At 40.8% G+C, this 72,089-nt stretch overlaps 1 protein-coding gene and 1 pseudogene across 2 annotated transcripts; one reads left to right on the forward strand and one right to left on the reverse strand.

Annotated features, from left to right (window-relative positions):
- The first annotated feature begins 6,934 nt into the window (after window positions 1–6,934).
- Window positions 6,935–20,375, forward strand: TNFSF18 (TNF superfamily member 18). Of its 2 annotated transcripts, XM_059673301.1 has the most exons (4): window positions 6,935–7,045; window positions 9,611–9,784; window positions 16,197–16,227; window positions 18,419–20,375. In XM_059673301.1, exons 2-4 carry the CDS (start codon window positions 9,629–9,631, stop codon window positions 18,763–18,765), a joined length of 534 nt encoding a protein of 177 aa, XP_059529284.1. In that variant the 5' UTR covers window positions 6,935–7,045; window positions 9,611–9,628; the 3' UTR covers window positions 18,766–20,375. The 2 variants fall into 2 exon arrangements, with proteins under 2 accessions (XP_059529284.1, XP_059529283.1); XM_059673300.1 differs by lacking the exon at window positions 6,935–7,045 and having other exon boundaries at window positions 9,602–9,784.
- Window positions 20,376–52,716: 32,341 nt separating this feature from the next.
- Window positions 52,717–53,269, reverse strand: LOC132221150 (SUMO-conjugating enzyme UBC9-like; annotated as a pseudogene).
- Between the last annotated feature and the right edge of the window lie 18,820 nt (window positions 53,270–72,089).

The raw sequence follows: 72,089 nt of genomic DNA on the forward strand, positions 1-72,089 counted from the left end.
TACATTTGGACAGCCTGGCTAAGTCTTATGTAAAACCATAGACGAATATATTATCAGCTACATGTCAATCACAGAGATATATAGTTCTAGGAAATGCTTTTCTTTTTCTCTGCAGATGATTTGGTGGCCTTAAAAAAACCCAAAAATGAAACATCACTTTTCACACTTGCTTCCCTTTTGCAAAAGCTGTCATAGAATCCAGAGCCCAATATATGGCCCCAATATCATAAGCTACTTGGTCCTTTACATGATAATGCCTGTCCTTCCTGTTAAGTGTCCTAATGGCTCCTGTACTGGAAACTGGAGGGTCTTTCTCCACAGCATACCACTTTGAATGTCAGCTCTGCTTCATGCTACTTGCATGAAGCACTTGGCCTCCTGGCAAGCCACTTGACTTCTGCGTGCCTTAGTTTCCATGTGTGCAAAACAGATAGATGACTCCTTTCATCAAGTCACTTGTGAGAATTAAATGAAAGTGGGCATTATAGCCTCCAGTCGGAACTTGAGATACATTAATTTACTTTCTTTATGATGGACCATCTTGAGTTTTATTCTGAAATCCCTTTGCTGAGTTTAAGTCTGGCCATGGTAGGATGCTGCCTGGAAGGAGCAAGTGTGTCTTTGCAGCTAGAGCTGGTTGGCCCTTCATACAGACGAGGATGAAGGCTTGTAGGAGGCCAGAAAGTTGTCTACAGTCTCCTGCATAATTTGAAAATTAAACTTTCTTTGTACTTATTTGCAGCACAACATGGTTTCAGAAACCTGTTCAACCTACTGCTCCAAGAAGATGCTGCTGATGGATAGGGGTTAGAATGAGAGAATTGAATTCACTTGGTATCTCTGTGTTGTCACTGAAAAACCTGGGGATGTCTATGAATTCTTCTTCATAAAGAAGTAAGAACAAGACATTAACTCATGTGGCTTCTTCTAGTGTCTCTCCTCCAATTTGTACTATGATTAGAGAAATCATTTTCAAAATGGCTATTGCAAAAATCAAGGTTGGCTCTGGCCATGGGAACAAATTTTTAAAAGCTGTTATAAGAGATGCAAAGCAAACAGGAGAATGAACCTTAAATTATAATATCTATTTTATTGCTAATCTCTTGATTAGCAAGTAGCAAGTAAAATTTAGCGCCCCAGGGGATTATTTTTTTATATTAAAAGTAGAGGTATCTGAACTGAAAGGAGGCCCTGCTTTGTCACCAACTAACAATCTCACTTTGGGAAAACTACTTAATTTCTCTTTGTCTATGTTTTTTCATCTGTAAAATGAGAACTTTAGTCTCTATGCCTCAGTTTCTTTGTCTGTAAGAGGTGAACAGTAATGATACCTAACAATCATGAGATTGTTATGAGGATACAAAGATTTAATACTTGCAAAGCACTTAAAACAGTGTCTGGAATGCAGTAACTTTCTTTTAAGTATTTGTTAATTAACTAACTAACTAACTAGCTAGCTAGCTAACTAACTATAAGCAGTTGATAAAGAAGGAAGCATGGGCAGGTGTGTCGGAAGGCTGTTACAAAAGCGGAACACAGTCTTCCCAGACAGACAGGTTGAATTTTGACTCTACTGCTTGCTGAGTGGAGGCTTGGACCAGTCAGTTTTCCCATCTGAAGAATAAACTTAACAGTCACTTCCTGGAATTGTTCTGAGAGTTTGCACTAATCAGGGTAAATAACCTAGCATAGTGCCTGGAACACGAAAGGATAGCATATTAGGAAATTATTTAGCGTAGCCCTTAAAAAATGAAAAGGTAGAAAAGAGGTGATATTCATAGCAGGAAGGATGTGGATTAGCCACCAGAAAGATTTACCTGGTAATACATCTTACAAAAGGTTGGCCCAAGGAGAATGTGTGGACTTTCCCTTAATTACATTATAATTAGGCATCTGAATAAATCTAGCTGGGTAGGGTATAGATTCTAGAGACATAGCCCACAAATTTCATCCCTCGCTTCTTTTCCTTCTTTCCACACTGACTTGAGTGCCTGTCACATGCTAAACATTATTGCAGGCAGTGGTGGTGATAACCTGGTTATTATTTAACAGAAAAGGAGGAGAGGGAAGACCAGATAGATGCATGCCCAGTAAAGTCTGAGTGATGTAGGAAGGTGTTCACCCATCAATCACACCTAGAAGCGAGTCAGTGGCCAGGAAAGGTGTGGCCACTGACTGGCTCAAAAACCTGAATATTTCAATTTCCAAACAAAGAAACCATGTTTTCTTGGCTCCAGGACACCAGGTTCCTGGGGCTCCTGTTGCAGGAGGCTGTGCTCCCCTGCACCCACGTGGCTCATGGCCATGTGGGACTCCACTAATGGACTAAATCTTGACTAAATTCTGAACTACACCCAACTGCAACATGGGATGGAAGCTCGGCAAGATTATTGAATCCATAGATTGCTTTGAGCAGTATAAACATTTTAACAATATTAATTCTGAAATAGAGGCCATCTGAAAATAGAGACCTTCTTTGACTCTATTATAGTTTTTGGCTTAAAGTCAATTTTGTTTGATATAAGTAGAGCTACCCCTGCTTTATTTTGGCTTCCATTTGCAAGAAACATCTTTTCCCATCCCTTCACTTTTGGTCTGTATGTGTGTCCTTAGAGCTAAAATGAGTCTCTTGTAGGCAGTATATAGATGAACCTTATTTTTAATTCATTCAGTCAGTCTATTGTTTTGATTGGAGAATTTAGTTCATTTACATTTAAAGTAATTAGTTTTATGTATGGACTTACTATTGCCATTTTGTTAATTTTTTCTAGTTGTTTTGTACTTCCTTTATTCCTCTCCTACCAGGTTCAGTGTGAGGTTTTTTTCTCACACACTCAATGTGCAGATGTTTTTCAGCAAGTTTCCGAATTTCCTTCAGAGGGAACTGCCTCGTGTGTAGCTGTGTATTTAATGTGTTTATGGGAGGAGGTGAGTTCAGGAGACTCCTATGTCACCATCTTGGACCAGAACTAGAACTGCAATACTTTCTAAGAAAATATTTCATTACTTAGAGAAATAGTAGTGGTCCATCGAGAGTCCTATGTAGTTCTCTCCATGTCCTATGGGATTAATAGGACTAATCTGTAATGTTGTTGTGAAGATTACATAAGCCTCAGAAAACATGTGTAAGTTTAAACTTTAAACACAGTGCCTGGAGAACAGCAGGCTTTTAATACTTATTTGTTTCCTAGTTTATACTTCATAATTTTTATCTCCTTTTTTATGGTTTACATTTGAGATCAGCAGTCAGCGGTGTTGCAATTAGTGACATGATCTAGAAATTCACTAGATGAAGGACCAGGAAAGAATGTAAGAGGCTGTGTACGTGTGAAGAGGAAGATACCTTTACTTTCAGCCAAAGACATTTCCTTGAGGCTTGTTGGGTGATGAAAAAGTAGAAATATGTAGGCCTTATCTTAGCATAATATTCATAGTTAACTCCATGGGATTGTTTCTGCATTTAGCAAATGGAAACTGTCTGCTCCCATCATTGGCACCATTTCATCTAGCAGCATTCTACACTGCTGTCTGTGACTCAGTGTTTTTTCCATTGGCATGACAGCAGAGATTTGCTCTTTCTACTGGAACATCCTACCTACGGTATTCACAGCTAAGTCATCAAACTGGATAGACAAGTATCTCAGCCTGAACAACTCTAGATACTCTGCCAATTCTCACCTGAATTGAATTAACTGGTAACTCCGGGGAAGTTACATAAAATCATATAAGAAAGATGAGTGAAACTTATCCAGAAATTGAAACATATTTTCAATACAAATTTGGAAGGATGGAATGTAAAAGAATCAGCAATTCCAAGGGAATGGATTCCTTAAGATCAGAGACCCTGTCTACTCCTCCTGATTCCACCATTGCCAAGTTAAGTGCTTGAAACTACACACACACACGTGCATGTACACACGCACACATTAAATAACCAATATACTACATACAGTATATATAATATATATTTATATGTCATGCTGTTCAGCAAATTATATATGAATATATAGCACATACATATTGTATGGTGAAAATTTATTGAATAGTCATTCATTAGCATAGGCAGGGGAGGGAACCTTTTATCTGCCAAGGCCATTTGGATATTTATAACATCATTCTTGGGCCATAAAGTTATCAATTTAAAAATTAACCTGCTGTATTTGATCAAACATTTAATTAACTAACCCCTAATGCCTTGGCAGGGCCAGACCAAATTACTTCACAAGCCTTATACAGGCTTGGCTTAGGGGAATGGGATGATATGAGATATTGATAATGGGCTACCCTCTCTTTAGACCTACATCTCAGCCTAGACATTGCCTCCTTTATAAAACTACCCCTTTCTCTGAGGAAAGGCAGATATTTGGTTCTCATCCTATTACCACACTTGGCCCTGTATTGCCCTGTATATTTGTCTCTTTCCCAAGCTACTTGAAATAACCAAATAAAACCAAACAAAAAAGCAATACCAAATTTGAAGATAGGGACTGACCTTTGTCTATCAGTGTTCAAGTTCCTAACATTGCACTTGGTACATAGAAGATATTCAATAATGTTTACTAAATGAATAAAAGAAATACCATGTCCTTTTGCTGTGTTTTAGAATCACTGAGTACAGAAAAGCCAAAATGTTTCTTTACTCAATTAGATTCTCAGTGCCAAAACCAAAAATATAGCCATGACCAGACTATATAAATTGAATGGTGTAAAGTCAGTGCTAAAAATGGAAAACCGGAAGAGAAAGCGTCTCATTGATGCCTAAATGAACACTTGCCACAGTTGGGTGTTGAAAGCAGTGAATGCGGTGACTGTTCTATACTGGCCTAGAAGCTTGTCAAATAAGGAGACCAACTAGAAGAGTTAAGGTGAAAGACCTCCCCCAGACCTCTCAGGCTGCCCAAGGAAATCCAGGAGATTTGGGGATGCTTAGTCTCAGGAATTTTAAACCCTCTTATTTCAATTAGGTTGAAATATACAGGTGAAATGCATAGTTCTCTGGTGACCTATGGGATACTGGGCAAGGTATGATCTAACAGCAATGCCCATTCATTAGGGCTTCCAGAGTGATGCTTGAGGTTTTAAATATATTTGTTGTTGTTGTTTTTTACTGATTTCAGAGAGGAAGGGAGAGAGAGATAGAAACATCAATGGTGAGAGAGAGAATGATCAGCTGCCTCCTGCACACTCCCTACAGGGGATCCAGCTGGAAACCTGGGCATGAGCCCTTGACTGGAATCAAACTCAGGACCCTCAGTCCACAGGCATATGCTCTACCCACCGAGCCAAACCAGCTAGGGCGATGCTTGAGGTTGTAAAGAGGAAGTGTTACCATATTGCACAATGCAAAATCTATTTTCAGTTCAGATTCCAAGCAGGAAGCAATTCTTCCCATTAAGTGGTGTTTAAGATGCTCCTTCCATGGCCAGAATACTGACACATGCTGGTTTGGCTAGAAAGGACACCCTGCCCCCCACTTCTGCCCCCCCCCCCAACAACAACAACAAACCACTAACATAGAGGACTCAGGCTACAGCGTCAGGAACTATCACCCCATACAGCCTTTCTCAAAAATTAGTGGTAAGGCAGGTAGATACCACAGGAAGGCCTCCATGGAAAATGGCCACTTGATTTGTTACCCAAAGGCTGTACTTGAGCCAGTAAGACATAGACTAACAACAAAGAATCAAGTAATGCAGCGGTTCTCAACCTGTGGGTCGCGATCCTTTCGGCGGTCGAACGATCCTTTCACAGGGATCGCCTAAGACCATCCTGCATATCAGATATTTAAATTACGATTCATAACAGTAGCAACATTACAGTTATGAAGTAGCAACGAAAATAATTTTATGGTTGGGTCACAACATGAGGAACTGTATTTGAAGGGCCAGAAAGTTGAGAACCACTAATAAGGGCTCCAAAAAAGTAGACAGGCAAAAACAGACAGCACACAACAAGGCAATTTGGGGCATAGAAGAGGGTCCCCATGTGATGAAAGAAAAGCATAGTTTGGAATCAAACTATTTCCTAGACTCCCCTGAATAGGGTTGTTATTAATTCCTTGGAGAAAGTGATCTGGAAATTGATAGGAGAAATCTCAGCGTATCTGTTAGAGTTTATCATACACATATGTAAATATGTGTATATACAGGGTGTCCCCAAAAATGTATACACACTTTAACAGCTGGTAGCTTAATTTTGAAAATGAAATGTATTTTAATAAACACATTTATAATGACTCAAAGTGTGTGTATACATTTTTTGGGATACCTATATACATAGATAGATGTATATATACATATATATCTATTTATGCATAATGAGCTGTATACAATATTCTTTATAGAGTGGACATTTATAAATCTTAACAGATAAGTTGTTGCCTTCATAACATTCCAAGATTAAAATCTTATATATGTATCATATCTGCCTATTTTCTCTATCTATCTATCTATCTATCTATCTATCTATCTATCTATCATCTTCCTATGTATCTTCAAAAAAGACAAATATATTTGTCACAAAGTGAGTACATTTTCTTGCTGGTTTTTCTAAAGTTCATCATTTTGCAGTTCCTGAATGAAAACTACTAGGTTATTCAAAAGTTTGGTGTTTTGTCATTGTTCCTACTGAGTTCTTTTTTTTCTTTTCTACTACTGGGTTCTTTTTAACATTTCTAACATTTACAGATGTTTACACTTCTGAATACAGATGTTTACACTTGTTAAAGATTTTCCCCTCCCTCAAGAAATAACTCTACCCTTTCTCCTCTCAAACAACCCATTTCCAACTTTTCTTCTTAACTATTTTAGCTTATCTAAATCTCTCTGTTCTTTGAGGCTCTGCCCTCTAGTAAATGTTCAACATGGATTTGCTATTTGGACTTAATTGAAAAAAAAATCTCATTCCAAGTATATGAACCAGGGACAGGCCATAAGTTTGGGTTTCGTGTTCATCTACACCTGTCACAACCTGAGATGGCACATCTGAGATGTCAATTCTGCTAGCTTACACTACGGAGATACCAGGGGTGACTCATTAATCCCGAGTAAGTCTTCTCTTCTGTCACTTGTCCTAACCTGAAGTTTCTTCATTTCTGAACCCCATTTCATGAAAAGAAGCCCTGGAATGTATCCTGGAAATAAGCCTGTCATCTTTCTTAAGGTTAAAATAATCAGGATATGCCAGGGCCTTACCTTGGTAAAGGGCAGAAGGAGGAGCTGGATTTTTATTTGGGACAGTTCCTCATTTGAATAAATGTTTACTGAACTGACTAAGTGGAGGGAGTTCCATCTAAAATTTGGAAAGAAGCCAGAAAAGGAAGCAGATCAGAGTAGAAGGGAGGAAAGAGTGCAGTTTTTCCGTTTTTAGAGTTTTGCATCTGCATTTTAGACATGATATAAATACAGAAGTTGCATGTACAACATCAACTTCACCCTCTCAGAGTCAGGTTACTTATTACTCATTTTGCATCACTGCATCTAGTACAGAGCCACAAAAACATGGTTGTATTGAATCACTATTTCTGTGTCACTCTGTGGGTCTTTTCTTCAGAGATAGTTTGGTGACCAAGGTAAAACAGGGCCCAGTCAAAATTTGGCAGCTCAATGAGAAATATTGCTGTACTAGTACACAGTGTGGTTCTAAGGGAAGGTGGTTGGGTTATAAAACAGTATTATTTCCACTGCCCATCATCAGTGATGCAACACACTACTTGCTTATTCTTAGCTTCCTCCTTCATAAATGAGGATGTTAAATCTCAAGGCTTTGTTCTAATTTACAAAATCTTTGTTATATTAACAAAATTGTCTTCAAAATGCTTTCATCTTACCTCCTTTTATTTATTTGTTAAAAATACGTTTTTATTGATTTCAGAGGGGAAGGGAGAGGGAGAAAGAGATAGAAACATCAATGATGAGAGAGAATAATCAATCAACCTGGGCATGTGCCTGATTGGGAATTGAACTGTGACCTCCTGATTCATGTGTTGATGCTCAACCTCTGAGCCACACTGTCCAGGGTTACCTCCTTTTATTTAAATGAATTTTAGCTAAATTACACCCTGGGGTGAATATAAAAAGAAATAATTATTTTCTGGGCTTTTATAATTGACTAGAGGCCTGGTATACAAAATTCATGCACGGAGGGTGGAGGAGGTGGGGGAGGGGGTCCCTCAGCTTGGCCTGCACCTTCTCCAATCCAGGATCCCTCGACATCCTTCTCGCAATCTGGGATCGCTGGCTCCTAACCACTTGCCTGCCTGCCTGATTGCCCCGAACCACTCTACCTGCCTGCCTGATAGCCCCTAACTGCCTCTGCTTGCCAGCCTGGTCACCCCCTAACTGGTCCCCTGCCAGCTTGGTTGCCCCCTAACTGCCCCCCTACCAGCCTGGTCACCCCCTAACCGCCCCCCTACCAGCCTGGTCGCCCCCTAACTGTCTGGAAGGAAGTTGGACGTCTAGAAGATGTCCGGTTGCCTTGGGCTAATTAGTATATTACCTTTTTATTAGTATAGATTCAGTCTTTGCAACATTTCTAAGAGGGTGGAGAAGAGATAAATACTCCCAGAACACCTCTTCTGAGCCAAGACTTTGACATTTACTTCATTCTCCAAAAAGCCTTGTGGAGTGGAAATGTTCTCCATATTATAATGAAGGAAACTGAGCAGTCAAGTACTACACCAAAGGCCACTGTGTGGGTAAGGGCATGGGTACGGGGAGGGCAGCTCAAGGCTCCCTCTTAGGTCTGAGTTAAAGTCCATGTTCTTTCTATCACATGGTGCTAGAATTCTGTGAAAAAGGTAGGCATCCCAATTAACAGATGGTATGACTGAGGTAGAGAGAGTGATGGGACTGTCTCAATTTTGTAGTATATCAGTATTTTAGGCACCAGGAATAAAAGTGAAGTTGTTTTTTGTTTGTTTGTTTTTGGAATAGAGTGCAAGATCAGACTGGGGGACAGGGTGTGAAATAGTATCCTTTCGTATGATAACTTTATTTCTGTTTGATGCCCACAGTGAATTATCAGGGTTTCCAAATAGTGAGGTTTTAGAGAATTAAGTTTGTTGTGGCTATATGTATTTCATATCAAATTCCAGTATCACCCTTGGTCTAGAGACGACCTCAGAAGGAACATATTTTATATACTAGAAATCAATGAAACTCTATTTTACCAAACCATGCATCCTAGGCTTCCTAGCTTCTCACCCCCTTGCCTCACAATATTATAATATCTGAGGTATGAAAGGACCTTATCTTGGACTTTATTTCTTCTTACAAGAAATAAATTTATTTGGAAATAATTTTTAATTCTGCACAGCACTGTACTTCCTCTTGCTTTAGGAAAGAATATTTTCCTTCCAAACTTCCCTCGTGCTGTGTGTTTTTTTTCCATCCTCTTTATTTGTGTTGGCTTTTATGAAGCCTTCCGTTCTGCTGAGTGAACGCATTTGGCTTGGTACCAAATGAGAGTCAGCACTTAGCCTAGAAGTATCGTTTTTCCAACAAGACAGAATAAGGGAAACCCCGCCTTTTACACCCACTACTAATTAGCATAGGACAAAATCAAGTTGTTGCATCACTGGCCCATCATTTGTGAATTTCTCCTTCCACAGCTCTCATTTCTGCAGAGAATGAGTTTGAGACACATGGAGAATATGCCTCTACACCATGCAAGCCCTCCAGGAGCACCGAGGCCATGCTGGAAGCCATGGGTCTTCTCAGCACTGGTTATTGTGCTACTAGTCTGTTCCTTCAGCACAGTAGCCTTCACTCTTTTCCCACTCAAGGTAAGTAGATAACAGTACCTGAGATTGCTATTGGTTATAATCCTTTTGTCTTTTGTAAATCTGGTATTGTCATTGCCACTCAGTATTGTTAGAGCTAGTTGAAAGGGACATGGAAGTGGAGATAATCTAATTTGTCATGGCATATGGCTTTAGAGGCTTATCTAAGTGTCATGAAATGAAAGGTATTGGAAAATGCTAAATGTTGGTGGCAGAACTGAGTTAGATGGAGAAAATTGCTTAATTAAATTAGCCATTTGACAGATGCCTGTGGAGTACTTTTTCCCTTTTTGGAACTTTGCTAAATAAATCCTCTTGGTGGAATGAAAGGTGTAAAATATAATACTTGCTCTCAAGGAATGAGATGCAAGCTCTAGTCTAATGGAGGGAAGGGACATAAAAAGATGGTGGAAGATGGGATAAGGTTAAGTGACAGGTGGTTAGTGTATCTTTGAGGAGGGAAATGACATTGACTAGGAGTAAGAAGGTCTGGATTCTGGTTCTAGGTCTCCCAATAACTAGCTGTATGAATTCTCATTCTCAGTTTCTTTGTCTGAAAAATGGTGGTAGGAGAATGGATTTATTTATTATAAAGTCCCTTCTAGCTATAAGATACAGTGATTTATAATTCATCTAAGGGTGTTATAGAATATTAATGCTTTAGAAGTTCAAGGGAGGGGAGGCAATGGCTTTGGGCTAGGGTGATCAAGGGAAGGTTTCATGGAGGAAGGGTGAAACACATTCCTAATTGGGAAGCCCCTGATGCTTATCAGGAATTTCCCACTGAGCTCCAGTCCAAGTTGTGGGTCTAGTGAAGAGAATGGAGATCCTTTAGGTTTTTATTAGAAGTTTTTCTAACTGTTGGCTGCATAGCACTGAGCAAAAATAAATTTAAAAAATGCTTTATGTCATTTAGGATTTAGCCCATTTTTAGGTTTGTTTGAAGATTCTGAGCCTTGGGGAGAATAAGGTGATACATACCCATTTAAGAAATGACTGTGATGTGAAATCAGGAATTGCTGAAACATTTTTCTTAGGGAATTGGCCAGCAAAGATTTCAAAGATACAGTTCTCCAACTTAAGATATTTGAAAGCAATGGAGAAAAAATGTAGGAGCAAGCAGTACACTGTAGTTGATGTTGGGGCAAGTGTAGCTTTCCCCCAATAGCCCATTAGTCAGTATTGCACAGGGATAGACAAGTATACAGAGGCATTTCTAACCACATCTACACTCTCTCAGGGAAGGTATCAAGCAATAGTCTGAATCTTCTAGAGCAGTGAAGCTTTGAGCAGAAAGAAGAGAACTGTTAGGAGTTCTGAGTGTGTAGATTTCTGAAGAAGGGGAAGGATGAGAATATAGCAATAGCTTAAATTTGGAAGTGCCTTTTCCTCCCCCAAACCACCAAAAATCAAGTCTCATGAGCTAGATGACTTTGAAGAACATAGGACATGTTATGTGTCACCCATCCCTGCACATGAATGGGGATCCAATGCATAGAAGAGGGGGAAAATACCTTTTTTAAAGGCACACAGTGGCTCTTGCAAAGGGACAGAGGAATTTCAGGGGCATGGAGGATTCGATACCTCTTACCAGAATGGAATTTGACCAGTCTCATATGCTTGAGCTCTGATTCTGGATTCTCTCTCCCAGACAACCCATAGCTTCTCAATGAAAAGTTCTGCCCCTAAAGAAATAGCCCAGAGTTTGTTCCAAATTTGGAGATGTTTCATACTGTTCTGAAAGGATGCCATCATGGTGTATTTCCTATGGCAACAGCCAAGGGCCTGGTTGACAATACCAGGTTGTGTGCTCCACTTTCCATTGACTGCACTGCCCTTTCCTTATTGACCACAAACAAGTATACTTGGAAAAGAGGCCTGAGTAGCTGGCGGAAGGTGAGTCATTATGACGGGGCTGCTTCCACCTTCTCACAAGACCCATGAACCTTGGAGTTTAGATTATTTTAATCTGCAGTCTTGTTTTTATATACAACATTCCACTTCCCAGCTTCCCCAGGCACTAATTCACCAAGCTTTAGACAGGAAGACTGGCTCCTTCTAGACCAGCGGTTCTCAACCTGTGGTTCGCGACCCCTTTGGGGGTCGAACGACCCTTTCACAGGGGTCGCCTAAGACCATCGGAAAACACATATATAATTACATATTGTTTTTGTGATTAATCACTATGCTTTAATTATGTTCAATTTGTAACAATGAAATTGGGGGCCACCACAACATGAGGAATTGTATTAAAGGGTTGCAGCATTAGGAAGGTTGAGAACCACTGTTCTAGACCAACAGAAATTTCTTTGGGAGAACATTATTTTCATTTCCCCCCTTCTTCTTTCAAAAGACAGTCAACTGAAAAGGATTGGCTATGAGCCCAAGCAATTTCAACAACTCCTCAGTGAAAAGAGCCTCACAGAAGTTGTCCCTAAGAAACCAAATGTTCAGTCAAGTCCCCTGCTTTAATGAAAAGGATACTTCCAAAAGGGGAAGTAGTGCTTCTACTTAAAAGCAGAGTAGATTCTGTTTCCAAAGGATGATCTGATGAGGGTTGGTTTGGAGAAAGAATTATTGAGCTTTGGCCATTTGAACCCAACTATGTGAATCTTGGCTTAAATCAAATGGGGTTACAAGAGCAACTGACCCTCTTCAGCAAAAATGAACTAAATTCAACCAAGCTGAAAGCCCTATATGCTTCCTTAGAAGTGGATATTTGCTTCTTCCAGATATGACCAGAATTATAAATAGATACTGCCCCACAGAGACCTGTGAGTCAGACAGGCTGTTTGGATCTTAGCCTGGTTGGCCTCTTATCAACTGCATAACCTTGGGCTAATTACTTAATCTCTTTCATACATTTCCACACCTGCAAATGAGCATGCTGACAATTCTCATTTTATAGAGTCGTGGTAAGGATTAATGAGACAGAACAGTGTCTGACCCATAAGTAGCCTTTAAGCACATTGTAGTGGCTAATATTTGCACCATTACTATTAATGACAGTACAGTGAATATAAATTTCAAAGGACTTTAACAATGTCAGTATTCCTTGTTTATCTATTTCACTTCCTCCATCAAAGACTACCTCTGCCAAATACTAGTAGATGATTTTTGTGACTGGACAGATTTTCACTGGTGGTAGTAATTAGAGAATGTCACAATGGTGGTTTCTGTATTTTATATACTAGACATTACAGCAGCCCAAGAGATAGTCTTTAGGATGTCTGTCTCTGGCCATTAGTCTATGACCTTAAGCTTCTCAACACTCTTTAGACATGAAAGTACAGAGCACAGATACTATCTACGGCTCTTACATCAGCATCCATTTATATTTAGATTGTTACGCAATTGCTCCATGAATGCAGTCGTCTTTCTAGAAAGATTATAAACTTCTTAAGAAGCAAGTGCCATAAATTACTTTTGTTTCTCCTGCTTATAATGCTGTATAATGTTGGGAATATAGTTGCTTAAAGTTTTATTCAGTTCTTTATTATAATCAGCATCATTATCAATATAGCTAATATTGAATGAGCAGGATTTAGACACAGAATATCTGGGCAAAGCCCTTCACAAGAATAGCCTCATTTAAATCATGACCAATTTCAATGAGCTAGATGCTATTATATTTCTCATTTTATAAATGAGGAAATAAAAGTTAAGGGACTCCCTATCACATGCCTATCATGAGTTAAACTAAATGGAATTTCAACATCTCTTCTAAGAAATCCCAAGATGCAGAAGAGATAATTGCAAAAGCGAAAACAAACACAGGAATCTAGTGATTTATTATAAAATAGTGGCTTTCAAACGTTTTGATTGCACCCCTCTACTGAAATAAAAATGTTTTTTACTTTGATTTCAATCCCAAAATATATGCTATTATACATTATATCCAAGTATTAACACTATGTATATTAAAAAGATACACAAAATAGAAATTATAAGGGTGAACCAAATAATATGTTTAATGTAGTTTATTCATAGTGCAAAACCATCTTGCTTTTACCAAAGTATTATATTTTATAGAATATGCTAATATATAACAAATACTTCTAAAATAATTGAACTAATATTTTAGTAATTTTTTCAATATGTTACTTTTATTTTCTTATATTAGTTTAACATTTTATGATACAATAATTTGAAGGTTCTATTCTAAGTTAATGTACCTTGATTCATGGTTTTGCCTGCCATAACTAAAAAAAATGACCTCACAAAGAAAAGTAGATCAAAATGGAAAAAATGCGTTCTTTAGCGTGCTTATCATGCTAAATTTCTTTTTAATTCTCACCTGAGGATATGTTTTTATTGATTTTTAGGGAGAGAGGAAGGGGGAGAGAGGTAGAGTGAGGGAGAGACAAAAACATTGATGTGGAAGAGAAACATAGATTTGTTGCCTTCCATATGTGCCCCAACTGGGGATCGAACCTGAAACCTAGGTGTCCTGATTGGGAATTGAACCTGCAACCTTTTGGTCTACAGGACAATGCTCAACCAACTGAGCCACCAGGGCAGAGCTAACACTGACTTTTTAATCCCCATTTAGTGTTACAAAGTTTTTATGTTCTTAAAAATTTAAATAAAGTTGGTCCTTATTCCATTCATGCTTTTCCTTCCTTCCTTCCTTCCACAACTTAAATTTCATGGTTTACAATTATAAACCTAACCTTGCATTAACCCACTCACTTTTTTCTCTCTCTTTCTTAATTATATTCTTCAGGTTTTTGCAACACTCAAGTCCCACTTGAAGTTAGTGGCCATAAATTTAAATTAAGACCTTTCAACAAAGTCTTTTTCCTCAGTTGTATTCAACTGTGAAAGACACAGAGCAGCTGGATTTAATTAATGTTGACAATTTTCCAGGATGGGAAATTTGTCAGAATATAATTTTCTGTTCTCCCTTACACCAAAATCCCTCCAATTTATTTGTTTCTCATTTACTTTTCAACTCATTCAAATGAAGCTTCTGTCCTCATCACATCGAGGAGCCTACTTTCATCAAGGACCCCAGTGACTGCCACGCCCATCTGTCAATTCTTTGTCCTCTTCTTTCTTGACCCACCAACAGCATTTGACATAGCTGATCACTCCTCTTTCCTGAAACACTTTCTTCTCTTGGTTTCCAAATATCACACTACCTTTGTTTCCTTTCTGACTTACTGGCCTTTCCTTCTTAACTTCCTTTGCTGGTTCTTCCTCATTCCCTGACCTCTAAACATTGCAGTGTGCCAGGGCTCCTCCCTATCTACACTCACTGACTTGATGATTTCATAGTCTCCAGTCTTAAAGCATCACATGGTAGCTGAAGACTCCAAACTTATACCATCAGAACTCCTTAAATTCCATCTTCACAGATCCAATTGCCTACCTGATTCTCCTACCTAGATATTTAATAAGCCTCACACACTTGACATGTCCCAAAGCAAACTCATGGTTCTTTCTGTTCCCATAATTTACTCTTCTTAAGTCTTGCTCATTTGAATAATTCCAATGACTCAAGCCCCAAATCTTGGAGTCTTCTTGGACTCCTCTCATTTTCTCATCCCATATCCATGTCAGGACCTCTGTTGGCTCTATTTCCAATCACTTATCACCATGTCCTCTGCTAGACCCTTGGTTGGAGGCACTGTGATTTCTTGCCCAGATGACTACAAGGATCTCTTAGCTTGTCTCACTGCTTTTTCCCTTCCCTCCCTTAATTTATTCCTAGCAGACAAAGAAATCTTATAAAAGAAAAATGTGCAACATCTTTAAGTTCAAAAAGTCTTTTAAGTACTTTGCCATATGGAAGCCAATATACTTTACATAGTACAATTTTTTTTATTATGCTTTATCTCACTACAAGTATTTAAAGTGTGTAAACTGTGGTATGTTGCAACAGTTTGAAACTGAGGTCTTCTCAGGGTATTTTAGTTATTATATATGACATGTGATTGTCTGGATATTAAACAAGGGTGGCTTTATTGACCTGAGTTATAAATATTTCTATAACTTCTAACTATTTCAAATAAAAATAAACATAAATAGAAATTCTATAACTTTATTCTCACATGCCAAGGGATCACCTTGTGGAAAGTACTGTTTATGGAAAATTTCTATAGCCTGAGAGGAAGAGAGTTCAAGATCAAATAGTTGTCCTGTGGGTAGAGGTTAGGTGGATGGAATGAGACCTTAATATTTGCCTAGAAGGTTCAAAAGGGTAACTAGGTAATAAAAGGTAAAGGACAAGGCCAGCCATCTGTAAAGGGAAGCTGAGAGAGACAAGACAGGGTGGAAGGAGGAATTTTTTTTTTTAACTTGGTTAGCAAAAGAAGTTTCCTTCAAGGAATATGAAGCTCTAAATAAACCAATTAAGAAAGTTGTGACATTGTCATTATCCTGACCAATTTTTCTTTTTCTTCCCCTACAGGCAGTCAGTGAGCCCTGTGTAGCTAAGTTTGGTAAGTAACCTGTTTTGCATGCCTTCTTTTTACTTTTCTTAGTATTTGATGCAAGAAGGCACATTCCAATGCTGTTGAGGAAGCCTTTATCCTATTTTATTCATTTTCAGCTACTATTTATAACTGCTCATCATGTGCCAATCAGTTGTCTAGGAACTGAGGATTCTGAGGTCACACAGCTAGACCAGCATGAAGCTAATATCAAGGTCATATCTCTGGGCAGGAACACGTATCACTCTTACAGGCCTGGGAATCTGAGATACAGGAACCTACTTTTAATACAAGGTTTTAATAAACACACTATTCACATTTCTACAATTTTTCTCTCTGGCAAACCTAAAGTCCTCCTCACATTTCACATATTGCCCGTGTTCAGCAGTGTGTGTGTGTGTGTGTGGGCGGGGTGGGGGGTGCTATTTTTGTTTCTAAATGTATAGAAGAGGAATGAGTGTTGGGGGGAAGGAGTGGCCACTTCCTCTGCTCCTTTCTCTTTTCCTCTTAGTTCCTGAGTCACTTTCCCTTATAGTGACCTGGTATTTGCTTAGAAAACACACTAAAATATACAGTTAAATTGAACCTTAGAGTATGTCTTAAAAGACATAAAAAAATAAAAATAAATGCATTTTGGGTTGTTTATATGTTTCAGGCCAAACCTGCACTTTCAGCTGAGAGAGAACATTTCTAGAGATAACTACTACCCCTGCTTCCTGTACAGCGCAAACTGCCAGGCTCCCCAGGCTCCTGGGAATTAGGAAATCCTTTTCACTGGTCTCTGTCTTTGTGATTAGTTTTGCTTTTCTAGTGAATGGAGTAAAACTCATGATATGTTTGAAATTCCCTTTTGATGTGGTAAAAGTTGAGGACTTCAAGTGGTGGTCTGCGAGTGGCCCCTGTCACAGAATTAAATAAGAGAACCAGTGACACTTCTTCCTGGTGACTTGCTTGCCCATTGACTAGGTGTACTACATGTCAAGCAAGAGGAAATTTACTGGGCTTTGGGATTGCCCATACAAGGAGACTTTACTTCTTGCTCTAATGATCTTTCCTTTATGATCCTTCAGAATCTATCCTCAAAGGTATATATCATTCATATACATATAAATAAGAATTTAAGTCAATATGTTATTTCTTCCAGAGTATTTTCTTTTTTAAAAAAATATATTTTATTGATTTTTACAGAGAGGAAGGGAGAGGGATAGAGAGTTAGAAACATCGATGAGAGAGAAACATCGACCAGCTGCCTCCTGCACACACCCCTACTGGGGATGTGCCCGCAACCAAGGTACATGTCCCTGACTGGAATCGAACCTGGGACCCTTGAGTTCGTAGGCTGACGCTCTATCCACTGAGCCAAACCGGTTAGGGCCCAGGGTATTTTCTTATCAAAGTTCTTTCTACTTATGAGATAAAGGCTTTGCCCCCATAACAAAAATTACGGAGAATTAGTGAACAGGCCAGATAAGTATTTTGGGTGGTAAAAGCATTTCCTGAGCCTCTGAAATCACACTTCTGTATGCAAACAATTAACAATAGTAAAATATGTAAATTCCATATATACCTATGAAAATAAATCACTAAGTCTTGACCCTTTCCCCACCCCCTGTGATAACATTAAGCTAGGGATACTTATATTTAAACTGTCAAATTATTTCCATTTCTAAACTGACAAATTTACCCAGTAGCTATTTTTGGAGGGTTTGGCTAGTGATATCTCTAAGCGTTCTTGAGTGATATATACCCATAAACTACAGATTCACGAGGAAGGTCTCATTGATAAAGTGACACATAGTAAATAGTACTTACATAGAAAAGCATGAACACACTTCCTGGACTGCCGTCCCTGGTTATCAGTCCTGGTGCATAATTCCTCTCGCCCTCTCTCCTTTTTTCTTTCTTTCACCTACTGATCAACGAGAGATATAATGCCACCTAATACTTAACCCCCTTTCTCTGTTCCAAATCCATTTCCTTAGAATTCCCCCAAGTACGTGAAGCATTTAGGATTTGCAATTTTTCTAAAACAAGGAACAGCTAGATACTTAATATACTCAAATTGTGGCTGGAGATGATCAGTATAGACCAGGTAAAGAAACAAACTGTAAGGGGGAAAGAACTATATAACCAGGAAGATGATGGAATCATTAAATGATGATGCTTTTCATTTCCCCCCTCCCTTGTAAATTTCTTACAGGACCATTGCCTTCAAGATGGCAAATGGCATCTCCTAAGTCTCCTTGCGTGAGTCAGATAGCTGACTGGGAGCTGAAGATACTTCGGGATGGCTTGTATTCCATTTATGGCGAAGTGGCTCCCAATAAAACCTACAAGGAACCAGCTCCTTTTGAAGTGCGGCTGCGTAAAAACAAAGGCATCATACAAGTTCTAACAAACAACGCTACAATCCAGAATGTAGGAGGGACTTATGAGTTGCATGCTGGAGATATAATAGACTTGATCTTCAATGCTGAACATCAGGTTCTAAAGAATAATACGTACTGGGGGGTCATACTGCTAGCCAATCCCCAATTCATCTCCTAGAGTCTTGATTTGGTCTCCTCATCCTTTTCAGCACATGCAGAGATCTGGTGGGTGGGTTGGAGGAGGCAGATTTTCAATGCCTACAGTTTGGGTACACAAATCAACACAACAAACAGAACTCCTCTGCAGATGAATTTTCATCTCTCATGGTCATCGGAAAGAGACACAGAGGAAGGACCAAAGTTATTTGGTTACCCCTGGCATTGGGTTGGCAAAGACAGTACTAATCCATAGTAAAATGAATATGGGTGGTTAAAGGGCAGAGGCTTCTCAAAGAGTCTTTGTCTAACCTTTGAATTCCTGGGTGGAAAAATGAAGTCTTATCTCATGGGAGTCTTACTTGGTATGCTAAAAGGATCCAGCACTGTAGCCTGGCCTTGTTCTCATATTCTTGGGCTGTTTCACTTTATTCTTCCCATACTCCCAACTTCTGAGACCGTCCTAATAAAAAGCAGTCAGACTGGCAGGGTGGCCTCAGATATGCCAACAACACCCCTCTTTAAATGCAATGATATTAGAGGATAGAGAACACTCTAGAAAGACACTGGGATAGGGACAAAGGTGGCATGGAATGGAATGCACTTTATTTGGGAATTTCCCTTGATTTCATTCATCATACTCAGGATACAGGCTACTTTACAAAGCCAGTAGGTTGAAGAGGTCATTCTGAACCTTCACATGGGGTTTCATGAGAAGTCGTTGGTATGTGTGTCTGAACATTGTCAATGGTAAAGATAGAGTAAGCTTTAGTAATCACAATATCTCACCCAGAAATTGGTACTACCAATGCTGGATAATGTCCTAGAATGATTTCATGTATTGAGTTGGCTTTCCATGGTTTATAAAGTGCTTTCACATATCTCATGGCAACTTTATAAAGTTAATGGGGCAGATATTTGGGGCACAATGAGAAGACGAAGACAGATAGAGCATAAGTAAGTTGTCTCAACACACAGAACTAGTGATTAATGGGGCCAATAGGCTTCCCACTGCATCACAGCCTTAGCTTTAGAGTTGGTATTTCTGCCATCATGTTACAGATGATAAAGTTTAGCAGGTTCAATTTTCAGGAAGTGTACTCCCGTTCAGCCCAAAGTGGGTGGAGCAAAGCTGTAACAGGTCTTTCCTTTTTGATGATCTTCTTTTCCTTTCCCTACTTGGAGCCGGGGGCACAGGGGTGTTGCTCAGGGCTTACTCCAACCAAATCCCCTTCCTCACTTTGAAGAGCCTGTCTTAGTCAAATGTGTACAAACTCAACTCAATGCCAGCCTGCTAAAGTTTGGAACTCTGTTCAATTAATATGCTACTTGTGGGTTCTTTTTGATAGCTATATAATATGATTATATGTTAACCAAATTTAAAATATTTATGGATATTTATATAAAGCTGCATTATGTTAATTAATAGTGTCACATATAAAGCTAACTTAAGTATATTTGTATTGTGTATAACAAAAATTGCTCTGGGAACAGGTTGAACCTGAGGCCAAGTTGTTTCTTAGTAATTTTCTAAACACCATGCCTTGTCCATCTTGCATTTGTGTATCTTCTCAGGAAATTAAAGTTATATCACATTTATTTATGGAAACTTGGTGGAGTTGATTGTTATTAATTTATAAGCAACAGTCTGCTGGAATGGGTTGGTGCCGGGAGCCGGTCCATACTTGCTGTTTCAAGGGACCTGGCATATATGGCATACGGTTCTTAATATGTTTGCTCACCTTTTTGGCACTGTGTTTTAACCAAGGTCACCTCTCCGAGAAAGGTTGAATCCCCAGGTAGGGATTTTCCCCTGAAGTTAGGGAGGGAATAAAACCCCTCAATTAAGTGCCAGGCGGGTAATTAATCCCTTTAACTACGAACAATCATGCTTAAACTACATAATCTTTTCTCCCTGGAATGGAGATAAGAAACGCCCTAACCTTTGTAATAGAGATTGATAGGATTGAATCAACTGGTATAAATACAGTTGTAACAAGACAGAAACACTCAGAACTCAGAACACAGAATCAAGAACACAGGGGCTTGGAAGACTACAGAAATTGGCAAGAGAACCGGACTGAACCTGGCTGGAGAACCTACAGAACCTGGCAATAGAACCAGGCAAGAGAACCCAACCATGCTGATCAACTGAACGCTGTCTCCGTGTCCTTCCTTCTTCGCCGACTCCGTCCACACCTTTGGGGACCCCTGGACCCGCTGGGGCAGGACCCCGGCATCTGGCGCCCGAACAGGGACCCCTAGGTAAGCGCCCCGCACTCGGGACGGATCGGACTCCACCGTAGGAAGAAGGTGGATAGTCTTCGCCGACTCCGTCCACACCTTTGGGAAGCCCTGGAACAGGATTCCCCTAGGTTAGCCCCCCCCCCCCCATTGAGAATCCCCACATTCGGGACGGATAGGACTCCACCAGGGTGCTACAGACCCCCCTATAGAGGATAAGTTGGGTAAGAAGGTGGATAGTACAGAACTTAGTTTGAGAAGATGTGCCATACTGAGTCCAAAGAAAGAAGACTCTGTATTGATCTTTAGATTAAGAAGATGTGCCATACTGAGTCTAAAGAAATAAGACTCTGTATTGATCTTTTAACACTTATGCTTGCTAGCAGAGGAATTAAGGTTACTCCCAGTCAGATGGAACATTTTATACAAGAAATACGTCCATGCTTTTCTGAGGAAGGAAAGGTGCCAGAAAGGTAAATGTAGAGGCATGGGAGAAGGTAGGCCCAAGGAGCCTTATCCTTAACCCCACTGCAGCCTTTCTACCCTGGGAAAGTGCAGGATTGGCAAGCTCTCCCTGGGATGATAGATCAGGACTCAGGTAATAGCGGAAAGCGCCAATCCTACTCTTAAAATGGATATAAGAGAGCATTTGAGGTTTTTCTTTTTAATGCTTGCTTTTAAAAAATAAAAAAGGGGGAATTTGCCGGGAGCCGGTCCATACTTGCTGTTTCAAGGGACCTGGCATATATGGCATACGGTTCTTAATATGTTTGCTCACCTTTTTGGCGCTGTGTTTTAACCAAGGTCACCTCTCCGAGAAAGGTTGAATCCCCAGGTAGGGATTTTCCCCTGAAGTTAGGGAGGGAATAAAACCCCTCAATTAAGTGCCAGGCGGGTAATTAATCCCTTTAACTACGAACAATCATGCTTAAACTACATAATCTTTTCTCCCTGGAATGGAGATAAGAAACGCCCTAACCTTTGTAATAGAGATTGATAGGATTGAATCAACTGGTATAAATACAGTTGTAACAAGACAGAAACACTCAGAACTCAGAACACAGAATCAAGAACACAGGGGCTTGGAAGACTACAGAAATTGGCAAGAGAACCGGACTGAACCTGGCTGGAGAACCTACAGAACCTGGCAATAGAACCAGGCAAGAGAACCCAACCATGCTGATCAACTGAACGCTGTCTCCGTGTCCTTCCTTCTTCGCCGACTCCGTCCACACCTTTGGGGACCCCTGGACCCGCTGGGGCAGGACCCCGGCAGGTTGGCATTCATTTGTGAGAGCTGATGGTTAAATTTTTGGAAGTTTTTCAATTTGGTTATTAAATATTGCCAAATTGACCATGGTGGGGTTAATTATACCATGGGAATTGGCAAACACTACCAATCAGATTTGTGTTAGGCTGAAGTAAGAGCTGGATGCAATTAGCTTTTGGTTGTAACCCAATATCTAATGGGTTAGTGAGACAATTTCACTATCTGACTTCCACCCACCTCAACTCCACCCCACTCAATCTCGTCATTAATCCTTCTCACACTAATTGTTATTACCTTCTATTTTGCCCCATCAAAACTAACCTATAGTGTGATACATCCCTGCAGGGTTAAGTCTCTGCTTCTGAAGATAACCGTTAATTGAAAAGTGATGTAGTCTTGGGCATTTGATGGAGAAGACTAACTCCTTAGAGGAAGTATATCTGTATCTTGAAGAAGAAATTCCTATATTTGTGTGTTCTATATCAAAAAATCAATTTCATTTGTAGGGGTGGGAGGACATTTTTTATGTAGAAGCCAAAACCTGACTGACTTATGGTGAGGGGTCTGAGGACTGGCTTTAAGTAGAAGTTATAAATGATGCCCTGACAAGTACACTTTTCCTGATCTGAAAGGACATTCTATATTTTGGGGTCACTCCACTGGTCATGACTCTCTTGTGAGTCCCACATCTATCCACAGGAAATCTATGCACATGCCTTGGCCCTATAAACTCAGAGAATATGAGCTCAATGTGGCAAGATTCTCCCACCTATACTGCCAAGGAGTTGGCCTCTCTCCCCAGATTTCCAGGTGGAGTCAGACTCTAAACTGCTGATACAGGCACCAGTTCTCTATATCTCTATTGTAAAAAATATATTTCAAAGCTCTTTTTAGGTCTCCCTTGAAGTCCTCCTATCAGGCTTAAGGTAGAAAGTTTCACTGCTTTTCATCTCCCTTGCAAAGGGCATGGGTGAGGACTCACACATGGCCACAGCTCTCTTTTTATAAATGTTATCACAACCTCTCCTTCTCCCCACTCCTTTTAGGATCTTGGTCCAGCTGAAGTATCCTAAGAGCCGTGGGGAAGGGAGCCTCATTCCTTTTGTGAATTCTGCACACTGGTGGGGGCAAATGTCTTACTTTCATTTTTATATCCAGGTACCCATCATATTATGCCTGAGTAAAACTGAGTCAGGAAGAGTCCCACTCTAACATTTAGGTCTAAAAGGGATCTGGGAGACCTCTAATAAAATGTAGAAGTACAAAAGCCCCAAACCATCATCACAGGAGCAATAAAATAAAGGCTTAATGCAAAGGCAGAGGGAGAAAAAATTATTATTCAAAAAAGTTAGACTTAAGAACATATTTACCCAGCATGCTTGAAAGAAAAGGTGATTCCTATGCCCCCTTTACAGTCTACTGCATAAACATGTTTAGGAATGAGGCCTAGGAATCAACTTTGTAACCAACTCTGACTCACAGTTATTCTTATGCACACTACAGTTTAGGAATCACTGCTTTATGGCATGCAACTTTATTTCTCCAAATATTTAAAAAGTCAAAGCTTCTAAACAAATAAACAAAATAAAAAGCAAAACAACAAAAACAAAGTTGGCGATGCCCATGAGACTCACCATAACTCATCTCTCATCACAAAAGCAAATGGCCTTCTATCCTCTATTGGAATCTGAACAAAGGTCAGGCTCTTCACTTTTCATAACTTAATGGCATCCTTGTCACTTGAACCTTGGCCATCTAAGGCATACAAGCCTTGCCACAACTAATACCACATTATCTACCTATCAACCCTCAAAAATTTATCTCTAATCCAAGTTGCTCTCCTTTCCCCCAGACTTACATATCCAAATGTCTGCTCAACAATCTCACATTTGAGGTATAATGAACATCTCAAGTTCAACATGTCCAAAATGAATCTCTTGGTTTCCCCAAACCAGCTTTTCTTGGAGCTCCCGCCCCCATTTTAATTATATTACCTGGACTAAAAACATCTGAGTCATATAGTCACTCTGGACTCCTGCCATTCACCCATTTATCCTGTGAAGAAGTCATATGGTCGTTACCTACAAAGAGAATCGACCTCTTTTCTGCTATGACTCTTGGTCCATGCCACCAAGATTATTTCAGTAACTTCCTTAACTGGTTACTCTGCTTCTACCTTTGTGATCAAACAAACTTGTTTTCAAATCCCAAGTTTTACCATTTACTACTTATTTGGATCTTGGAGAAAATATCTACCCTGAGACTCAATTTATTGTTTGTTTTGTTTATTCAATGCCTGACATATAGTTGAAATTTAAATATTTGCTAAACCAGGAAAACCAAGATGGCGGCATAGGTAAACACCAGAGTTAGCTGCCTCGAAAAATCACTTCACAAATAAACTAAAAGACGGAACGGACATTGCCCAGAACCACAGGAAGACTGGCTGAGGGGAAATTCTTCAACTAGAAGGAAAGAGAACAGCATACGAGACTCAGAGGAGGCGCAGTGCGGAAAATACAAAGGTGCGGAGGTACGTGTGGAGCGGGCTGGTAGCTGAGGGCGCGGTTGTCGTTTTCAATCGGGAGGGAGTCTCAGATTCTGAGCTCCAGTTCTGGGCGAGTCTCTAGGGACCCAGACTCAAATGGGAGAAGCAGGACTGTCTGGCATCCTTCGGAACGCAAGGGCAGCTTTCTCTCCGAGGTTTGCAGCGGTTGCTGGGACTCTGAGAGGCAGAGCCTCTGGGGACGGGACTGACAGCAACCATAACTGCTCCCTCCACCCACTCTGCTGATCCCGTGCAACCCGCCCTGCCCAAGCCCTGCGCAGAGCCATTTGCCAGATAGCCTCAGGCAAAGGCTAGATTAGCACCTCCCTAGAGGACAGAAGTTTTCCCACTGCAGACACAGCTGATTCTCACAGCCAGTTGGCCTGGAGGTCAAATCCCCCTAGTATTAACTACAACAATCAAGGCTTAACCACAACAAGACTGCGCACAAAGGCCACTAGGGGGTGCACCAAGAAAGCATAAAAAATGCGGAGACAAAGAAACAGGACAAAACTGTCAATGGAGGATATTGAGTTCAGAACCACACTTTTAAGGTCTCTCAAGAACTGTCTAGAAGCCGCCGATAAAGTTATTGAGATCCTCAAAAAATCTAATGAGACCCTTGAGGTTGTGATAAAGAACCAACTAGAAATTAAGCATACACGGACTGAAATAACGAATATTATACAGACTCCCAACAGCAGACCAGAGGAGTGCAAGAATCAAGGCAAAGATTTGAAATGCGAAGAAGCAAAAAACACCCAACCAGAAAAGCAAAATGAAAAAAGAATCCGAAAATACGAAGATAGTGTAAGGAGCCTCTGGGACAGCTTCAAGCATACCAACATCAGAATTATAGCGGTGCCAGAAGATGAGAGAGAGCAAGATATTGAAAACCTATTTGAAGAAATAATGACAGAAAACTTCCCCTACCTGGTGAAAGAAATAGACTTACAAGTCCAGGAAGCGCAGAGAACCCCAAACAAAAGGAATCCAAAGAGGACCACACCAAGACACATCATAATTAAAATGCCAAGAGCAAAAGACAAAGAGAGAATCTTAAAAGCAGCAAGAGAAAGACAGTCAGTTACCTACAAGGGAATACCCATACGACTGTCAGCTGATTTCTCAACAGAAACTTTGCAGGCCAGAAGGGAGTGGCAAGAAATATTCAAAGTGATGAATGCCAAGAACCTACAACCAAGATTACTTTATCCAGCAAAGCTATCATTCAGAATTGAAGGTCAGATAAAGAGCTTCACAGATAAGGAAAAGCTAAAGGAGTTCATCACCACCAAACTAGGATTATATGAAATGCTGAAAGGTATCCTTTAAGAAGAGGAAGAGGAAGAAAAAGGTAAAGATACTAATTATGAACAACAAATATGCATCTATCAACAAGTGAATCTAAGAATCAAGTGAATAAATAATCTGATGAACAGAATGAACTGGTGATTATAATAGAATCAGGGACATAGACAGGGAATGGACTCACTATTCTTGGTGGGGAAAGGGGTGTGGGAGATGCGGGAAGAGAATGGACATAAATTGTGCACCTAGGGATGAGGACAGTGGGGGGTGGGGGGGTAAGGGCAGAGGGTGGGGTGGGAACTGGGTGGAGGGGAGCTATGGGGGGGAAAAAAGAGGAACAAATGTAATAATCTGAAAAATAAATATTTACTTAAAAAAATAAATAAATATTTGCTAAACCAAATAATAATTTTAGAACAGATTTAAAATACCAACCAATATATGTAAAGTTCCTGATACATAGTAGACATTAAAATGGTGGCAGCTATTCATTTTCTTTTTATTAAAAATTTGGATTTATTCCTACGTTTTTGAACTTTGTTGTTTTTCCCATAGAGATGTTTATTTAACATCTCTTTTGTTCTATTTCCTTCTCAAGAAAAGTAAGGCCCAAGATAAAAGTATTTTATTTATTCAATGCTCTATCATTAGCAACCAAAATCATACTTGGATCACTGAAATAATTCAACAAATATTGAAGGGAATGAACAAAAAAGATGTGACCCTGGCTCTTGGTTAGAATGATCAGCAAGACATATGTTGCAAATAGCCTCTCAAAATGGTGTGCTCCCTTCCATTCCTCTAGGTTTTTTAAAACAAAGCACAGTAATACATGAAACATCCTAGGTACCTACATCAAAAGTGCTCAGTGAAAGTTGGCTGCTATCCCCGTTGTACCCATACCACCATATCATCATGATGGCCATCATTTTATTATCCTTGCTTCCCTAGGAAGTGGCATCCTAGAGCCCATTAACTTGCTTTACCATAGGAATGCTTTCACCAAATTTTAAGTGCCTTTGGCTCTTATTATATACTAAAGGCCTGGTGCACGAAATTCGTGCACTGGGGGTTGGGGGTCCCTCAGCTCAGCCTGCCCCCTCTCACAGTCCGGGAGCCCTTAGTGGATGTCCTACTGACGGCTTAGGCCCGCTCCCCATGGAGAGCGGGCCTAAGCCACTGTCTGGCAGCAGAGGCTTGGAGCAGCTGCCCCGTGTGTTTGTGTGTGTTTGTGTGTGTGTGTGTGTGTGTGTGTGTGTGTGTGTGTGTGTGCCCCTCTGTGTTAACCTCTCAGGCTCCTGGCCGTGCCTGCATGTTGTTCTCTCCCTTGAGCGGAAGCCAGGGCGGGCTGGAAGCTTGACTTTCTCCATCTCCAGGGGCAACCCAAGCCTCCAGCTCTGTGGCCACCACTCAAGGGAGAGAACAACATGCAATAGGCCTTCCTTCCCCTGGCTGCTGGCACCAGTTTTCCTCTGGCACCTGGGATCCAGGCCTTTGGTCTGGCTGCAGCGGAGAAGCCAAGCCTCTTCAGTCTTCAGTCTTCACTCCGGCCAGAACCTTCAGTCTCGCCTCTGTGCCTGCGTATGCAAATTAACCGCCATCTTTGTTTGGTTAATTTGCATACTCATCCGATTGGCTGAGTAGCGGAGTGGAGTGACACCATGGGCATAGCAGAGTGACACCAATTTGCATGTTTTTCTTTTGTTAGTGTAGATTAGAGGCCCAGTGCAAGAAATCATGCGCTTGTAGGGTCCCTAGGCCTACCCTGCAATCAGGGCCATGTCCGCTGCCCCACACCGTTCCACAACGCTGCTTGCTGCTGCCCTGGGATGCTCTGCAACACTGCCACTGCTCCGGGACAGTCTGCGACGCTGCTTGCCACTGCTGCTGCCCCACGAGCCCTGCAACGTGAAGCCCTGGGATGCTCCACCACACTGCCACCGCCCCGCGACACTCAGTGACGCTGCTGCTGCCATGCGAGTCCAGTCCCCAGTCCCGCTCTGCTGACACCCAGCCTGGTTCCCGTGGTTCCCCATTGGCCATTCAGTGATAGGAGCCTGCGGGTTGGGAGGAGGGACCAAGAGGTGGTCAATGCACCTCATAGCAACTGGTCATTGATTATTCTGGTCGTGATGCCTGGCCTTTTATTATTATAGACTAGTAGCCCAGTGCACAAAAATTTGTGCACTCGGGGGTGAGGGTGAGTGGTGGGGCCAGACCCCTCAGCCTGACCTGCACCCTCTGTCATGTTCCGGGACCCCGGCCACTCCTGGCCTAGGCACAGGCCTACAGGCTTGGGGCGGCCTGGCTCCCGAGGCCTCATTTTATCAAGAGAACAAAGTCGGCATTCGTTACAGCCCTCACCGAACCCAGTACACTGCATCTGTGCATACAACTGCCTCGTTCATGTGCCTGCTTCGCCCTACTGAATTACTAACATCTTGAGGACATAGCTCTGTCTTATCCTGCTTCACCTTCAGTGCCTGGCCTGGTGCCAGGGACCTGAGAGGGTTTGCTGAGTGAGTGAATGAGTGAATAATGAGCGAGTGAATGAATGAGCGAGTAAGTGAATGAGCAAGCAGCTATGGGGTGGGAACTTCTGCCGCATTGCCATGGCAACACAGCAGAAGTTCCGGTCCCACTCCCGGCTGCCTGAAGCCCACCCCGGGAAAGTTCCCACCCTGCTCCCAGCGCCTGGCGCCCCTCTCCTGGCTACATACTGAATTACTAACATCTTGAGGACATGGCTCTGTCTTATCCAGCTTCAACTTCGGTGGCTGGCCTGGTGCCAGGGACCTGAGAGGGTTTGCTGAGTGAGTGAATGAGTGAATGAATGAGCGAGTGAATGAGTGAATGTGAAAGAACCAAGCAGAAACACACCCTCCTCCCTCTTCAAGGACAAAGCAGAGACACACTCTCCTCCCTCTCCTCTATCTTGTCTTGCAAGGCTGGGTCCTCAGCCCGAGCCCCCCCCTTCCTGAGAGTGACCACAAGAATGCTGGTATTGTCCTAACTCCCCCAACCACCACCTGAGTGGACCAATGAAGCTCCAGAAATGTAGCTAAGGTCCTAATAAGGCTATAGTGGAGGACGGCTCTAACCTTCAGAATGTGTTGGTCACTTCCTGACTCTTATGCTGTAAAACCCTGACCTAAATGACCAATCTCTGTAACTCACGTCACCCCTAAAGCCCACCCAAATAACCTGCCCTATATAACCTTTGTTCTCCTGGGACACGCTCTCTTGCCTTACCACTGCGTCGGACAGAGGCTGGGAGCCAAACCTAGGTTTGATTAATAAAGACTCCTTGCTTTTGCATCGGAAGAGGCTCCCTGGTGGTAGATTATTGGGGACCCCGAACTCTGGGCATAACAAATGAATGAGCAAGTAAGTGAATGAGCAAGCAGCTACCGGTCGGGATAGTTCGCACTTGCTCTGGGCTGCCTGACGCAAACCCCGAGAAGTTCCCACCCTGCTCTCAGCAGCCCCTCGCCCCTCTCCTGGCTGCATAGTTTGCACTCTACCCTCAGCTGCCTGACGCAAACCCTGGGAAGTTCCTGCCCTGCTCTCAGCGGCCCCTTGCCCCTCTCCTGGCTGCATAGTTTGTGCAGGGCAAAGGTGGCCCGGGTGTGCGTGTTGGCAGATCCGTGCATTAGCACCCGCCAGCCTGGGATCCCCATGGGAGGGCTGTTTGTGGGCGTGGCTGGTGGCGGATTGCTGTGGCGGATCCCATACGGGCCGCCTGCCGCTGGGTCGCAGATAGCAGGCCCGGATGGCAGCGGGCCAGGTGGGATGGTGCTGCCCCGCCCTGCCTGCAGTATGCAAATTAGCCACCATCTTTGTTGGCAGTTAACCGTCATCTTGGTTGGCAGTTAATTTGCATATTGTCCTAATTAGCCAATGGGAAGCGTATCAGAGGTATGGTTAATTACCCTATTTGTCTTTTATTAGATAGGATTTGTATTAGAAACACTATGTGCATCTTCTCCAAAAATGGTTCTTAGAACAATGTTATTGTGTTATGTGTCAATGTTATTGTGTTATGTGTCACCCTTTATGGCAGACACATTAAAGAAAACCGATTTCTCATGAACTTGAAGTCATATCTCTATGGGGATTTTTCCTCACATATTTCTATAGAGCAATAAAGAATTTAGTAATATGGGAGATTTTGGAATGCACACACTGTCCCTTGGCAAAGGCATTATTAAGTGTCTAAAACTTTGAATTTGTTATTATTTCAAATGAATATTTTTGGGAATACGAACTGTGTTTTCAATCATAGGTGTTGTCAGATGCTGCCTTACATTGTGACTTGCTTCTTCAACACGGCTTTTCAGAGAGATTATTTTCAGAATGGTGAAATTATCGTATCTGAAGTCTAGTCTTCAGGTTATAGGGCCAAAAACTAAATTTTATCAGTCTTAGAGTTTATAAATCTTTCAGGAACTGCATAACCAAATGCAGAAGACAGAGAGTTATGAATATCATTGTCTGGGAATTTTAATTCTAACCATGCAGTTTTTGGTAGTCATGGAGTCTAAGCCAGAGTGGTTAGGTAGAGGATCCAAATGAATAATGGCCACAATACCAAACACTGAACAAATATTTCCTGGGGCCAATTATATCCCAGAGATTATACTAGGTACCTAGAGGGGATATAAAAATGCAGAGATATAATGCCTGTTCTTAAGCAGTTTATACTTCATCAGAGAAACAGATAGGTAAACCAATGATCAGAGGATTGTGTATATGATAATTGCTCTAATGGAAGTATATTAGTCCATGAAAGCAAAGAAGGAGAACCTGACCAAAGACAATGGCTTTGGTGGTGAGGATAAGGAATAGATTGAGAAAAAAATTTATGACATAGAATCATCAGACTTCAGTGATTGTGGTAGGTACCATTGGGGTTTCTGCCAAGCTCATAATAGTTTCCTTATCAGACTTCCTTATCCATAGGGGTGGGTTGAGCAGCCTTATTTTCACCATGTAAGACCATTTTCTTAGCCAGAATTGACTTGTCCAGGATTAACTACCCTGAGGTGGTCTCTTGACTGGAAAAGATAAAAATTTGGGAGCTATGGTAGCTTATATTCCTCCTGTAAAGTGGTCGGAGAAGCAGAGAAAAGTCAATTTGGCTGAGACAGAAGAATGAGAGGGATACGCTGAGAAAAGGGGAAGTGAAAGATGGGAAGAAACCCTACTGAACTGTTCTTGACCCATAAGGGTCCAGCTATGTTCCTGTCTTTGGATTTTATGAGAACCACTAGACCTTTATGACAAATCCCACCTTCTTCTTCCCCCACTCAGCTAGCTTCAATTGGTTTCTATTAATTGAAATCAGTCTTTTTTATTTTTATTTTTTTATTGATTTCAGAGAGGAAGGGAGAGGGAGAGAGATAGAAACATCAATGATGAGAGAGAATCATTGATCCGCTGCCTCCTGCATGCCTGCCACTGGGGATCGAGCCTGCAACCCAAGCATGTGCCCTTGAGCGGAATCGAACCCAGTACCCTTCAGTCCACAGGCTGACACTCTATCCACTGAGCCAAATCAAGCAGGGCTTGAAATCAGAGTCTTAACTAATACACTACAGTGATTGAGTTGAGGTGAGGTATGAAGAAAAAGAAAGGACCTATTTGGTACACTGAGGATGGTGGTGGTGTTTTCATGGTAGGGGATAGGGAAGGAGAGAAAGTTTGGGTTGGATGAGATAATGAGTTAAGTTTTATAAATGCATAGTTTGAGATGTTTGTAGAATATCTCAGTGGGCATGACTAATATGTAGTTGGAATTCAGGTGTCACATAAGGTGGGACAAATATTTGAAAGTCAGCAGTCATTAGGGTGGTGTCACTGATGTGGATGCAATCACCTGAAAGGGTTTGGAGTGCAAAGGGAACAAAGGACTGAGCCCTGGGAAACACCAACATCTGAGGACAGGCATAGGAAAGGAATCCTATGGAGAGGCAGCTCAGACCAATGAGGTCAGATGGAAGAGTGGGTCTGTAGCAATAGGCTATGAGAGACTAAGAATGAGGGGATGATCAATAATGTTAGAGGCTCCAAGTCAAATACTATGAGGACTGAAATTTTCTCATTGGATTTTGCTGGTAGATAATTGTTGATGATGCCAGCTGGATCATTTTCAGGGCATAATGGAGGGGGGTGGAATCCAGCTTTCAAGGACTGAGGAACAAAAGGGAAACAGAGCTGCCAGATGAACAGTAAGTGAAAGGTGAGACAACAAGTTATACTCTTTGTAGAAATTGGTTGTGAAAAGAAAAAAGAGGTGTGGAATGGTGGAGAGTGGGTAATCTCAGGGCTAAGGGAGAGAAAGAGGCATCTACTGGGCAGTCAAGACGGGATATTAATGTTGAGGTACCCTCTTCCCCGCAGAGTGCTGAAGACACACATGAGCTAACCTTGTGCATAAAATGAGCTGTGCAAATCCAGTTCCCTTTTTAAGGACTTTGATCTAGAATAAAGGAAACTACCATCTAGCAGTGGAGAGGAAGTCAGTCCCACTGAGCTGTTGATAGGCAGGAAGATTAAAGCTGATGTGAGAGAAAAAGCAAGTGCTGCTGAATGAAGAGAAGAGGGGAAGGAAAAGGCCATGAACTTGATGGAAAGAAAAGTTGGAAATGGTCAATGCCAAGGGATGCTTTCGTTTCTGGTGTAATTTCAGTTCCTGTTCTGGGCCTTGGAAATAATTTTAACAAACACCCTTTCTCCTTGAGTTAGTGTAGATGGATGGATCTCTCCTTTTAACAAAATGAGGTCCATCAATTCTCTCAGATGTTTTTTCAAGATATTTTAAACCATCTGCTATTTTCCAAGTTGTATGATCTCAGGGGAGACCACTGAGTGTCTGTGGTTAGGAGATGGGTTTGGATTTAAATCTAAATTTAAATCCTGATTCTGCTACTTACACTGTGTGAGTTTGAGCAATTTATTTTCATCAGTAAAATAAGGATAATTACTTCTACTGCATAGAATAGTTTAAGGCTTAAAATAAGAATGCATAAAAAGAGTTCAGCTCAGTGTTTGGTAACAGAAAGTTCAATAGCCGCCAATTATTTTTGTAGCTATGTTAGATAGTCTTTTCTCTATCTTAAATGTCTGTTTGTTTGTTTTGTTTTGTTTTTAGCATCAATGAGTTCCTTCTAGCAACTAAGTACATATTCAGCCTCTTCACACTTTATATATTTGCATACTGATGTTTTTATGGTGCTTGGAATAATGAATATTGAAAAGCTTTAATCTATATGGCTGGCTGGTTGCCTTTTTAAAATAGATCTTCTCTAGAAACATAGTTAAATGGAGGATATACTTTTGTTTAACCCTTTGAGTGCCAACAAATATCCTAGGAACTATGCTAAAATTGCTAAGGCATTTTTGCTGATTTTACAGCAGTTTAGGAAAAAAATTATAAATCACAAGTAAATGAAGTTACATATTCAAAAACTCAAGGAAACCTTTACTACATTGACATATTTAGCAATATCATCATCACTAATAAAAGCAGACTTAGAACTGGACGCCATTTCGAAGCTTTTATAGTGCTCCCGGCACTTTTGGCAAAAGACAGGAGGAGCATGATCCGATCACACTCCCCGGCACTCTAGGGGTTAAATGTACTTTAAAATATAAACATAATGGTGACTCACTTTATTTTATATAAAGAAAATATCTAATCATTCATTCATTCATCTATATACTCCCCAAATATTTCTCAAGGTTTTCCTAGGTACCAAGTGCAGTTAGGTGCCACAGATAATGTGGAGATGTATAAGACATCATGATTTAAGAAGCTACATCTAGTAAGAGACATGGATTCATATCACAGAATTATAGAGCAAAGATAAGTCATCCCAAATCTCTCATTTCCAAATGGGGAAACTGAGACACAGGGAGGCAAAAGAGTAATGTAGGAATCAGAATCGGGATTGTCCCAATCCTAGCCCTGTCCTTGTTCCAAATCATTTAATACAATACAGAACAAAGCAAATGCCCTGATAAGCATTGGGCTGTAATAAAGGAATAACAAATGAGAGACAGGGAAGTGTTTGAATTCATATGTGATGAAAAGTAGAAGGTAGGCCTCCAAGCAGAGGGCCAGATGTAAGCAAAGACACTGAAGTGTGGATGAGAACATGGATGGCCCTATGACCTGGGGAAAGTGCCATGTGGAGATAAGAGGTGAGAACTGACATCGGACCAAATTCCAGGCTGCTACAGTAATACTCCAAGGCATCTGTGTTTTCCTATTAGGGGCTTTTAATTTTTTATTTTAGAAGTTTATGACTTGATGGGATCTGTTTCAGAGGAGGTAGCTCAGGTGGCATGGAGAACAAGGTTGGGCGAGGCAGAGCGAGACCACCTTGAAGGCTACTGAGCTGGCCAGGTGAGGAGTGGCCACAGCAAAAGTGAGCAAGGAGGCTCCACCAGAGGCGCAGTAGGGAGGAAACATGGATGTCGAGCAATGACACGTGGTGGTCATAATAATGGTTTTAGTTGTAACTAAACACATTTTTTAATATTTTGGATTGAATTGTTTTAGTAACACATGGATTCAATTATTTTCATTAAAATAATAAGGTGTACTTTAAAGGTTTCCTCATTGAAATAACATAAGAGGGTGTTTACAAAATCATTTAATGAGGTCAACAAAGCAGCCTCAAAACTAGTCCACATATCTTCCTCCCTGGGACCTCTGCCTTCCACAATCCCCTAAAAAAAATTGACAACTGTCCTGTGTGCCACTAGGGTATTGGATATATACTTGTTAGAATCATAAGTATTTGTATAAGCATCTGTTTTTTCTAACTTACCGTAACCTCCTTGAGAACAGGAATATGCCTCTGCTTTGTTTCCCTCGTATCTAGCTTAGTTCCTTATCTGTGTATTACCACAGCCTTCTGTGAGCATTCCTTTCCTTCCTGGGTAACTCCGCAAGATTCTTCAATCAACACAGTTATGAGCATGCCTACTCAGAACATCAAGCAGTACACCTGTATGCATTTCTCCATTTTTTTTTTTACAAGAATGGCAAAATTCCTTAGTAAAATCCACATTAGATCTCAGAATTCCCTTTCTGTACTAGCAAAACATGTATGCCAAAAAAGAAATGCATGAGGCTCTAAAATGATTTATAGATGAACCCATCCTGGTCCTAAATATCACCACTTCCTTTTCTGTGTTAAGACTCTTTGAAACTTTCTATTTTCTGACCAACCACTTTGGTCTGTAGTTTGTAGAATTATAAAGCAGCTCATAGTTATTGAGAGCTCTCCAGGTGCTACAGAGTCTTCTAAGCACTTTCTATGTAACCCTCACTACATAGAAATAAGAATATCCTCTTATTCTCCCACTAGAGGCCCAGTGCACAAAAATTTGTGCACTGGAGGGAGTGGGGGGTCCCTCAGCCCAGCCTGCCCCCTATCACATACTAGGAGCCCTCAGGGATGTCCTACTGATGGCTTAGGCCCGCTCCCTGCTCCCCTTGGGGAGCGGGCCTAAGCCACAGTCTGGCCTCCCTTTGTGGGAGGCAACCAGGCTGATCAGGGGAAGGCACCAGCCCCATCACCCCGCTGCTGCAGCCACTGCCAGTCACCACAGCCACCAAGGTGTTTTCATCAACACGAACTCCAGTCCCTTCACCATGAAAAAATGACAACTTTCTTTAGGCATTTTCAAGATATGTCTTTCATAGGATATGACATTTCTTTCTTTCTTTCTTTTTGTATCCTCACCTGAGGATATATTTCCATTGATTTTTAGAGAATGTGGAAGAGAAAGGGAAAGACAGAGAGAAACATCAAAGTGAGAGGAACACTTTGATTGGTTGCCTCCTGCATAAGCCCTGACCTGGGCCCGGGCCAGGGAGAAGCCTGCAACCTAGGTATTCCCTTAGTCAGAATTGAACCCAGACCTTGCGGTGGGCAGGCCGAGGCATTATCCACTGAGCAAAACTAGCTAGGGCAGGATATGACATTTCTTAGCCCTCCAGCAGCGGATCTTCCTTTTTTTCTCCAGGAGTGTGGTAAAAAACCCTAGATCACCTTATTGGATTCTTATTACCCAAGTTACTAAGAATATTACCAGTGGCATACAGGGACCTTAGCCAATCAGCAGTCAGAAAAGGTGTTTCCTCTGTAGTTCACACCAATTGCCAGCTTGGCCCCTGCCAGGTCTAACGCCTCTGGCCAAGTCATTAGGTCTGGGCAGGGGACCCCCAGCTCCCCACCATTGCCGGATCTGCCCCTGCTCCCTGCCATCACCAGCTCTGCCCCTGCCCAGGCCTAATGCCTGTGGCCGAGGCATTAGGCCTGGGCAGGGGACCCTTCAGCTCTGATTGCAGGCTCCGATTGCTGCTGGGTGCCTATGTATGCAAATTAATTGCCATCTTTGGTTAATTTGCATACTCATCCGATTGGCTGGTGGGCATAGTGAAGGTACGGTCAATTTGCATGTTTGTCATTAGGTAAGATTTTATAGATGGGGAAACTAAAGAACAAAGATGTTCAATAACTTGGTTAAGGTCACATGACACAAAGGAGCAAAGCTAGAATTTTACCTTAGCAGTCTAAATTCAAGCCAATTCTTTCAAACAGTCCACAATACTGTCTTTTATTGAATCCTTCCTCTTAAAATTGAAAATCTAAGTAACATTTATCAATGTTTAGTCTTCTAGAATTTCTCTAGTTCTCCACTGTAGGCAAAATTTGCGAGGCATTATGAAATCATATTAACTTTTTTTTTTAGAAACTAAAAGAATTCACCAGAGTCAATAGAGCTAAAAGCATTCAAAATGGCATGTTCTTGTAAGTTATGGCAAGAAGTAAGTTATCTAAGTAAGTTATGGCATGTTCTTGTTCTCTTGTATTACCCTTTCCAATTTACACAGCATTTCATTGACTGAGATGGTTCAGTCTAAATGTTACTCTTACTGTGACTCCTCCTCTAGCCCCCCAACCTCTAGGCAGATTTGGGTATTTTTAAAGTTATGTGTTCCCTGTATTTCATACTCACCTATAGAACTATAATTATTTTAGGTATATTTTCTTATATATTTCATAGTTATTTGTTTGCATGCTCATATTCCTACTGGACTATCAACACCTTGATAGAAAAGATCACATCTCCTCAATAAAAAGGCCCATCATTGAGTACAGTGCCTGACATAGCAGGTGCTCAATAAATATTACTGACAAAAACTGGAGGAAAGCAAAACAGATTCTGACAAACTCAGGTTTCTCTGTCATAAAAGTCAAGGTGATACTTTTATCCCCAAGATACAGGCTTATTCCTCTCTTGTAGGTCTTTAAACAAACAAACAAGATACAAAAACACAAATGAAGCAATCTATCTTTTTTTTTTTTTTTTAGTTCTTTCTGGGCTATAGTTTTTCTGGTTCTATTCTGGGAGGTTTGTGCCACTGTTTTGAAGTTGTCTTGGTTATTTGCCCAGTCTATGCTTTTGGGTCTCAGTCCATCAGCAAAACCATTATTTCCTCATCGGGGTTATATGCTATTGTAGTGTTAGGAATTTCTTTTTAATAGTCTCATCTTTCTTGACCCATCCACTGTCCATCTTCTGATTGTTCTTCGTTGAAATCTATCTAATTGAAATCTATCTAATTTTGTTTGAAGTTTTTGAAATCTGCCTTCTCAAAATATAGGGATTATGACTAGTGACTCTCTTAGCTGGTAACTTTACATGATTATCTGCTGTGCATTTTCATATCCATAAGTTTAAATTAGCATGTGAAGGAACTAAAGTTGGAGGAATTTTGTAAAATGCTCAAGGTGAGACATCTTAGTGGCAGGAAATTGTATAAAACCAGGTCTGAGTGATGTTAAAGTATGTGCTCTTAATCCGTGTTGCACAATGTATGCTCTTAAATCCTAAATGATGAACCTCAGTCCTCAGGAGCTCCGCTGCCTAATGTAAACCTGCATGCAAGCTTGCTCTATAAGCCAGGCAGCCAGTACCCAGCAAGGACAGGTATTTGAAGCAAAGTTCCTAACAGCTGGTTTGATCCTATTTCTACTATGTCTCCATTATGGGCTTAGGTAGAAAGAGCCAGCCCTGACTTAGTTTCTTATATGATATTTTGAAGGATTAGAATAAATTTTAAGAGTGTGGAAAGATATAGCACCACTGAATTGAAACAGTATCTTGGAAAAAGTTTGGCCTCCCAACCTTTACTCCCTGTCTTCATTCACACGGAGTGGGAGTGGGAGTAACTGGTGTGTTCCATTGAAGGTTCTGTTGATGCAATCCTGAAGTTGTAGGCAGATAGCAAGGTCAGTAGTTCCTTTTCAGGAGTTGCTGTTAGAGGGTTTTCCCTGTCACTTTTTTCCACTTCTGCTTTTATAATGAAAATCGAAAGACTTATAGGAAAAACAAGAGCAAGGGAAAAATTTGCACAAACTCCTGATCACGGATTTTCTCTGAATTTATTTTTAAAAATCCAAGGTTTATAGAAAATACAGTTTAGTTTACTGATCCCTTTCAGTTATATTGGTTTATTGGCTTTGTCTCCTTAAGCTGTCTATTCCTTCAAAGGACAGTCATCCAGCCTTTGCTGGTATCCAGTTCTCTTAACATCTAACTGTTGTCATGTCTGATTAGTCTAATTCCTTCCTCCTGTAATGGTCCTTCTGATATTTGAAGAGTGTTACAATGAACTTCTATGTCTTCCCTCACTAGGCCAAACACTATACTTGTACAGATGAAAGTCTAGGAGTCAATGACCTGACTCTGCCACTTATTAACCATGCTACCTTGGTCAAGGCACTCAATGTAACTCAATTTCAGCATTACCATCCATAAATATCAATATAATAATTTTACCTCATAGGATGGTTATGGATGAGGATCAAAATCAGTATCAGAGAGTTTGTCAAAGACTTGTACACTGCAAATGGGTGTGTAAATGTGATCATGGCTACCCTGTCCCTGTTCACACTTCAGTTGTTATACTTACCTGAAATAAAGGATTTCAAAATGGGGCTCATTGGTAAAGGGTACATGGAGATAAGCTGCTCTCCCAATAAAAACACTATTCTTCTTTAGTATATCTAAAGTGGCATTAATTTTGCTAGTACCTATCCTGGCTCATCTTAAACTTTTCCTCAGGTAGCTTCCACTCATGTTATTTACCTTAGAAGTGGGCATTAATCTTTGTGCCAGTTATATTTCACATTGTTGAGTCTTGGCCCAATGTTTGAGTATGTTTAAGATATTTAGAATATTGGGTGAATCTTCAGAATGAGTTTTACTCCCCAGCTTTGCAGCATCTGAAAACAGACCAATTTTATTTCCAATATCCTTTGCCTATGGCTTGTATAAGTCATGGGTTCATCGTCTACTTTTCCATGGCAGGACTAGAAGAATCTGCATCTAGGGATCTAGGAAGTTCTGAAATAGTTTGAGATGGGATCTTCCAGGGCATCTAACTGCATAATACTTTGAAAGGCACTATTGCTGGCATATTTTGTTGTTGTTGGGTTGGTGGCATGGAGAGGCTGTGTTAGGTAGCTTATTTTCCTTGCCAATGCTTATGACAGGTCTCTACTGATAATTTTTGAAGAAAGATTGATAATGCCTTCTGTGACAGAGCTGAGAACTTTCTATTATGGTTGATACGATGATGAAAGAAAATAGCCTGACTCATCTCACTTGAGATTTTGAAGGCCTTTCCACACCCATTTATTGCATGTGAGCAGTTTCCCTTTTCACGGGAAGGGAGAAAAATATATTCATTTGCCAGAATTTATATTCTTTGTTGTCTTAAGGCTATATGACAACAATTCTTAACATCATCTAAAAGATGAAGATGCATGAATTGGGTCTAAAATAAAAGTGTCCTACTACAGATAGATCAAGTGATAAAATAACAATGCTTTTCAGGAGTGTTAATATAGATTAAAGAGCCAGGTAGGGAACAATGAATAGGATTGGCCTTGGTACTTGGGCTTTAAAAATATGCATATGGATCTTTTTCTCAGCTTTTTTGTTCACCTTAGCATTTCATTATAATTCTTCCAAAGTATCCTGCTTCCTTACTCTTTTTTATTGAGATATAAATTGACATATTATATTAGTTTAAGGCATGCAACATAATGACTTGATATTTGTATATATTGAAAAATGATCACCACAGTAAGTCTAGTTAACACCTATCACCACACATAAATACAAATTTTTTCCTTCTGATGAGAACTTTTAAGATCTATTCTCTTAGTAACTTTCTAATACACAATACAGCATTATTAACTACTAGAGGCCCGGTGCACTGATTCGTGCACTGGTGGGGTCCCTCAGTGTGGCCTGGAGGGATCAGGCCAAGGCAGGTGGCCAGGGAGGAGCTTTAGCCCGGGCCTGGTACCACACCACTCTTGCTCATCCTGGCCCCGCTGTGCCTGCTGTGGGCTCACGCCCAGTTAGTCCCGATTGGGGAGGCTCATGCCACTGCAGCAGCGCTCGCCAGCTGTGAGCCCGGCATCTGGTGCCTATTGGTCAGCTGAGTGATGCTCCTGCTGTGGGAGCGCACTGCCCACCAGGGGGCATGCTCCTGCATTGAGCGTGTGCCCCCTTGGTGGTCAGTGCACGTCATAGCAACCGGTCAACCCCCTTGGTGGTCAGTGCGCATCATAGCAATGGGTTGACCAGTTGCTTAGGCTTTTATATATAAAGTCAGTCACCATGCTGTGTATTACCACTTCCTTAATCTTTAATGACTTCATGACATCTTTAATTTCTGCTTTTATACTCAACCTCTCTTCTGTGCCTTCAAACATGCTTTAATTTTTCTATCTTGAAAAACCTTCCTTTGACCTGTCTATCAACTCTAGTAATCAGGGAATTGAACTTTTCAAATCATAGTCTAGACCAGGGATGGGCAAACTTTTTGACTTGAGGGCCACAATGGGTTCTTAAACTGGACCGGAGGGCCAGAACAAAAGCATGGATGGAGTGTTTGTGTGAACTAATAGAAATTCAAAGTAAACATCATTACATAAAAGGGTACGGTCTTTTTTTTCAATAGTTTTATTCATTTCAAACGGGCCGGATCCGGCCTGTGGGCCGTAGTTTGCCCACGGCTGGTCTAGACACTCTTTGCTTTTACTTCCTTGTCTTTCAATCATGTATGGAGCTTGTGTTCCACCTCTACCACCAAACTGAAAATGATAAAGTCATCCATGACATCTCCAGTGGCCTATTCTCAGTTATCTTAATCTTTAATGTCTTTGTAGGATTGTGACTGACTATATTCCTGAAACTCTCCCTGGTCCTTGACCTCCAATATACAGGGTGTCTCAAAAAAGGAATACACACTTTTCCATCTTGCATTTTATACTCGTCATGCCCAAATCCTCTTGGTTTCTTGATAAGTCTTCACTCACCTCTGGCCATTGGGACATGATGCTCCCTGTCCCAGGAGTACTCATCCCCACTTCCACTTCATCTAGCTAACGCCTTACTCCTCGTAGCTGAAATGTAAGTTCCTTAAGGAGGCCTTCTCCAACCTTTAAAGTAGGGTTCTCTGCTCTTGGACTTCAGAGATCCATATCACAAAATCTATTTTATTGTTATTATCTCTTTAACTGTCAATCATGTTAATTAAGCTGTAGGTTTTGTAAAGAATTGGTTTATTGCTATATCCTCTCAGAGCTTGGTGTATATAATTATTTGCTAGCGGTTGTTGAATGGATGGATGGAGAAATGAATGAGTAGCCATTCATTCTCTGTCATGTCTACTGATTCCTCTTCTTTCTGAATTCTCATGTATAAAAATTGGAATGATTATATGTCATAACTATTTCACAGTGTTGTGAAAATTAAATGAGGTAATGTATATAAAAGGACTTACTTATAAATTATAAAGAGATATGCTAGTCTATCGCTTACTATTATTTTCATTCCCTCATTAACAAGAGTTAGTCTCTCATCTGTGATAAAAAATGCCTTCAGAAATATTTCTATTAGGACAGATGTTTAAGGGTGCAATGAGCCCTAGAGATCTAATGCACAGTACAGTGAATATAGACAACACTGAATTATAATCTTTAAACTTGCTAAGAAACTAGAACTTAATTATTTCAACCACTAAGCAGAAAGGATAATAATGTAACATGATAGACAGAGGTGATAATTATTGTTACAATGACAAGTATATTACAACATATATTAGTAAATCTACCAAATTAGCATGCTAACCACCTAAAATTTGCCCAATGTTTTATGTTAAATATATTTCAATTTAAAAAGAAATATTTGTATTAGAATTTTCATGGACTTCTGAGAGTAAACAAATCTGTGTTATTCTGATTAACCAAAAATTCAAGAGGACTTGGATGAAAGTTGTAAAATCACTGATATTCTTATGGAGGGTTCTCAGGATAATCTGAGTTTTTCATTTTGTAATCTTAAGTCAAATCACAGGTATTTTTAACAAAATAATTCCTATTTAAAGTTATCCTACCCTGAAAGTGATCCCATATTCAATAATGTCTTCCCTCATACTATAGGATCCTCTTTCTGAATTCTTTGTTTTTGATGCCAGAAACTCATCCAATTTCTTTGTTAATTAGTTTACCATGGAAACAGAATGACAGGTTTGAGAAGTTACCAAATCAGGAAGAGTTTTATTCCCTTACATTCATCTACTGTTTGGGGGTTACTCTTGCAGTGCGCTTAAATATTCCATTCACTGACAGTAGAACAGAAATGAATGTTATTTTTCAGAGTTTAAGTTGAGAACATCCAAATCCAGGAAGGAAGTAATTTTCCAGAAGTTCTCCAGACAGTGCTGTCTCAGATTTAGGAACAAGGTAATTTCTTGACATCTACTTCAAGGAGTTCATCACTAAGCTGTTCTCACAGGTTATGGTGATCACAACACATTCCAGTTCCAAGTATTTGTACTGGACTTTGGCTGGGTCAGATAACTGGTTTGTACTATTGTTTCATTAAAAAGGAAATAGCAAAGAAAGAGGAAACAAATGTAGACTGAGGTCATGTCGTGGACTTTATCTTGGATGACCGATGTTCATTTGAACTTGGGCAAGTTAGCAGCCCTGGCCCACACTCACTGCTTCATGCTCCAGCTTCATAGCACAGCAGGATGGTCACTGTCCTTCCACATATGGCCACACAGAAGGAAGCAGTGTTTACCTTCTGTAGGCCCATAAGGTGGAGTAAGAGTCTCTGTTTCAGAGTAGAGGCCCAAAATTCAGGGTACAAAGTGTGTCTAGAACTCTAGGTGGCTGACACACCTTCTGTAGCTAGACAAGAATAACTAATAATCACTAATATCTACTGAACATTGAGTGTACTAGGCACTGTTTTAAGTACTTTATGTGAATCATCTATAGTTGAATTCTCACAACAAATCCATGCCAAATAAGGAAACCAAGATGGAGAGGAGATATAAAACTTGCCCAAGGTGACCCAAAAAATAAGTAGCAAAGCCAGGCTACAAGCTCAGGTAGTTTGACTCTGAGACTGACCTCTTCATCCTTCTGCTGTATCAGGTCACTCGTCAATGTAGATTATATGCCTCAGGTAAGGCATAAAATCCTTTCAAGATACCATGATTGTGGGAGGACAGTTGTTGCTTAGACTGAGAATAACTATTATGATGCTTGCTGGTGGTTTAAATAAAAACCAAAAATGAAGATGTCACTTTGTAAAGTGTATGACTGTACACCTGAGACACTGAATGTAAACTGTAATTGAAAAATAAAAAAATACACATAATTTGGATCATAAACAAAGAAATGAAGTTGTCTCTTTTTAAAAATGTGTTTTAATTGACTTTAGAGAGAGGAAAGTAGAGGGAAAAAGAGATAGAAATATCATCCTTGGCCAGTGTTACTCAGTGGTTGCAGCATCATCCCATGAACCCAAGGGTTTCGGGGTCGATTCCAGTTAAGGGCATATACCTGGATTGCAGGTTCCCTGCTCCAGTTGGGGCCATGTGGAAACAAATTTATGTAGCTCTCTCACATTGCTGTTTCTTTCTCTCTCTCTCTCTCTCTCTCTCTCTCTCTCTCTCTCTCTCTCTCTCTCTCTCTCTCTCTCTCTCTTTCCTCTCTCCCTACCCGCTCCCTTTCACTCTCTAAAATCAAAGGAAAAAAGGATTAACAACAACAACAAAAGTAACATCTATGGTGGTGGTCACCTCCTGCCTGCCCTCTACTGGGGATCAAGCCCCAACCAAGTGAGCCATACCGGTTGGGCTGAAAGTATCTTTCAATCAGGTATTTTTTGAATAATACATAACTTATCTCTGAGGGAATGGTAAAGGGATAATGGGAACTGAACCTTGGCCAAAAGGAGCTGAGAATCTGAACCAATCCATGGGATAGCATGGAAGCAAATACATCCTTGGGAAATCTGCCACTGATGAAGCATGTCTATAATCACCAGAAAATGAGGTTTCCACATGATTTCTGACACTGAGGCTTCTCCCTATGGGAGTAACACCAGAGTTTGGAGAAGAAAAAATTGGGCTTCTGGTTTCTTTCTGAAGCTCTAGAATAACTTCTTGGCTTTTTGTTGGGTGTCAATGACGCAGTCATTCCATGACATAGGAAATATATTCCAGTAAGGAAAATAAAACCAAATGAGAAAACCTGGGAAAATTGCCCCTGCATATAATTTGCTTTGTCACATTTTTTAGGGCTATGGTAGGGAAAGTTATGGCAAATTCTACTCTTTTCTCTTAGGGATTCAAGAAGACATTATGCTTGAATAACTTTCACTTAAAATAGGGATGCTAAACAGACCTACGGGATGATAAAGACTCCATCTACAACCATCCATCACCATTGCTTTCTAAATGCTAGGGGCAAGTTCAACATAATGCAAAGACCAGGCAAGAGCCCCAGGAGAGAGACTATATAAGCACAGTCCATGATTTTCAAGGACTTTGCAGTTTAGTTAGAGACAAAAAGTACTTATATGAAACACTGAAAGACCCCGATAAGAAAATGCAAAGTGGGTATTGTTATCTAGATAACAGAAAGGGAGATGAGTGAGAGCCGAGTAGCCATGGAACGCTCCCAGAGGAAGTAGAGATGAGAATGTATAAAGGGATTTTATGAGTATCTGTGCGTGTCTGGGGTGGTTAGGGTTAGGGTTACAGTTAGGGTTAGGGTTAGCCAAAGGAGACATCTGTGATGATGCAATTCCACCTCTCTGCTCTTTTCTTGACAGAACTGGCAATCGATCTAAATTCAATGTCACTAGATGTCCATTTAAATACTGGGACAAATTTGGACAAGATAAATTAATTTTTGTTAGCTTCCAAGTTGGTGATAAAAGGTACCAAGTTTCAAATAAAATAAGTATACTTGAAAGTTGCTAAGAGAGTAGATCTTAAAAGTGCTATCACAAGGAAAAAAAAGTAGCTATGTGTGGTGACAGCTGTTAACTAGGCTTACTGTGGTGATAGTTTTTCAATATAGATAAATATCAAATCATTACGTTATACACTTGAAACTATAACAATGTTATATGTCACTTATACCTGGAAAAAGACACTTAATATTTGTTGATTATAAAAGTGATAAAAGGGGCCTCTTAAATGATTTAGTGATATGCTTTTTGGTGTGGCTTCTTCAGATGTGTTTGTGACATAACCTTTATTTAGCTTACCCATAATGCTTAGTGGTCACAATAATGTAGGTGCCTCTTGCAAGAAATGATGGAAACACTTTATGAGATGAGAACCCATCCTCTAATTTAGAAAACACAGCACAAATACTAGGAAATATTCCAATAACTTAGAAATCAAAGTCTTGGTTTGTGTCCTCTAAAAAAAGAAAATAGGAAGGAAAAGAAAAAGAAGGTAATGGCTCTGTCAGAGAAAGCTGGGCAGGCATATTGGGTAGTTTCTCAATGTTTATATATATACTAGAGGCTCGGTGCACAAAAATTTGTGCACTCGGGGGGGAGGGGGAGGGTCCCTCAGCCCGGCCTGTGTCCTCTCGCAGTCTGGGACCCCTCGGGAGATAACAACCTGCTGGCTTAGGCCTGCTCCCGGGTGGCAGAGGGAAGGCCCAATCCCTAGGTGCAGCCCCTGGTCGGGCTCAGAGCAGGGCTGATTGGGGAGTTGGGGCGCCACCCCCTGTCATGCACAGAGCAGGGCAGATTGGGAGGTTGTGATGCCACCCTCAGTCACGCTCAGGGTAGGGCCAATTGGGGGGTTGGGGCACCGCCCCCTGTCACACTCAAGGCAGGGTCGATGGGGAGGCTGCAGCACCACCCCCTGTCACGCACAGAGCAGGGCCAATCAGGAGGTTGGGGCGCTGCCCCCTGTCACTCACAGAGCAGGGCCCATCAGGGGGGTTGGGGCTCCATACCCTGTCACGCACAGAGCAGGGTCGATCAGGGGGATGGGAAGCTCCCCCCGTCATGCACAGAGCAGGGCCCATCAGGGGGTTGAGGAGCTCCCCCAGTCACTCACAGAGTAGGGCCGATAGGGGAGTTGGGGCACCGCCCCCTGTCACACTTAGGGCAGGGCCCGTGGGGGGCGGTTGGGGCGCTGCCCTCTATCACTTGTTCTCTCTCATTCTACTCTGGATTCTACCTCCCTCTATGTCTGTCCTATTTGGTGGACAACCTGTAGGAGGCTGAAGAAGGTAGCTACTTATAACACTCAGGCTTGTACAATCCATACAGTTCAAGATTCCAAAGGAAGAAGGACTCCCCAACTCATTGTCCATACACCAAATCTTAGAAAAGTTCTTATTGGCTTAGATTGGATCTTGGACCTTGAACTAATCTGTGTAGCCAAGGAAGATGGAGTCTTAGATTGGATAGCTTGAGTACTGTCTGTCCCTAGGAGATTGACATGAAAGAAAGCCCAACTAAGATGACAAGGAGTAGGGAAATGTGGTTCCCCACAGAAAATCAGGGTGTTATTATCATTTGAGGGGGAAGAGATGTCGGTCAGATGAAAACAATTTAAGTACACTCCCCGTAACATACACATCTCTCCATGATCTTGGTACTATCAGTGTTCATCACTGGACTACTTATTGTCTCATGAATGTACCAGTCCATTTCAGGCCTCCATGCCATATGGAACATCTGGCAGACTAAGCTGTACTTCTCTTTACAACTCCACCTGAAATATATTCTTCTGAGAGATCTTTGCTGACCTCCATCTCACACGTCAATTACTTCCTCCTTTGTACTCTGTTATACTTAGTGTCTGTTATGCTCCTTTCACTCTATGCTCACTTATTCATTTATATATCTATCTAGCCCAAGAGCCTGGGAGAGTATAACTGGACCCCTAAAATACAGAACAGATGCAGAGTGTGTATTTGATAAATTATTGTATTAATAAATGTTGAGTGAATGAATACATGAATGGCTGAGTTTTTCAGTGGTAGAAATAATACAAAGAGCTTATAATTTTTTTCCTGGATGGCAGGAACATCCTTCAACTCATCTCTCTGCTGCTTCAACCTACATCTCAACTAACACTCTCTCTCTCTCTCTCTCTCTCTCTCTCTCTCTCTCTCTCTCTCTCACACACACACACACACACACAACAACAATTCTCCAAAAGGTAAAAGAGAACTACCTTCTTAGATATACACAGGGGTTTGTCCTTACTGACTGTTTCTTTATGCCCTGTAAACAGCCAGAAGGGTAACACATTGATCTTTGAAATGCTTTATTCTTTTTGGATGGATGAAGAGGTGTGAAGCAAACAGAAGCCCAGAGGGTGTTTGGCGGGGGGGGGGGGGGGGTGTTAGGTGAGATGGAGGGAGAAGAATGAAGGAGAATGATAAGATCCAGATGACAAACTTCCTGAATGTATCACTTTTGCTCATGATTGGCCAAGTTCATTTCATTGATGAGAAAAGGGTGTAAGAAACTACTTCCCCATGCATTACAAGGTTTTGCATTGTGTAATCTGTAATCAAGTTTAGTTTTGCTTTAATAAATTGAAATTTCTTTCAAAGAAGTGTTATTCTCGGAAAATATATTAGTAGTACAGGAAGATGTGGATTTGCCAAATGGAACTTGTGTGATCTTATTAGCTCATCAGTCACTAAACTCTCCCCATCTATTTAATCTGCAAAACAGGGAGCACTAATCCTTGGATTTCATTCTTAAAGGGTTATGTGAGGTTCTCCAATGAGATGTGTCTAAGTATTTTGCAATGTGTTAAATGTAATACGTACAACAATGAGTCTTTAATATTAGAGAATAGTTATACCTTTTTCATAGAAGGTCATAGTCAATACAAGCTGCCAGTTTTGAAGTTTCATTTTAAGTTTTTGCTGTACATTCCTTTGCAATAATTAGGTTTTAAAGGTGCAAGAATAAGGTTGTGAATACCTTTATGACATTTCTCTGCTGAGCTTGTAAATGGGATAAATGAGGATTTGTCTTAATTTGGCTGACAACATACAAATCTGTTTTATCTGAAGGAAAATAAAAGGAGAAAAAAAGAACGGAATGGAAGAGGAAAACGCAGCAAAATCTAGCTAAGTTTGTTAATGTGGATGCACTTGTTAGAAAAGCTAGAGTTTTGATGATCTAAGATCACAATTAGCAGCAGCAAGACCTGGTTAAGAGAGGAGGCAGGGGGCAGGGTTCAAATTCTAAGTCTTTTCTGACTTGCTCTGAGACCATGGGAAAACATTTCTTAGGTTTCTATTTTGAAGTGTCTGAGGGTGTTCCATGGGGAAAGGAAAGGAAAAAACTTAGCATGTAACCATAATATCAAATTCAACTGGTAAATATTACATTATTTTCAAGATACTAGTGCTTTGCACAGAATCAGGGATACTAAATATTTATTGAGTACATGACTGAGCATGGGAATCAGAGATAGGGAACATGAAGAAAACTGTCACACACTTGACCTTTAAAATGTTGTTAATTTGAACTTTTCTCTCTGTTTTCCCACCTGTGATGTGGAAGAAAGACCAGTTTTATACTGAAAATTTGGGACTACAGGAGATTACAAAGTAAATACAAGATAAAGGTAATATTACTTTCCATAAGTAGGCTTAATATTTTCTAAGTTCTTTTATGTGCACCCACTCACTGAGGCTCATTGAAACAAGAGATTATGGGAATTTTATAGACACAATATTTAAACATACAGGAGGTTGTTTTCCCCCTTTCCAATAGGACTGATCTCCTCTACTGATCACCCTCTCTCTCTCTCTTGCTCATGAAACACCATGACGTATTTCAAGGAATGATGCTAGTTTCCATCCACAGACACCTGAGACAAGTGTAGGCAACTGGCATGATCAGGTTCCTTGGGGATTAAGAAACCTACACCTACTTACTGACTCAGCAAGGGTGGCAATGACCTAAAGAAATTCTTTAGCCTCACCCTTCCCTTTCACATTTCCTTTATGGCATAAATGGTGTTACCTGGAGGGTAGAAGTACCAGAGGAAAGGGTGGAGGTGTACTCAGTAGTGTGAAGGACATGTGGTTAGTGAATGGTGTCAAGAAAATAGGCCTGCAATATGTGGAATATTAAAACTGGATCCCTTTTTCAATAGTAAATGCAAATGGTGGGTTGCAGATGGATTTAGAACCAAATGTTAAAACCAAATCTATAAAGTTTATACCGGAAAATGTTAAAGAATATCCTTGTGACCTAGAGGTGGTAGAAAATATTCTTAAACAATGCTTCCGCCTAATATTATCTCACAAATCATCAGCATGGTAATTGATGAATTTGATTACATCATAATTAGGTCTTTCTGTCCAATGTCCAATGAAGGACATCATAAAGTTTACAGAAATCTTACAAATTAGGAGAAGCTCCTTAAATTTATAAAGCCATAAGAGACTGATATGCAATATAAAGAACACAAGAGACTGATAGTAATATAAGGAACACAAGACTGGGATCCCCAAACAAAAGATGGGCTAAGGACATGATTGGGTAATTTACAGAAGAGGAAATCCAAAAGGCTAACAAGCATATGAAAAGCTCTTCAAACTCGTTAGTAATCAGAGAAACACAAATTAATCAATGAGACATCACTTTACATTTGTTAAACTGGCAGAGAATATGGAATAGTCCAAATAAAGATCCCCATATTTATGACCCAGCAATTGTACTCCTGGATAATCCACTCAAAGACACTGAGTTCCATAAAAAAACATTTCAAGGAAGCTCATCACAGTGTTGCTTCAGGTGGTGAAAATTAGAGGCAATACTAGTGTCTAATCCTGGTGGAAAGATAGTGGAAAGTGAAAAGTTCAACTGGGGAACTGGGAGTGTGCCATTCCAGGGAAAAAAGGGACCCCACATATACATATACATATACATATACATATACATATACATATACATATACATATACGTACCGCCCATGGACACAGACAATAGTGTGGTGAAGGCCTAGGAGGTCGGGTACAGTGTGTAGGGGATCAATGGGGGGAAAAAGGGGAGACATCTGTAATACTTCTAAAAATAAAGGTTAAAAAACAAAATCCTATCTAATAAAAGAGAAACATGGTAATTGGCGTACGACCGCTACCCTTCCCATTGGCTAATCAGCAAGATATGCAAATAAACTGCCAGACAAGATGGCGGCTGGCAGCCAGGCAGCTTGAAACTAACATGAGGCTTGCTTGCTTCAGTGACGGAGGACTCCAACGTTCCCCGCCTGCTGCTGCCGGCCCCTGAGCCTGTCGTTTCAAACATTGTAACAAATATAGAAGCTAAACAAAACCCCAGAAACCAGCTTTCAGCCGCTGGGATTTCAGAGCTGGAGTTGATACAGACTTTCGATTGTAGAACCCAAACAAACCAGATACCTGTTTTCAGCAGCTGAGGCCTCAGAGCTGGAGCCAGGCTAAAGCTGGCCCAGAATAAAAAAGAAAAAAAAAAGAAAAAAAGGAGCAGTTGGGAGCTCAGTCCCAGCCTGAAAACAGCCCTCAGCCCCTCACCCAGACTGGCCAGGCATCTCAGTGGGGACTCCCACCCTGAAGGGTGTGTGACCAGCTGCAAACAGCCATCATCCCCTCATCCAGGCTGGCCAGGCACCCCAGTGGGGACCCCCACCCTGATCCAGGACACCCTTCAGGGCAAACCAGCCAGCCCCGACACGTGCACCAGGCTTCTATCTTATATAGTAAAAGGATAATATGCCTCCTGGCACCAGGATCAGCATGACAGGGGGCAGTGCCCAAACCCCGTGATCACCCTGCGGCTCTGTGTGTGACAGGGGGCGGGGCCACAACCTCCCTATCCACCCTGCTCTGTTACTGACAGGGGAAGGCGCCCCAACCCCCTGATCGCCCTGCAGCTCTGTGTGTGACAGGGTGCAGCACCCCCCTCCCCCACGGGCCCTGCTCTGTGTGTGATGGGGTAGAGCCATAACCTCCCCATTGGCCCTGCCCTGAGTGTGAGAGTGGCGGTGCCCCAACCCCCTGATCAGCCCTGCTCTGTGTGTGACAGGGGGCGTGCCCCAACTCCCCTACCGGCCCTACTCTGTGAGTGACAGGGGGGAACTCCTCAACCCCCTGATGGGCCCTGTTCTGTGCATGACAGGGGGTAGCTCCCCAACCCCCTGATGGGCCCTGCTCTGTGCGTGACAGGGGGGAGCTCCCCAACCCCCAATCGGCCCTGCTCTGTGCATGACAGGGTATGGAGCCCCAACCCCCCTGATGGGCCCTGCTCTGTGTGTGACAGGGGGCAGCACCCCAACCCCCTGATTGGCCCTGCTCTGTGCATGACAGGGGGCAACGCCCCAACTCCCCAATTGGCCCTGCTCTGAGCCCGACCAAGGGCTGCACCTAGGGATTGGGCCTGCCCTCTGCCACCCAGGAGCAGGCCTAAGCCAGCAGGTTGTTATCTCCCGAGGGGTCCAAGACTGTGAGAGGGCACAGGCCAGGCTGAGGGACCCCCCTCTCCCCCACGAGTGCACAAATTTTTGTGCACAGGGCCTCTAGTAAAGTAATAAAAATTTAAAAAAAAACAAAAAGGAAGTGAAGAGTTACCACCAGGAAGGACTAGTGAAAACAATAGGCTACACATGCATGGAGCTCCATAAGTGGATGCTAAAAAAACTTATGGCTGAGTTTTGTTTTGTTTTTAATATAAACAGTTTATTTACTCTAAACAGCAACACAGACAAAACACCATATAAACACAAAGAAAGTGATGCAAAAACAAGAGGCTGGCTGACTCTGGATCTGACGCCCATAGCAACACAACCCGGGTTCTGCGGAGAGAAGGACAGAGGCACGAGGGAAGGGGACTGGCTATTTCCTTTTCATACAGCCAGCTGGAGGGTAGTACAGCTCTCACAGGGGAAGCATGCCTGCACCGCGAGCAAAGGGAACTAGCTCCTCAGGGATTCATAGAAGTATAAAAGTTTATCATTTTACAGCAGTTGAAATACTGACATCAATATTAAAATAAAGTTTTACATAACAATAAAAATACAAAAGACTGAAGGAAGAGACCCTGTATGAAAAACTGGGCAATTCAGCAAGTGGAGAACTGTGTACCAGTGGCGGAAATAGAAAATGGCACCTGCCCACCTCCCCTAGGTGAATAGTAATTGTATAGAGCAACGCTAGATCTGCAAATGTAAACAAGTTCTTGCCAAACCAATCCCTTCCTTTTGATGTTGCTGCAGGTCGCTGCTTATGAGGGTGCAAACTTCTTGGCTTGTGCTCGAACCCTTTTCTCATATTCCACTCTGTTTTGGCAGTAAATTGTGTAGGCCTCTGCTTGAGCTGGATCTTGAATATTTGGTTCATTTAGAAGTTCCTGTATTCCTAATAAGATCTGCTTAATTGTGATGGCTGGCCTCCAGTCCTTGTCTTCCTCGAGGATGGACAAGCACACAGTGCCCGAAGGGTACACGTTCGGGTGAAATAATGGTGGTTTAAATTTGCATTTCGGAGGTCAGGATGGATAGTCATCTTTGAAGAGCATGCTTAGTTTAAATAAGCCTCCTTCTCAAGGGGTCCCTTTTTTCCCTGGAATGGCACACTCCCACTTCATGAGATTCATCATGCCATTGGGGTTTTTTGTTGGGACAGCTACAAAACCAAGTGAGTGGTCTTTTCTCCAAGCTTTCCTCTCCTGGGCGAGTCTGCTGAGGGCGATCCCCAACATATTCAAAGTCCTGTGCTCTTAAAGGAGCTGTGCCCACAATGTGAGGGAGTATCTGCAAACTCCCCTTTGTGATGCATGCATTGACTCGAGGACACGCTGGTGAGCAGCGGGGGGTGGGGGGGGTGAGGGGGGGTGGTGGAGACCAAGATCTCCAAGGGCTCCCCAGATGCCCCGCAGGCACCTTTCCGAGCATGGGTCCCATTGTTCTCCTTAGGGCTAAGGCCCAGTGGCTGAGTTTTTTCAAAGAAATAAAAGTCAGAAACAGGAATGAGATCTGTAAGTAAATCCATTTACATAAATTTAAAAATCATGCACATTTTGAGTCTTTTGTAAGAACAAATACATGCAAAATGATACATATTAAGTGCATTAGAATACTTGCCTCTGATGTGCAGTGCAGGGGTGGAGAATAAAAGTTGGAAAGAAACACAAAGGAATGAAAGAAATTAAGCAAGAGACTAACATGGACCTATGACAATAATGTGCATTCTGAGGAGTATGTTAATTCAAATCTATGTCCATCCATCCATCCATTATCTATCTATCTATCTATCTATCTATCTATCTATCTATCTATCTATCTATCTAATCTATCTATCTATCTATTCACATGGAAATTTCCACTTCCAATTGAAGCAAAGAGTAGAATCATATAGAATGTCCCTGTTGAAAGGAGCTGCTCAAGATGAAATTATATTTTTGCCCTCTAGTAGAATCTTTTTCAAACTCTAGTTTGATAACTGAGATTACATGTCAATTCAAACATAAAAGAAAGGAGAGAGAAGAAAGGAATTCAGATAAACAAGCTCAAAAAATCATTAAGCATTACTAATGTAATTAAAACTGTTGAGTAAGAGAACCTCAGTTACAAAAGGAAAAACAATAAAATCAAATACAAGATTAAATAATAAATTTACCATATCTACAAAACAACACAATTTCCAGGCATATCAATTATGTGCATAGTCACATGTTTTAATGATCATTGTGGAGACTAAACATAGCAAGGTAGCCAAAATTTCAACTGAGTTAGAATATTTTGTCATTAGGCAAAATATCCTCACAGTGCTGTGGTGTGTGTCTCATTCACAATTCATTTGGAGAAGGTTTGAAAACTCCTAGTAGAATGTAATCTTATGTATTGCTAATGTAAATTGCTTCTGTTTTCCAATTTTTGGTACTCAAGCCAAGGAAGGTGACTTTTCAGGAATTTAAAATTTTAGAGAAGGGATTTCTAGAGATGGGAAAGAATTGTTTACCTTTCTGACATAAGTAAACAGATCTCTCTGGCTCAGTGGATAGAGCGGCAGCCTGTGGGTTGAAGGGTCCCAGGTTTGATTCTTGTCAAGGGCACATGCCCGGGTTGAGGGCTCAATGCCCAGTAGGGGGCATGCAGGAGGTAGCTGATCAATGATTCTCTCTCATAATTGATGTTTCTATCTTTCCCTCTCCCTTCCTCTCTGAAATCAGTAAAAATATAATTGAAAATAAATAAATTAATTAATAAAATTTAAAGTAGGGCCAACTCATTTCATATCAGTTTCCTGACAAAGTGAGCAATTTAAACAGAAATGTGTCTTTAAGTAAGAAAAGAAAGTATAAGTAGAAAGGAGACCATATTCTAGGGGACAGTGTCAGTCATCCCACACATGGTGATGATTACTGTAGGACAGAAAAGGGCAACAATAAAACTCAGGTTTTTATCCAATGTTTTCCTCTAAAACAGGCCATCAAGTCATCACCCATGCCTCACAGCCAAGCGATGATTGGGGGAAACAAGATCTCCTGGCATAGATGTTTACAGTGGTGTATTTCTCAATGACTTTGAAAGGAATCACCTAAGTTGAACTAAATGTAGTAAACAATGAACAAACACCAGAATGCATCCTCATGTTGATTTGTTTTTAAAGCAGAATATTTGTAATGACTTAGAGAGATGTTTGAAGTTTAGAGGACATACTCTGGCCATGTTTACCTTAATAAATGCAAGTTTATTTACTTCCGTTAATCCTGAGGAATGCAAGAATCTTAAGAGATTGTGACGAACATTTAAGATCGGCAGAAGGTTCACCTCTAGTTACCCAGGCAGGAAGTGGTGGGCAAACCAGTTTGGTCCAGTTGTATTGGGGGTGGGAGGAGAAAATCCCTCAGCTGGAGAGTTCCAATACACCAGTGATGGCGAACCTATGACACGCGAACTCATTATTTTGGTTGGTTTTTCTTTGTTAAATGGCATTTAAATATATAAAATAAATATCAAAAATATAAGTCTTTGTTTTACTATGATTGAAAATATCACAAAATTTCTATATGTGACACGGCACCAGAGTTAAGTTAGGGTTTTTCAAAATGCTGACACGCCGAGCTCAAAAGTTTCGCCATCACTGCAATACACCCTAAGGTTAATGTGACTGCTAACACATTTGAGGCTCTGGGGTAGGTGGAGGTAGATGTAGGAGGGAACATTTAGACATGGGTAAACTATAGCCTCTATTCTTTTATTTTTTTTTAATTGCTTAAAGTATTACAAAGGGTATTACATATGTGTCCTTCCCCCCCCCACCACCCCCGCCCTTAACAGTCCCCTAGCCTCCCCTACCCCCCAGTGTCTTATGTCCATTGGTTATGCTTATATGCATGCATACAAGTCCTTCGGTTGATCTCTTACCCCCCTACCTCCTGCCCCCCAACCCTCCCCAGCCTTCCCGCTGCAGTTTGACAATCTGTTTGAGGCAGCTCTGCCTCTGTATCTATTATTGTTCAAAAGTTTATAATGGTCTCTATTGTCCATGAATGAGTGAGATCATGTGGTATTTTTCCTTCATTGACTGGCTTATTTCACTTAGCATAATGCTCTCTAGTTCTGTCCATGCTGTTGCAATTGCTAAGAATTCCTTCTTTTTTACAGCAGCATAGTATTCCATCGTGTAGATGTACCACCGTTTTCTAATCCATTCATCTACTGATGGGCACTTAGGCTGTTTCCAGATCTTAGCTATGGTGAATTGTGCTGCTATGAACATAGGGGTGCATATATCCTTTCTGATTGGTGTTTCTGGTTTCTTGGGATATATTCCTAGAAGTGGGATCACAGGTTCAAATGGGAGTTCCATTTTCAGTTTTTTGAGGAAACTCCATACTGTCTTCCATAGGGGCTGCACCAGTCTGCATTCCCACCAGCAGTGCACAAGTGTTCCTTTTTCTCCACATCCTCTCCAGCACTTGTCGTTTGTTGATTTGTTGATGATAGCCAGTCTGACAGGTGTGAGATGGTACCTCATTGCTGTTTTGATTTGCATCTCTCGGATGATTAGTGACTTTGAGCATGTTTTCATATGTCTCTTGGCTTTCTGAATGTCCTCTTTTGAAAGGTGTCTATTTAGGTCCTTTGCACATTTTTTGATTGGATTGTTTATCTTCCTTTTGTTAAGTTGTATGAGTTCCCTATAAATTTTGGAGATTAGGCCCTTATCAGATATGACATTGGCAAATATGTTTTCCCACACAGTGGGTTTTCTCATTGTTTTGTTGATGGTTTCTTTTGCTATGCAGAAGCTTTTTATTTTGATGTAGTCCCATTTGTTCATTTTCTCTTTAGTTTCAAGTGCCCTAGGAACTGTATCAGTGAAGAAATTGCTTCGGCATATGTCTGAGATTTTGTTGCCTTTGGATTCTTCTAGTATTTTTATGGTTTCCTGTAGTACATTTAAGTCCTTTATCCATTTTGAGTTTGTTTTTGTGTATGGTGTAAGTTGGTGGTCTAGTTTCATTTTCTTGCATATATCTGTCCAACTTTTCCAACACCATTTATTGAAGAGACTATCTTGGCTCCATTGTATGTTCTTGCCTCCTTTGTCAAATATTGCTTCGGGCCGATTTCTGGGCTCTCTATTCTATTCCATTGATCTATATGCCTGTTCTTGTGCTAGTACCAGGCAGTTTTGAGAACAGTGGCTTTGTAATACATCTTGATATCTGGTATTGAGATTCCACCTACTTTGTTCTTTCTCAGGATTGCTGCAGCTATTCGGGGTCTTTTTTTATACCAGTTGAATTTTTGGAGAGTTCGTTCTAGATCTGTGAAGTATGCCGTTGGTATTTTAATGGGAAGTGCGTTGAATTTATAGATTGCTTTGGGTAGTATGGACATTTTAATGATGTTGATTCTACCAATCCATGAACACGGTATGTTCTTCCATCTGTTTATGTCTTCCTCTATATCTTTTTTCAACGTCCTGTAGTTTTCTGAGTAGAGGTCTTTTACCTCTTTAGTTTAGTTTATTCCTAGATATCTTAATTTTTTTGGTGCGATGGTAAATGGGATTGTTTTTATAATCTCTCTTTCTGAAAGTTCACTATTGCTGTATAGAAATGCCTCAGATTTCTTGGGGTTAATTTTGTATCCTGCTACATTGCCAAATTCATGTATTAAGTTTAGTAGCTTTTTGATGGAGTCTCTAGGGTTTTGTATGTATAATATCATGTCATCTGCAAATAAGGACAGTTTTACTTCCTCTTTTCCAATTTTGATGCCTTTTATTTCTTCTTCTTGCCGAATTGCAATGGCTAACACATCCAGTACTATGTTGAACAGGCGTGGTGAGAGTGGGCATCCCTGTCTTGTTCCTGTTCTTAGGGGAAATGGTGTTAGTTTTTGTCCATTGAATATGATGTTGGCTGTGGGCTTGTCATATATGGCTTTTATTATGTTGAGGTATGATCCTTCTACTCCCTCCTTACTGAGAGTTTTTATCAAAAATGGGTGTTGAATTTTGTCAACTGCTTTTTCTGCATCAATTGATGTGACCATGTGGTTTTTTTCTTTCAATTTGTTTATGTGATGTATCACGTTTATTGATTTGCAGATATTGTACCAACCTTGCATCCCTGGGATAAATCCTACTTGGTCATGGTGTATGATCTTTCTGATGTATTGCTGGATCCGATTTGCTAAGATTTTGTTGGGGATTTTGGCATCTATGTTCATGAGAGATATTGGCCTGTAATTCTCTTTCATTGTGTTGTCTTTACCTGGTTTTGGTATTAGGGTGATGCTGGCTTAATAGAATGAGCTTGGAAGTGTTCCTTCCTCTTAAATTTTTTGTAGTAGTCTGAGGAGGATAGGCTTTAGTTCTTCCTTGAATGTTTGATAAAACTCCCCTGTGAAGCCGTCTAGTCCTGGGCTTTTGTTTGATGGAAGCTTTTTGACGACTGCTTCAATTTCTTCCATAGTTACTGGCCTATTGAGATTTTTAGATTCTTCCTGATTGAGTTTTGGAATGTTGTATTTTTCTAGGAATTTGTCCATTTCCTCCAGGTTGTCTAGTTTGTTGGAGTAGAGCTGTCCATAGTATTTTTTAACGATCATTTGTATTTCTGTGGGGTCTGTTGTTATTTCGCCTCTATCATTTCTGATTTTGTTTATTTGGGTCCTCTCTCTTTGCTTCTTCGTGAGTCTGGCTAGAGGTTTATCAATCTTGTTTATCCTTTCAAAGAACCAGCTCTTGGTTTCATTGATTTTCTGTATTGTTTTTTTGGTCTCTATGTCATTTATTTCTGCTCTAATCTTTATTATCTCCTTCCTTCTGCTCACTCTGGGCTTTTCTTGTTGCTCTCTTTCTAGTTCTTTGAGATGTAGAGTTAGATGATTTACTACCATTTTTTCTTGTTTTTTGAGATAGGCCTGTAGAGCTATAAACTTCCCTCTCAGGACTGCTTTCATTGTGTCCCATAGGTTTTGGATTGTTGTGTTTTCATTGTCATTAGTTTCCAGGATGTTTTTAATTTCTTCTTTGATCTCATTGGTAACCCAATCAATATTTAATAACATGCTATTCAGCTTCCAGGTGTTTGAGTATTTTGGGTTGTTTTTATTGTAGTTTATTTCTAATATTATGCCATTGTGGTCTGAGAAGATGCTTGGTATGATTTCAATATTCTTGAATTTGGGGATACTTTGCTTGTGACCCAATGTATGGTCTATTTTTGAATATGTCTTATGAGCACTTGAGTAGAATGTATATTCCGTGGCTTTGGGGTGAAGTGTTCTGAAGATGTCTATTAAGTCCCTCTGATCTAGTGAGTAATTTAGGATTGCTGTTTCTTTGCTGATTTTTTGTCTAGAGGATTTATCCAGTGATGTCAGTGGTGTATTAAAGTCCCTTACTATGATTATATTGTTGTCAATCTCTCCTTTGATATCTTCCAGGAGTTTTTTTTATGAATTTGGGTGCTCCTGCATTGGGTGCATATATGTTTACCAGGGTTATATCTTCTTGTTGTATTGATCCCTTTAGTATTATGAAGTGGCCTTCCTTATCTCTTGTTATGGCCTTCACTTTGAGGTCTATTTTGTCCAATATAAGTATTTCTACCCCAGCTTTCTTTTCCTTTCCATTTGCCTGAAAGATATTTTTCCATCCTTTCACTTTCAGTCTGTGTGAGTCCCTTCTAATGAGGTGGGTCTCTTATAGACAGCAGATGTATGGGTCATGTTTTTTTATCCATTCAGCCACTCGATGTCTTTTGGTTGGAGCATTTAGTCCGTTTATGTTTAAAGTTATTATTGAAAGGTACTTGTTTGTAGCCATTTCTTTTTTTGTGTGGCTGTTTTCTTTCTGAGCTTTTTATTTCTTCTTTTTATACCAGTCCCTTTAGCGTTCCTTGCATTGCTGGCTTGGTGCTGAGAAACTCCCTTAGCCTTTTTTTGTCTGTGAAGCTTCTTATTTCCCCTTCAAGTTTGAATGTGAGCCTTGCTGGATAGAGTATTCTTAGATTCAGTCCTTTGCTTTGCATCACTTTGTAAATTTCCGTCCATTCTTTTCTGGCCTGATGTGTTTCTGTTGAGAAATCATTTGATAATCTAATGGGAGATCCCTTGTATGTAACTTTCCGTCTCTCTCTTGCAGCCTGTAAGATTCTCTCTTTGTCCTGAACATTTGCCATGGTAATTATGATGTGTCTTGGTGTGGGTCTTTTCAGGTTCACCTTGTTTGGGACTCTCTGGGCTTGTGTGACTTTTTTCTTCCCCACCTCAGGGAAGTTTTCTGATATTATTTCTTTGAATAGGTTTTCTAATCCTTGTTCCTCTTTCTGTTGTTCTGGCACCCCTATTATTCGTATGTTGTTTCATTTCATGTTGTCTGATAGCTCCCTTAGGCTCTCATCCTGTCTTTTAATTTTTTTCTCCAATTTTGGGTGTGTTTTGCTTCCTTGTCTTCTAATTCAGTAATTCCGTCCTCCGCTTCTCCTAGTCTACTATTGATACTTTCAATGGTGTTTTTTATTGTAGCTATATCACTCTTCATTTCTTCTTGGGTCTTAAGTTGTTGATTTTTTCATCTGTTTCTTCTAGCTTCTTCCGTATGTTATCGATTTTTTCATCTGTTTCTTCTTGCTTCTTGCATAAGTAGTTGACTTTTTCACCTGTTTCTTCTAGCTTCTTGCAGAAGTTGTTGATTTTTCCCTCCATCCAGTTTATGCACTCTAGGACCCTTATTCTGAATTCTTTTTCTGTCATGTTGCATGCCTCTGTATTACTTAGCTGCTTTTCTGGAGAGTCCTCCTTCTCTTTCCTTTGGGGGTTTCTTTGTCTACCCATGTTTGATCTCACTGACATATCTAGACATTGAGTCATTCAGTGGCTGTTCCCTGGGTGGCAGTGGCTCCTTGGGCTGTGGTTGCTCCTCGGGCAGTTGCGGTAGCAGCTGCTCCTCAGTTGGCAGCAGCTCCTCTGGTAGGTGCTGTTCACAGCTGTGGTGGCTCTTCTGGCTGGTGGGGGGAGGCTTCACGTACAGCTGCTGTTCCTCAGACAGAGGGTGTGGTGCTCAGGAGGCTGTTGTTGCTTGGATCTTTCCAGGGGAGTTCTGCCCTTCCCGGCTGCAAACCGTCTCACCAGCTGAGTAATTTCGCCAATTTGGGGTGGGTGTTATTAGTTTCAATTGCTCACTCCATTTGCTCCGGGATACGACCTGGGACGCATCTAGCCTCTATTCTTCTTGTAATTTTAATCTAGAAGGGAGGAGTAAAGCAGTACATTCCCAAGCCATCATACGAGGCAAAATATAGCCAGTAAATCAAGAATAGAAACATTTATATATAGTGTGTTTTGCTCCCTTTTCTCCCCTCCCCCCATCCCCAAATGTCTTTTTGTACTTTAGAGGAAGAGGGTTAAGACAGCCAGTTGATAACTCTTGCCTTTGAAAAGCTTGCCCAGTGGCGATAAATCCAAGGAATAAACTATTTTTGGAAATAGTCTCCAGTTCTGACAGCAAAGACTTCCACCTCACTTCATTCTGTTCTTGGTCTTCAGCTTTGGGTCTCCAGTGAGAAGTTAGAAATATGTTTCTGTAGATAGCATCCAGCCAACACGGCACCTGATACCACAAATGCCTTTAGGAGATACAGGCTGCAGATCTCAGAAATCAAAATGAATATTCAATGTCACCAAATATTGTGTGCCTTCCACCTTGTTATTGACCTGACCTTGGCCTCTATCTCTCACCTATGGCCCACTCCCGTGGTCTTTTCTGGGCCAAAGCCCAGAGATCTTTGCTCTTTTTAGACAGAAACTTCCAAACTTGCTGACTTTGGCCGTTCCTTGTGCTAATTTTCCAGCTTGAATATTTGCTCTGGCCATAGACATTTTAGTCTAGCTTACCAACTACTTTTTATATAACTTAGAGGTTAGTCCAGATTAGTAGCTGACTCCAGCTACATCTTAGCTACTAATTCAATAGCTGTTGACTGTTAAAAATGCTTCCAGTAGAACTGTATGAAGTAACTTGACATCAGCGCTGCCAAGTCACACCCATCCTCAGTTTACATTGCAGTGTAAACTGATTACAAAGTTATTTCCAGGGGCTTTGCTTCGAGGGCTCATGATACTTGTCACAAAAAACAAAGACAGATGTTTTTTTAAGGATTTGATTCCCCTCCACTCATTCATGTGCCACTCATCAAATCAAAGGCACCTGCCTTTGAAATGTGAACTCCGGTGATGCAAGTCATATAAAGTTGCGTCTAGGACCAAAGAGGGCTTTGTCTGTCATAGCCATTCATTAAATATTTCTTGGGAGAATATATTTTTCCACTGCTTCTTTCCATTGTTTCTCATATTGTTTCATTCAGCCAATCATTCAATTATTCAACAAATACTTATTGAATTGTTGCTCTGTGACAGGGACTATTCTAGGTATCACAAATAATGAGGGACATCAACACAAGCAACAAAAATTCCTGCCTTCATGGAGCTTATTATAGTAAGGGTGAAATAATAAACATATTGGCATTCTATATGTTATTATTAATGGTCACAATTGGAATAAGGAAAAATAAAGTAGCTGAAAGAGATAAGAGGGGGTATAGAGTTGAATAGAACACTTCTATGTTAAAATGCTGACAGATTAGAAAGAACTGGGCAAAAGAAAATATTGAGAAAGAATGGCTAATGAGGTAGCAGTAAAACCAAGGGATGTGTGGTTTTGTAGCTCAAGAGGATGAGATGAGAACTGAGAACTGATTGTCAACATGGAGGCCACTTGTTACTTGACAACATAAGTTCTGCTGGAGTGATGGAGATAAAAGTCTTATTGGAGTATTTAAGAAATAATGGAAGAAGCATACGAAAAGGTCCAACCTCATTAGTCTTTAAGAAAATCCAAATTAACACCATAATGTACTAGTACATCCCAGCAGACTGGATTAAATTAAAAGGACAATAACATCAGGTGCTGGTGAGTCTATGGACATTTGCATTGCTGGTGGCCATATAAATTGGTAAAACCACTTTGTAAAGTTAACTGTCAGTATCTTCTAAGCTAAACATGACCCTATAACACAAAAATTCCACTCTCAGCTACATACCCAATAAAAAAGAATGTATATGTGCAACAAAACACAGATAAGAATGTTCATGGCAGCTTTTTCACAATAGCAAAAAAATGAACATAATCCAAGTATCCATGCATAGAACGAACTGTGGTATGTTCATGCAATGGAACTAAGAAATAAAAAAGAATAAACTGCTTCTATGCTCAATGACATAGCGAATCTCACAGAAATAATGCTGCATGAAAAAAAGTTAGACACAAGAGTATATAGGGCATGATTCCACTGACATAACATTCAAAAGCAGGCAGAATTAATCTATGGTGATAGAATAGAAAATAGATATTCCCTTTGGGGAGATAGTGACTGGGAAGGGACAGGAGGGAACTTCTCTTGAGAATTGGTATTATTCTAATTTTGATCAGAGTCATGCCTATGTGCTATACACTTAAGATTTGTGAACTTCATTGCATGTAAGTCATACATTAATAAAAAATAATTTAGAAGAAGAATTGGGCAAAGAGAGTAGGGACAACTTTTTCATGTCCTCCCTCAACACTAACATGAACTTCTAAGCACAGAATCTTAGAGTGGAAAAGGATTTCAAGAAACTCCTTCATGGTAGATCTCAGAAACCAAAATGAATATTCAATGCCACCAAACACTGTGTGCCTTCTACCTTGTTATTGACCTGACCTGGGCCTGTATCTCTCACCTATGGCCTACTAGGAGGCAGGATGCTTTTCTGCACACTGCAGTTTGGAAATGTGCCTCTCAGTGTGAATTACTTTTCTAGATGCCAGCATACTATTTTTGTTGGCTCTTCTTATTATGGTAGTGTGGCTGCCATGGACAAAGTACAGCGAAAGAAAATTTCGGATAAATTCAAGGAATGATTCCCTTAAAGATCAAAGACCCTGAAACATGTGTTCCACATGGAGATGGGAAACTGGAACCAACTCCTCCCTGATATTTCATGAAGAGAAGCACCATTTCTGAGTTGAGAAGGTATATTTTTGGTAGAAGGCAGGGGATGTGCCAATGCCAATCCTGGATTATTCCAACCTGAGAGTTTCTCCGTTTATGAAAGAAATATAAAAAGATTTTTAGCTTGAATGGTGTCAGTTAGATGTTGTGAGGCAAGCTGGTATAACAAGAACACACACAGGAACGTTTAACATCATGTTGTACTATGCCCAACGGAACCACTCGACTGGTTCTGAGGCTGCAGGTCAGCTTGTCCCAGAGAGCAGCCTTTCCCTTTGTGTTGATCTGCAAAAAGCCAATGACATATCATCAACCAAGTTTTCTGTCCTTGAAGCCAAGTCAACTTCCAGAGCTACATCCTTCATTGAAAAAAACACACACTGAGCCACATAAAGTATCCTTGGGTGATCATCAACAGTGCTGTGTAGTGACAGCAGTGTGGACTGGAGCTCACAAAGAAAGAGAAGGAGGTTGCTGGGTGAGAGGGACTCTTCTTCCTGCCTTCTTTCTCGGGTGCACCAAGGTATGGGGGAAAGGTAGTCTTCGCTTCCTTGCATCAGATAACAAATTCAAAGAGGGTGGATACAGGCTGTGGGAGTAGCTGGCATGAGGGGGGTGGGGGAAACAAGGGTTCATTTTGTAAGAAGAAGTTGAGGCAGGGAGTGGAGAGGAGCGTCAAGGAAACCCTGCCCCACTGACTACAATCTGTGCTGTAGGAAATTATGTAATTGGGGTTTCATCAGCACCTAGGTTACAGAAGCCGGTGTTGTTCATCTCCTAGCCATGAGTCATAACTGAAAACACACACACACACACACACACACACACACACACACTCCAATCTAGATAATAATAGCTTTTGGGGACCAAGAATTTCAAGACACTCATTCTGATATGAGAAGATGGGAGGTTGATAGAGACAATGACTTCTCATTGGCCTTCAACACCAACCAGTGAAACAATGTATGAACAGAAGTAGTAACTTGGTCAAAATCATGTTCCCATGCAGCTGACATTGTAGGTTGTTATTACCTATGCTGACTGAGAAGTGAATGGGCATTGGCTAGTCAGTTTTTTAAAGATGAACTCAGATAACCTTTTAAAAATATTTTAAACAATTCTAATTCTAGGAATTTTTTGAAGGATATAATTAGATCTGTTTTCAGAGATTGTGCTATTTACACAAAGGAATACTATATTAGCATTAGAAATTATGCTTTTAAAAGTATATTCAGAGAACCAAGATGGCGGCGATATAGGCAGACATGTCCCAGGTCGTGTCCCGGAGCAAATGGAGCGAGCAGCTGAAGCTAGTAACACTCACACCGAATTGGCGAAATTGCTCAGCTGGTGAGAGGGTTTGCAGCCGGGAAGAGCAGAACTCCCCTGGAAAGGTAAAAAAAAACCAGGGATTTGGGCAGGAAAGTTTGCCAGACCTCTGAGCCCAGAGAGTCGGAGGGAGACCGCGTGGCAGACAGCCGCGTCCCTTGGGACAGGCACAGCCCCTGACGGGGGAAAGGAGAACCGCGGGATTCCTGGCGCCGCCAGGGAAATTGAGAGCTGGGTTCTGTGATCACGGAGGACTGAGCCTAAAGGGGGCAGCCAGAAGAGCTGACCTGACCATGCAGTCCCGGTAAGAGAAGAAGCTTACAGAAACCAAGCCTTCCCCGTTTCCGCGGCCGGCATTTGTTTTCACTGAATCCTGTTCATGGGACATTTCGGATACAGACACTCACCTGTGCTGAAGAGAGGGAGAGTGTGCTGAGGAGTGGAATCTGGGGAGAGACTGGGGAAAGAGGGGGAGCCGGGAGAGGTGGTAGTGAATTGAGTGCTGAGACACCCCTGAGCCCAGGACTGGGGCAGCCACCCTCTCCGGAGAGTAAGACTCCTCCCCCCAGCCCCCAGGCAAGGAGCACAGCCATACCCAGATTCCACCCTGTACGAGATCAAGGATTAAGATAACCTGATCAGTCCCTGGGAGTTAACAGGGTCTGGCCTATAGGGGGATTTTCAATCCCAGCAACAACATAGTGCCGGGAACTAACTATTACGCAGTCAGCTCTGGGCAGTGAACTTCCACTGGACAGAGAGGCCCTATAGCCTCAGAGGCCAACCCCAGAACACTGCCACCCAGAGGCTGACCCACAAACTGACTCTTTGCTAAACACAAAATAAGGCAGTCTGGGAAATAAATGCGGCATGCTTTAAAATAAGGACTGTGGCTTACAACACAGAGGAACAGTATATCGCAGGGAAACTCAACACTCTCCTGAATACCTGGAAGGTCTAAGGCGAGCCACAGTGAAGAATAGAAGAAACGAAGGACCTTCACTACTGCATTTTTTTTTCTTTTTTCACTTTTTAACTAAGAAACCAATTTTTTTTCATTCTTTTTTTTCTGTTCTTTTTTTTTCTTTTCTTCTTTTTCCATCACCTGATTTTACCCTTTTAATTACTACCTTCTTATTTTTAACCAGTATTATTACTGCTACCATTTTACCATTTTTTAAAGTGCCATTTTATTTTTTCTTTATTTTATTTTGGGATTAGTGTTCACCATTCTATTTTCATCGTTATATTATTGGTTGTTTCTAGTTTGCATTCATATCCAGGGAGCTGTTGCTGGAATTTGTTGGGATTAATGGCTGTTCTATAGGAGTATTCTCCTCATATAAAAAGTCTCTTCCCCTCTTCCACTTCATTCTCTCTTTTCGCTCTTTTTTTTTTTCTTTTCTTTTCTCGCTTTTATTTTCCCCCCTCCTTTTTCCCAATTTCATTTTTGCACTCCCTTTTTTTGGTCCCTACTTTTCTTTTCCTTTTTCTCTTTTATCTTTTTCTCTTCCTTCTTCCTTATCCCCTAAATCTCTTAATTCAGGCGGTCACCTTTAATTGGGGTTATTAATATCGTGAATATATTTGTGTATAGTGCCTGGTACGTGGAGCCCTGTTGTGTTGTATTTTGTGCCTTTAAATCAACGCAGCAGATCCAAGCAACAGCAACCTCCTGAGCACCACATCCTCTGCTGAGGAACAGCAGCTGTACGTGAAACCTCGCCCCACCAGCCAGAAGAGCCACCACAGCTGTGAACAGCACACACCAGAGGAGCTGCTGCCAACTGAAGAGCAGCTGCTACCGCAACCGCCCGAAGAGCAACCACAGACCAAGGAGTCACTGCCACCAAGGGAGCAACCACTGAACAACTCAACGTCTAGATATGTCAGTGAGATCAAACATGGGTAGACAAAGAAACCCCCAAAGGAAAGAGAAGGAGGACTCTCCAGAAAAGCAGCTAAGTAATACAGAGGCATGCAACATGACAGATAAAGAATTCAGAATAAGGATCCTAGAGTGCATAAACCGGATGGAGGAAAAAATCGACAACCTCTGCAAGAAGCAAGAAGAAACAGATGAAAAAATCGATAACATACGGAAGAAGCTAGAAGAAACAGATGAAAAAATCAACAACCTAAGTAAGACCCAAGAAGAAATGAAGAGTGATACAGCTGCAATGAAAAACTCCATTGAAAGTATCAACAGTAGACTAGGAGAAGCAGAGGACCGAATTAGTGAATTAGAAGACAAGGAAGCAAAACACACCCAAAATGTACTGCAATTGGAGAAAAAAATTAAAAGACAGGAGTAGAGCCTAAGGGAGCTTTGGGACAACATGAAACGAAACAACATACGAATAATAGGAGTACCAGAACAACAGAAGGATGAACAAGGATTAGAAAACCTACTCGAAGAAATAATATCAGAAAACTTTCCTGAGGTGGGGAAGAAAAAAGTCACACAAGCCCAGAGAGTCCCAAACAAGGTGAACCCGAAAAGACCCACACCAAGACACATCATAATCACCATGGCAAATGTTCAGGACAAAGAGAGAATCTTACAGGCTGCAAGAGAGAGACGGAAAGTTACATACAAGGGATCTCCCATTAGATTGTCAAATGACTTCTCAACAGAAACACATCAGGCCAGAAAAGAATGGACTGAAATTTACAAAGTGATGCAAAGCAAAGGACTGAATCCAAGAATACTCTATCCAGCAAGGCTATCATTCAAACTTGAAGGGGAAATAAGAAGCTTCACAGACAAAAAAAGGCTAAGGGAGTTTATCACCACCAAGCCAGCAATGCAAGGAACGCTAAAGGGTCTGGTATAAAAAGAAGAAATAAAAAGCTCAGAAAGAAAACAGCCACACAAAAAAAGAAATGGCTACAAACAAGTACCTTTCAATAATAACTTTAAACGTAAACGGACTAAATGCTCCAAAGAAAAAACATCGAGTGGCTGAATGGATAAAAAAACATGACCCATACATCTGCTGTCTACAAGAAACCCACCTCATTAGAAGGGACTCACACAGACTGAAAGTGAAAGGATGGAAAAATATCTTTCAGGCAAATGGAAAGGAAAAGAAAGCTGGGGTAGCAATACTTATATCGGACAAAATAGACCTCAAAGTGAAGGCCTTAACAAGAGATAAGGAAGGCCACTTCATAATACTAAAGGGATCAATACAACAAGAAGATATAACCCTGGTAAACATATATGCACCCAATGTAGGAGCACCCAAATTCATAAAAAACTCCTGGAAAATATCAAAGGAGAGATTGACAACAATACAATCATAGTAGGGGACTTTAATACACCATTGACAGCACTGGATAAGTCCTATCGACAAACAACCAGCAAAGATACAGCAATCCTAAATGACTCACTAGATCAGATGGACTTAATAGACATCTTCAGAACACTTCACCCCAAAGCCAGAGAATATACGTTCTTCTCAGGTGCTCATGGGACATCTTCAAAAATAGACCACATATTGGGTCACAAGCAAAGTATCCCCAAATTCAAGAAGATTGAAATCATAAAAACCGTCTTCGCAGACCACGATGGCATAATATTAGAAATAAACTACAATAAAAACAACCCAAAATACTCAAACACCTGGAAGCTGAATAGCATGCTATTAAATATTGATTGGGTTACCAATGTGATCAAAGAAGAAATTTAAAACATCCTGGAAACTAATGACAATGAAAACACAACAATCCAAAACCTATGGGACACAATGAAAGCAGTCCTGAGAGGGAAGTTTATAGCTCTACAGGCCTATCTCAAAAAACAAGAAAAAATGGTAGTAAATCATCTAACTCTACAACTCAAAGAATTAGAAAGAGAGCAACAAGAAAAGCCCAGAGTGAGCAGAAGGAAGGAGATAATAAAGATTAGAGCAGAAATAAATGACATAGAGACCAAAAAAACAATACAGAAAATCAATGAAACCAAGAGCTGGTTCTTTGAAAGGATAAACAAGATTGATAAACCTCTAGCCAGACTCACGAAGAAGCAAAGAGAGAGGACCCAAATAAATAAAATCAGAAATGATAGAGGCGAAATAACAACAGACCCCACAGAAATACAAATGATTGTTAAAAAATACTATGGACAGCTTTACTCCAACAAACTAGACAACCTGGAGGAAATGGACAAATTCCTAGAAAAATACAACATTCCAAAACTCAATCAGGAAGAATCTAAAAATCTCAACAGGCCAATAACTATGGAAGAAATTGAAGCAGTCATCAAAAAGCTTCCATCAAACAAAAGCCCAGGACCAGATGGCTTCACAGGGGAGTTTTACCAAACATTCAAAGAAGAACTAAAACCTATCCTCCTCAGACTACTACAAAAAATTTAAGAGGAAGGAACACTTCCAAGCTCATTCTATTAAGCCAGCATCACCCTAATACCAAAACCAGGTAAAGACAACACAATGAAAGAGAATTACAGGCCAATATCCCTCATGAACATAGATGCCAAAATCCTCAACAAAATCTTAGCAAATCGGATCCAGCAGTACATCAGAAAGATCATACACCATGACCAAGTAGGATTTATCCCAGGGATGCAAGGATGGTACAATATCCGCAAATCAATAAACGTGATACATCACATAAACAAATTGAAAGAAAAAAACCACATGGTCATATCATTTGATGCAGAAAAAGCATTTGACAAAATTCAACACCCATTTTTGATAAAAACTCTCAGCAAGGTGGGAGTAGAAGGATCATACCTCAACATAATAAAAGCCATATATGACAGGCCCACAGCCAACATCATACTCAATGGACAAAAACTAACACCATTTCCCCTAAGAACAGGAACAAGACAGGGATGCCCCCTCTCACCACTCCTGTTCAACATAGTACTGGAAGTGTTAGCCATTGCAATTCGGCAAGAAGAAGAAATAAAAGGCATCCAAATTGGAAAAGAGGAAGTAAAACTGTCCTTATTTGCAGATGACATGATATTATACATACAAAACCCTAGATATTCCATCAAAAAGCTACTAAACTTAATACATGAATTTGGCAATGTAGCAGGATACAAAATTAACCCCAAGAAATCTGAGGCATTTCTATACACCAATAGTGAACTTTCAGAAAGAGAGATTATAAAAACAATCCCGTTTACCATTGCACCAAAAAAATTAAGCTACCTAGGAATAAACTTAACTAAAGAGGTAAAAGACCTCTACTCAGAAAACTACAGGACGTTGAAAAAAGACATAGAGGAAGACATAAACAGATGGAAGAACATACCGTGTTCATGGATTGGTAGAATCAACATCATTAAAATGTCCATACTACCCAAAGCAATCTATAAATTCAACGCACTTCCCATTAAAATACCAACAGCATACTTCAGAGATCTAGAACGAACTTTCCAAAAATTCATCTGGAATAAAAGAAGACCCCGAATAGCTGCAGCAATCCTGAAAAAGAACAAAGTAGGTGGGATCTCAATACCAGATATCAAGTTGTATTACAAAGCCACTGTTCTCAAAACTGCCTGGTACTGGCACAAGAATAGGCATATAGATCAATGGAATAGAATGGAGAGCCCAGAAATCGGCCCGAACCAATATGCTCAATTAATATTTGACAAAGGAGGCAAGAACATACAATGGAGCCAAGATAGTCTCTTCAATAAATGGTGTTGGGAAAATTGGACAGATATATGCAAGAAAATGAAACTAGACCACCAACTTACACCATACACAAAAATTAACTCAAAATGGATAAAGGACTTAAATGTACGACAGGATACCATAAAAATTCTAGAAGAATCCAAAGGCAAGAAAATCTCAGACATATGCTGAAGCAATTTCTTCACTGATACAGCTCCTAGGGCACTTGAAACTAAAGAAAAAATGAACAAATGGGACTACATCAAAATAAAAAGCTTCTGCACAGCAAAAGAAACCATCAACAAAACAACGAGAAAACCCACTGTGTGGGAAAACATATTTGCCAATGACATATCTGATAAGGGCCTAATCTCCAAAATTTATAGGGAACTCATACAACTTAACAAAAGAAAGATAAACAATCCAATCAAAAAATGGGCAAAGGACCTAAATAGACACCTTTCAAAAGAGGACATTCAGAAAGCCAAGAGACATATGAAAACATGCTCAAAGTCACTAATCATCCGAGAGATGCAAATCAAAACAGCAATGAGGTACCATCTCACCCCTGTCAGACTGGCTATCATCAACAAATCAACAAACGACAAGTGCTGGAGAGGATGTGGAGAAAAAGGAACACTTGTGCACTGCTGGTGGGAATGCAGACTGGTGCAGCCCCTATGGAAGACAGTATGGAGTTTCCTCAAAAAACTGAAAATGGAACTCCCATTTGAACCTGTGATCCCACTTCTAGGAATATATCCCAAGAAACCAGAAACACCAATCAGAAAGGATATATGCACCCCTATGTTCATAGCAGCACAATTCACCATAGCTAAGATCTGGAAACAGCCTAAGTGCCCATCAGTAGATGAATGGATTAGAAAACGGTGGTACATCTACACGATGGAATACTATGCTGCTCTAAAAAGGAAGGAACTCTTACCATTTGCAACGTCATGGACGGAACTGGAGAGCATTATGCTAAGTGAAATAAGCCAGTCAATAAAGGAAAAATACCA

This window comes from Myotis daubentonii, chromosome 18 (assembly GCF_963259705.1).
Source record: "Myotis daubentonii chromosome 18, mMyoDau2.1, whole genome shotgun sequence".
NCBI lineage: Eukaryota > Metazoa > Chordata > Mammalia > Chiroptera > Vespertilionidae > Myotis > Myotis daubentonii.

Bases quoted from the DNA above. Each gene is read 5' to 3' on its own strand.
- TNFSF18 (XM_059673301.1), top strand. From the start codon at position 9,629: ATGAGTTTGAGACACATGGAGAATATGCCTCTACACCATGCAAGCCCT. The intron at 9,785-16,196 runs GTAAGTAGATAA...CTTCCCCTACAG, and splicing joins TCACTCTTTTCCCACTCAAG to GCAGTCAGTGAGCCCTGTGT. The intron at 16,228-18,418 runs GTAAGTAACCTG...AATTTCTTACAG, and splicing joins GCCCTGTGTAGCTAAGTTTG to GACCATTGCCTTCAAGATGG.